At 40.1% G+C, this 72,089-nt stretch overlaps 1 protein-coding gene across 2 annotated transcripts; it reads left to right on the top strand.

The window, feature by feature from the left end:
• Nucleotides 1–16,062: 16,062 nt before the first annotated feature.
• ajap1 (adherens junctions associated protein 1) lies at nt 16,063–66,886 on the top strand. Of its 2 annotated transcripts, XM_036533792.1 has the most exons (6): nt 16,063–16,972; nt 40,656–41,407; nt 60,594–60,681; nt 60,967–61,209; nt 63,181–63,316; nt 66,457–66,886. In XM_036533792.1, exons 1-5 carry the CDS (start codon nt 16,944–16,946, stop codon nt 63,251–63,253), a joined length of 1,185 nt encoding a protein of 394 aa, XP_036389685.1. In that variant the 5' UTR covers nt 16,063–16,943; the 3' UTR covers nt 63,254–63,316; nt 66,457–66,886. The 2 variants fall into 2 exon arrangements, with proteins under 2 accessions (XP_036389685.1, XP_036389684.1); XM_036533791.1 differs by lacking the exon at nt 16,063–16,972 and having other exon boundaries at nt 40,621–41,407.
• The last annotated feature ends 5,203 nt before the right edge of the window (nt 66,887–72,089 follow it).

The raw sequence follows: 72,089 nt of genomic DNA, 5'->3' as shown, positions 1-72,089 counted from the left end.
GAGAATCTAAGCAAAAATTAAGGAGAAACAGGTTCCTCCTTAAAACTGAGCAGGTCCTTCAGCGGTGAATGGCAGTCACTGCTTTTTACCAGTAGAGGGTGAAAAGGCCAATAAAGTAGCTGCCAAATGTTCTTTTTTTTCATTTCTAGTGAGCTTTTCCCTGTAAAATATAAACAAAGTTGGTGGTATTTCACACATGCAGTCACAAACACACACACACAGACCTCTTTGCCTGTTTGAGAAAAAAAACAGAATCAAATTCACTGCTTGCCTGTCCTGTTATTGTTTGCTAAATTACTGTAATATTGCAAGTACTAATTTACCATAATTGCTCACACCACATATAATGGACAGATAAAAATGCAACTGTTAAACTGCGGTGCAGAGACACTCCATTCTCCACAGACTAGTGAAGAAGGGAAGGGCATTACAGAAGTATTAAGGCATTTAGAGACAAATCAATGCAGCATAAGTGTTGCATCTATTACCTCACTATAATTTTGTGTATGGCCACAATAAATCTAAAACCACTAAGCCATCATTTGGATGGATTTCACATTTCCCTTTTTCTACTTACTCAGTGACTTTTTTTTAAGTATTCCAATTAATTTGGTAACAATTTCAAATCCAGAGTCTCTTTTAAATGTACAAAAAAAAGCAGGAGTGACATCATGGTCATTTAACAATGACATGCCCATGTAGATGTCAATGGATGTAAAGTCTAAGCACACTGCCGATACCTCAAGATACCTCAAGAGACATTAAATTGCATTATTTGGAGTGCCTGTAAATATACATTAACAACTGTCAATTCTAACTGCTTTGAAAGCAGAGTTGTTGCAAAGCATGTGTCAGTTGCTGATATTCAATAATGGCAGTGACAGACACATCCCACTCAAAACACTAAAATAAGTCATAACAAACATGTTTACCACACAGGCTGAAGTTTACAGGAATGTTAATCGGTGTTAACTGTTGGTTTTTATTACTGCCATTATTTTCATATTTCAATTATGGTGCAGTGGTATCTGCCTGCAATATGCCCCATTTCAATTCAAACATTACACAACAATTATATTCCCCTTAACAAAACTATACTCCCCATTTTTTCATCACTCACCTGCAAATGTGTTCCCTTTAAGATGATTATGACCATTTGTCTTGTGTCTTTGTCTACTGCATGTAGAATATAATAAATAGCATTTGTAAATTAGGAGGTACCGAAATGGCTTTAAAAATGAACCTTTTTGTACACCAGTATGGGGTGAAACTACTATGCCAAAAATGGTTCCCTTGGAGCCATAGCAGTGATTGTGAACTGTTTGAACCAGCAAGGGTCCTCTGTCAACAACATGTATGATTTCAATTGTTCATAAATCTACCGATTTTTTTTTTTTCTTTTTATCTGGGATTTCCCAGTGCATATAAGTATAGTGACTTTGCAGATGCTCTCATCCAGCATGAATTATGAAAGAAAAGGTATGACGATGCGTAGGATGAGGTCACACGAGCAACAGTACCTATAGACAAGGAGAAACCACATCTGTAACACAGTGTTATTGTCACAAGCACCATATTGAACAAAGAATAAGAGCGGCAAGCGCAATAATACCCTCACAACTAATACTCACAACAGCAGGTGCCAGGATGCAGTCTGTAGAGGTAGGTCAACAGTCTGTGTTGGGGGACGGCTAGAATCTGCACTATCCTGACTGCTGTGGGAGGCTCACTCCACCACATTGCGGCCAGACCTGACGGGCCGTGACCAGGCTTACTGAAATGAAATGCGCAGCCAGGTATTGTGAGCTTGCAGAGTGGAGTGGTCTGGCTGCTATGTGAGGCCTTATAATTGCCACACATGCAGTAAAAAAAGCTATAATTTACCTATAAAGTCCAATGTAAACCGATAAAGTCCATATTAAAAGATTACTCCCAATCTTAATCTATGAGAATAGGTATTGATTACTATTAATGCTTCACATAGCTCACCTGAAAAGGTAAAAATGATGGTACTAGTAACAGGATTATTTGGATGGGTTATAGGTTTAAATCTGGCTCCAGGACCACCACACCTTGCCACAGGAGTAGGATTTAATCTTTGGCCATACATATTTAAATTCAATTAAATGCTTCACTTAGTTTAAATTTTTAGCAGAATTGAATTTCTGTTAGCAGTGTTTCAAGCAAAGACTAATTAAACATTGAGTATTTAATATACAAAAGGCTGGCTGAGTATTGATTTAGTTGGCAGCAAAACCTTTCAAAACCTAATATTGACTCAGAGAAGCTTGCCAGGGTCATGGGAAAGTTTTACATATATTGATTTAGGATTTAAGAAAGTCTCTCTTGTACTGTTCCACTTAAATCCCCTGTGGTGTCATAGCAGAATGACATGAGGGACTTTAAATAGCTGGAACTGGGTCTTGTACCTTATTTCAGTGCAAAAAAAAATTTAAAAGAAAATATCACATCATCTTTTGTGACGGTCACAAACTATTAGATTGATAAATTAATCTGGAGTGAGAAATCTCAATGTGAACGTTACTTGAAAAGAAACTTATGTCCGCTTAAGAGCTGATGGAAATTTACTGATGCTATCTCATGGCACCATCAGTTTCAGAATGGCGCGGCCTAAGGAAAGTAATTTTCTGTCCTCGTTTAGGCAACAAATTTTCACATTTTATTACAGCTAACATTGTCCCGTTGACAGCCTCATGAAGCTACTTGTAATTTGATTATCCAGTCTTCTTGTTTTTGATCTTTTACATGTTGGGGAAAGTAAAATGAGCACAAATAAAAATCTGCAAAACTTTGTTTAAATAGTGCAGGTTCAGTAGGAAACTGAATAAATTAGAACGGGAACTCCATTCATGTTGTCTTTTACAGCTGCTTGTTTAACTTACCAGAGAAAAACGTTCTACATGCTATAAAAAGTTAATATATTTAAATGGGAAACTTAATATTTTCTTTCCGCAAACATGGCAGTCCAACTACATCTGCAAACATTAATAACTCACAAGTTAAAAGTTGAGGAAAAATAAATATGAAACATAGAATACACGGAGGACCTAAACAAATGGCAAAAATATTGAAGAGGGTAGTACTTATTTTTTAAATATATTTTAAAACGTACAGCATGAAATAGTAACTAAAGCAGTTAAAGGTAGGTTATGTAAAATATAAAGAATACAACAGATAAAATATATCTGCATCCACATGATTTCGAAAATCACCACTTTCAAATTAACAGCATATTGATTTTTTTTTTTTTTTTTCCTTAAACAAGTAAAGTCCTGTCTCCCTGTGCCTTCATAAAGTTAAACATTTCGGGGGTCAAGTAACCTGACAAGAGCAGGTCCTTGCTGTGATTGGCTTCTCCACTATTTGGCTGCAGACGGAGGTCTTGTGAGAGCACTGTTAGAGTATGTGTATGGTGCACAGGAAAAGAGACACACCTACCCTAAAGGTTGTTGCATTTGATGCTGATTAGCCAGTTGGTCACCATTGGATATATTTAAATCTGGGATCATGCCTGGCCAATGAACAGCATGAACAGCGAAGGGACCAGGGCTTGGACATGCCCCACCCATCTGTCACCTTCTCTGGACCGTCCTTTCATGGCCGTGTGGTCATGAGTAGAGTCCTTACACCCTCTGTCATCACTCATTGGTACATTGTCACCGACATGTGGCACGTTGAAGTAGATTTAGCAACCTTGTGTCAACCCAGTTTTCAGTTATTATAGGCTCAGTTTTGGCAATGTGATATTGATACTCTATTTCTCCTTGCAATGAAAATATGGACACTTTTTTCCACTTTTATGCCCTGTGGTGAGTAAATAATTAATACAAAAAGAGAAATGAAGATGCTCAAGGACTGCTTCTTAGTCAGCAAAATGAATACCTCCTTGTGTTTTGCTTCTGGTGAAACAACATTTGAGTAAGTAGGTATTCAGCTTCAGTGGGAAAGGATGCCATGCATGGTCTTTAACACAATGTATCACAAAGCAAACTATGGTACTATTTTTCAAACAGAAGAGTTCCATTATTAATATTAATTAAACTTTCATATCAATACTGTGATACACCAATGAAGAAGATAAATTGATTTACATCCGCTGTGGTCTCATCACGATTTAGTTTGTCTTACCATAATTAATGTCATCTGGAACATTTCCAATCTCTGATAAAAGTTTAAGTAGGCCGGGTAAATCTTGCGGTAAGTCTCAGTGTTAATTTACTGTGCTGTTGTACATGGTTGCTTATGAATGCAAGACTAATTCTGAAGCCATGGGGCTCCATTTTTTTAATTTACATAGTTGGATTTGGAGGAGAAAAAGGAACTGAAAATATATTTATGAAAAAAAAAATCAGCATACTAGCATTTAATCAGTTTGATTAATAGTGCATCACATTTTCCTGTACTGTGTCTATTATGACTTCACAGTGGGAAATGCCACAATATGAGAACTGAAGTTACTGTGAACCTAATGAAAACAATCAGAGGACACTGTTGAAAATGACATTAAAAGTAAAAAGCATAATAATACCCTTGAATGCAGCCACAGTGAACAAACAATGTCACAGGAAAAAAGAAAACATTACTTTGGTTAATCAATAATTCCAGAGTCTGTCATTTACGATCAACAGAAGTTCTTTATTGTTCCAGTAGCATGAAATAGCCTGACCCTTTTATTACAGTAAATAAATAAAACATATCCCTTCCTTACAATGTGGCCGCATACAGGAAATGACATTAACACAAATGCATTTTTGAGCATTTTGACTGTCGTCAAATACAGCTTTTGCTGTGTATTTGCTTTTATGAAGTTCAATAAATTAGCTTCCTTGGCCTCCTCTGAGCAGCAGATTAAATATTAATGGCTAAGGCATAGGCAGCATTTGCCTGCTCAACATGCACATTTTTTTGATGACAAAGACATTAATACTGCAGTAGCATACAGCGCTGTACAGTACATTGGAGGTATAAACAAGGACTGTGAACCGGCAGTAAGACATTCCAGTGTGAAATTCAACTGAGCATTAACCATATACAGACAAGCCATCAAATAAGAGCTGATGGTGGCAACTCCCTGCAGTTTTATCCCCAGAACCTTCAGATGTGTCAAGAAGACATTGTCATTATTGGGTGGCAAATGCGATCTATGTTGAACAAATAGCATGCTTGTGGGGACTTTAAATGTAACCTCAAGTTGAAGTCCCTCACACATTTCTGTTTGTTCCTCTGACCAGCAAAATTGTGATGAAAGAAAAAAATATATATATATCTATATATGAAAGAAAAAAAATGTCATGGGTACTTGCTTACATTCAGAACTCAAAGTGCCATGGCAATTTGACGAAATGAGCCCATCACCTGACCCTCAACACGACCCCCCCCCCCCCCCCACTTGGGGTAACTTTCAATTACATATGGTGCTAGTACTTTCAATTGGAGAATGCATGACCATTCAGATTTACACAGTCAATGCCCCATCCCTGCTTCCCTGCACACCACGGTCAGTTTACCACACGCCCTTTGTAGCCTGCGTTTATTTATTTTCCCCCAAATTCGCTAATGAGATCTATTTGTATTGTGCGGGTGGGGGTGACCGCTCAAATGAATCGGGGGGGGGCCCCCTTTCCTTTTCTCCTGAGGAGAAGTCAGTTGCGGCAGTCCATGAAGTTGGCAGGCGGATCAATAGGCCGCCAATAAGTTTGCCAGAGCCTGCATCTTGATTGAGGGACAGGGATCGCTTGCTTATCCCTTCCTCATGATACATTCTGCCCATGCCATTCATTAATTCGGCAGTCCCCTCCCGGAGGTAGATCCGAGAGCTATCTCAATAAACTTATACACTTGGCTGTGAAGCAATGCCCGCTAATTGAGTTATATTTCAAATCCTCAGCAGAGGTATGATTCTGGCGGTACATGCCACCTGGACTCCGTCGCTCCCACAGCAATAGCGGATGAGGTGAAATGAGAAGCAGCTCCCTTTCTTCAAAGGATATTATCAGAGGGCCAATATTATACAGTGGGACATTTGATGGCTCTGCGAAAAATGATGTGTGGGTAAGCCACACTTAAGGTGCAGTGCAGTGCTGGAAGGAAGGGGGAAAGGGGGTGATTATGGGTTTTATAGAAACTGGGGAAAAACCATATTGCAAACAATTATTTTTCCTCCCTCAAAAAGGATCAATCACAATCAGTACCATTTGGAATTACATTTGCAGGGGTATGCAACAGCTTGTCTGGTAAAACTTTTTCCAGACATAAGTCAATTTATCATTACTCACACACACACACACACACACACACACACACACACACACACATATGCATGCATGCACATGCACAAACAGACATACATGCACACACACACACACACACACACACACACACACACACGCAAACAGACATACACGCACGCACACACACACACACACACACACACACACACACACACACACACACACACATCCAGCTTGTACAGATCACCTATGATACTGTATGTTCCCTGCCTGTTTGCGAATTTCATGCACTGCATGCAAAACAACTTTCATTTTCATGGCGTTAAAACAGACATTATAGCATTCCTGAGGATCATTTTTGTTCTCCTTTTTAAATACCCCAGGCTCCCATATCAGATCATTACTCCTCATTCAGCGCCCGTTTTAATAAGAAGCTCCCGCAACTGCCATCCATGTGCTATTGCACACCTCCTCCTATCCAGCACCTCTTTATCTGGTCTTGCAAAGCAGGTAAATTTATCTTTCTGACAACCTTTGCGGAGAAATTAGGACTCTTGCCTCCACACAGTCACACAGTGGTGTCACTATGAAATATATAAGATAAAAGCGTGTTGTTTGAATATACATTTATAGAGCTGTCATGACCCCCCGCCCCCCACCCCACACCGCACTCCTTTGATATCAATCTGGCACTGGAATGAACAATAATATGCTTAAGCACTGATTCAGAAGCTTTTATTGGCATTTGAAGGCATTCGTCTTCCAGAGTTATGAAGTGCTTAAGGACCCTTCAGTCTGTGGCCAGCGCAGACATGCAAATCGTTATATAAGCGCATCTCATTATTATTCCTTCTCAAACCGTCAATACAAAGTGCAACCTTTTTTTCTCTCTCTGAACATCCAGGGCTTGCCAGGGTATTTTATCCGTTTTGACCGGTTTGTCTGATCGCCCTCCCCTCCCGCCCACTGCAGAGCGGACTGGTGCCGCTGACAGCTTGTGCCACAACAGCCTGAGTCAGGCCCCCACGCAGAGGCTGCAACCTTCCTTATGTTTGCCAGGACGCCCCAGCGATTTCAAAGACTCCCTCTGCTCGTCTTTTGGGGTCCCCGCGAAGTGCACTTAAATAATGTAGGACTGCAGGAATTAAAGCGAAACCCCACAGATTGATGTGTGTGTGTGTGTGTGTGAGTGTGTGAAGGAAGATGTGGGTGTGCTATTCTCCTCTGTACTTTAATGTAGGAAATTGGGTCATCAAGTAAGTGAGAGCTGCCGCAGTCAGGAATGAGTCAAATAGAAGAAGCCTACTTGATGCAAATAAAACACAACTTTTCCATTATCCGGTCGACCGCAGACAAGTTGAAGAGGCATAAAAAAAAGAGGCTCATTGATCAAATAGGTTTATTTGAGGTTAAAACGACTGTCTGATTAGCCAAAAAACACTGATACAAACAACGAGTAAAAAGCTGGATTTGGTACAAACAAATGACAAAGTCAGCTGTGTACACAGGCTTAGCAAAAAGCACAGTGGAGCACAAGACCAAATGCATTTTATTTTCCTTAAATTTGGAGCTGCCCTTGTTATGTTTCGATAAAGAGATTAATGAACTGACCTTCTTGTAAATGAGGGTACCTCCACCCAGGGCAGAAATAGCTTTAACATGCAATCAGCATGATGTATGGTATGGTATGTCCTAACATCAAAGCATACACACTAAGATCATGGGTTTGCCTGCAGAGAAACCCCACAAATTTAAAACGCCAAATAGTGCTTAATAGGGATAAAAACATGCACCACCACAGCATGATTTCCTTTTTTGCTCCCAATAATAAGTAATCAAGATTGCATGACTAAAAATATGAAGACTGATAGGGTTGAATACCCCCTTACTAACCTGTTGATCTCAGAGGCCAAGCATATTCCTTCCCCCAAGAACCTAGCTCCAAATTCAGCTTGCAATGTGTAAGTGAAATGTGATTTCTCTTGAAGCAAATGAAACAATGAAGCCAGTCTTTACTGTAAGAACCTGAAAAAAAGGTCACGCTTGATTAATTTTGGTGTTCAGCTTTAAGGACAACATCCAATTCAGATATATTGAACCGTGAACCTTTGTACTTATGGTGTCTCCCTCACTCCTTAATGAGAGTTCTTCAGATTTACTGTAATGGAATGAACACATGAAACATTTTAGCCAATATGGTTATCATTATGCGCTACGGTTCTCAGTGAAGCAGTGGTTACATTTCAGCATATAAATGGTACTGAAAAGGAATTCATCCTGTAATTTAGGTAATATTTGGCCTGTGCTTTACCCTGTGCCACATGGTACAGTTAAGGTGGAACGTGGCTTTTGGGTGCTCAGCGCCAATAAATGGAGCAGCAATAGACTGCACAGAAAAGTGATATGTCATTTTCTGTGTCATTCTTATGTAAGGACCATTCATGAGAGAGAGAAAAAAAATGTGTCATTCCAATCAAAGATGCATGGGTGAGTAAAATACCAGGTCATTTATCGAATCGATACAGCTGATAAAATTCCAGGGCAGAACTACAGTAAATGGAAATGTCAAGTCATGTGTGGTGCATGCCAAGTGTCTGAGTCTCTCCCCCTGCAAAACCAAGAAAGGAGGAGAATGTGAAGACTGTCCAGTCTTGGAGCCACAGTGATGTAGCAATATATGCATTTGAAAAATTAACAGTTATTAAAGAGATCACATCTACACTGCATTTTGGAAACAGATGCTATTTATCTTGGTTAAATTAAAATGAACTACATGTGCTATGTGAGATTCTGTGTTAATTTGACTGGTTCTTGAACTACAGTGGGCCATCATCCAATGGGAACAATGTGTCTTTTCATGGAGGGTGTTTTGGCCTTTTTACAAGCAGGCTAGAAAATCAGAATATCAAAATCACATGCAAACCCGTTGCCTACCACCAATATGTCTAGATACAGTCATATATCAAAACAAGCTACTAATACAACAATTATTGTACATGCTTGGTAATTATAACTATTATGATCACTGCTGATTCTGAAAGTATGTTTTTTATTAGGTGGTGTTTCATTTCTGGGATGGAAATATATTTATGCATAAAGGGTATTGCCTACAAGTAGGGCTTCATCCATGTGGCAGTCATTACACTTACGGTTTGTGCAGTCGTAGTGGTGTTCTTGCGTGACACTGTATGGTGTATGCAGAAATCATTCTTTATGTCCCTGTGACACAATGTTTAATTTATGTCTGTTTGGCAGGTGTACCACCCATCCCAAATGGAATCTGAGATGGTGACGTTTGCTCTTCCCTATTCAGCCCATCTGTTATCATTCCCAGGGTGTTTTTCTGGCTAATACATAAAAGTCTGTTTTTCTGTTATGATTGTTTTCTGTTGTATTTTTGCTTTGTGTGAGATGCGCATACTTGTGCGTGCGCGTGTGCGTGTGTGTGTGTGTGTGTGTGTGTTTATGAGTGTGCACATAGGGAGTTTTAGCATATATTAAAAACTCCTCTCTCATCCTGTTCCTGTCCTGTAACAGCTGCAAAGTAATTGAGAATTTGAAAATTTAAAGTGCAGTCAGCACTTTTAATCTCTCCAATTCTGCTGTCTTTCAAGAATCTAATGCTTTGAAATTGAACTTTACAGGGATTTGTGGTATACAAAATGTTGTCTTGACGAGATTCCTGGCTTGTGTTTTTTTTTTTTTTAGAGAAACTCTCTGCTACAGTATATGCAAATGAAAATTTCTATTACAGCAATGAATGTGGTAACGTTTCCACATGCCGCAACACTTTTTCTATCTGCAAACTCCACATGCTGTAACTCCATTCATATCAATCCATTCTCAATTAACAAAAAAACTTTTTATCTTATTTTGAGATCATCCTGTGACATACTAAAAAGTATTATTTGAATTATGAACTTATTGCACTATTGTAAAACCAGTCCAGTCTTCACATTTTCTAATAATATTTACATGCACGCACACACACATACACACACACACACACACACACACATGCATTTCCCTACAACTCATGGTTTTATGTGCATCAGGAGGATAGAACTAGAGATGAATATCTTAACTGTGCTAAAATGTTTTTAATCGTTCAATTTGTGCAGTTTCCTCCAATGGAAAGGTTTAAAAGGACATTACATTATATGGTGTGTTCATACCTTTAATTTGTGGTTCACTGTAAACTGGCATTTAATGTATCATGACCTTTAGCCCACATAATTAAACTGAGAGAGCTTTACTGGTGGCATATTTGAAGCAAATTAACTGTGGCACAGGACTATACATCCAACATTCCAACAGACAGTAACAACTGGGAAGAACAACACTTTATCCCAAGCTATTGCATATGAGCCACCTCTTAAACAAGGAATTCTTCAGGACTTGGCCAATGATAAATTACAACGCACTTTCATACCAACATGGGCATGAAGAGAGAGTAATAAAAAATAAAACATGCCTGTATTTGTTCGTACTGAGACCTTGAAATTGGTGTGGATCATCCTGGTGCTTGTCAATTCATGCTACATACAAACTGCACATACTCACATACTGTACTGTCTGCAGTGCTGTGTAATATTGAGTATTACAACCCACTGATATGATTTTAGATTATATTCAATTGTTATATTTTTACTGTAGTGAAAATTCTATATGCTTATGCTGAAGTGGAAGCAAGTGTGGAAGCAGACGTCTTTACACAATAAATTATTTTAAGGAAAAAAATAGAACAGTTTTGATTACATATACAAGATATTCAATGCATGTTTGTCACATTCATAAGACTACCTTGATATATATTAATATTTATTCATTACATTACATTATGTTCATTTAGCAGACACTCTTATCCAGAGTGACTTCCAACATAATAGAACATAAGTGTATCCATTCAAGTTGAATGAGCAACAATATCAGACCAGGCTAACAACACTCCCAGACCAGTGACTGTCAGCATAACACTATTCATGCCCAAACCTAAGTTAACCTGTGCAACCTGACCAGAAAAGGGAAGCCAAGTATACTAACATACATCAGTCTCTAAAACACAGAATCCATAATACATCACAACATAAAATAAACAACAAGTACTACAAGTAGCAGGTGTTAGGGGGCAGGGACTGAGGTGAAACCGAGATTCAGTCTGAAGAGGTAAGTCGGAAGACGGCCAGTGATTCAGTTTTCCTGACCCCTGTGTGGAGTTCATTCCACCACTGTGGATCCAGTATAGACAGGGATTGTGTCTGAGAGGAGCGACCCCGTTGGTTCCACGATACGACTCTAAAATCTGTATTCATGAAGCACTGTGCCCAACAAGCAAAAGGGCAGTTGTATTAGTAAGTGATCGTTTCAGATTCAAAAGTTATATATTGATCATATAAAAAAGTGAAAAGGGGGGTGAAAAAAGTCATAAATACTATGTAGATATCGGGATATCTGGGGGTGAAATGCACCCCCATAGCACCAGGCCTGATAGTACCACTTTTTAACAAATAATCATATACCCTGTGCTGAAAGTACAACCAAAAATTACTTAGCCATAATGCACCTGTGTGTCTCCTGCTGGCTTCAGTACCACTATGAGCCACCACAATAACATATGCACCATAAATATTATACTGTTAAATTTAGATAAATCTGTATTTGCTCTCTAACTGGGACACCCAGCTTGTTACAGTAGCAACAATTTCAGGTTAGCTCCTGGCCTGTGTTCGGAGCGTGTAGTTAGCTGTCAACAGTATAACTATCTTGTAAATGTAATATTTTAGTTTTTTGTCTGAAATTCTATCAGAGTGATTAATAATTATATTTTAGGGGTAGACACAAACAAACATGTATGTTTCAGAAATAGCTTCCTTGGCAATCTCAATAACGTTTACGTGTAAACAAAATCTCAATACCTACAGTATGTGAATATGTTATCCATCACAGCAGCATTAAAATACACTGCCCTCAAGATTCGATAAAAAATGTCATTTTAAGGACAAGTGATTTTCAGCCAAAAGAACACAAAATTCCCTAGATTAATCTGGTGCCATGTTACAGTGGAGCAACTTACTCTCCAAGCTATTTATATGCAACTGGGAAGTAACAAGTACACAGTAATGCAATAGATAGAGTCAAGTGTTGAAGAAGAGGTCAAGCTGTGAAGAGGGAGCTGTGTGCTTGTGTAATTCACTCTCAGGCTTGGACAAGCAGAGAATCAAATTCATACTCATTCCTGTCAGTCTTAAAGAAGAATGGCTCTAAGTCGTTATCCCTCAAAGCTTTTCTTAATTCAGTTCAATTCAAATGGCTGAATTAGTTGAACTTCCCACTTTAGTAATTAGTCAATGCATTTTAGGCATTTGTATATTGTAGGGAGTATATTGTGGAGTGTATTATTGTTTGTTCCATGAGGAGTAAATCAGTTTTTAAAAGCATATTTATTTAAGCAAATATATTTGTGAGTCAAAACAAACTGCATGGCTACATCTATGTAATTGCGAATCAACAAACTACTGATCTTACATCTTGAGCACTGGTTTGTGGCACTCAAAAATGCTAATTTATCATTTTTTTAAGCTATTAAACATTTGCTTTTATTATTATTCCAAAGTTTATACTGAATTGTAAAATATTCAGTTACATCTGTTAACAGCTCTAGTTATCAGTATTCCTGCTATAAACATAAGGGGCTCTGTTCATCTGACATGCAGACACAAAGTATAGGCCTAATGACTGGCCTACTGGTTCATAAATGTTACATAGCACCCAGACTCCTTCTATTCTAATTTAATTCTTTGTTCCCTACAAAGAATTACAAAGTCTGGGGCTTTGTCCAAGTTTACTTATTTATTTATCATTATCATAATTTTTTCGACCTGGCTTTATATTGTATCTGTGATGACAAGGATAGTATTATGAATAAACTGCTTGTCTTCCCTGTTTTTGGCTTAACCACAAGAATCTGCCATGAGCACGCATAAGGAGAGACTGAAATTTCTTTGCCTGAGCTAAAGATCTCACTCTGAATGCATCTGAGTGGAACTCACAGGCGTTATGAAGAGCCTGCCGCACTACCCAAAATTGTCTGCTGTCACTCGTAAGCTCGGTCGCAAACGTCTTCCACGGCAGGTGTTTAATTACAAGCTTGCGGTTTACGATTGCTCGATGTTGAACCATGACCACAAGTTTGAGTGACACAGAGCAATCTGTGATGTTCCAACAGGAAATGTGTTTTTCTTTTTTTTTTTTTTTTACCCCATTGTCTCTGACACAGACGGCAGCCTCCATCTGCCTGAGAGCGTCTGACGGCTGCTCGCAGAGGCGTGTCGTTTCTATGCCCAACGCGCCGCGGCAACCAGCAACGCTTTAATGAGGGGGGAGGAGGGGAGTTTACTTTCTTAATTTCGCTGAAGAAACATTTTGAAAGCGGCCTCCTTCATTGTCTCACTCAGTCTGGTGTTAGGAGGGCAACACTTGATCTGCTGTCAGGCATATGCTGTATTGCTAATTAAAGACTCTGGGAAAAGGAGGCGTCATGGCTGAGGGAGACTACATGCTGACCTGTGGACCACATGTTGCACCCCGAAGGCGAGTGAAAGAGTGACCTTTTTATTTTCCTGGAGCGCTCAAAGTGGTTACCAGATTTATGTATTTCAATTGAAGACCACAGCAAACCCCTTGCCACTAATGAGAACTGGAGCAGTAACTGTTTTTCTTCCCTTGTTCAATATCTTGAAGAGATGAAGCAGCCATTACCCAAGTCTTTAGGGGGAGATTTTGCAGGCCAAAACAACCATGCGTTTGTCTTATTTTGACAAAGACAATCATCTGCAATTAGAGTATTATTCCCTCTGGCCCTCAAATCAAACCCCTTCATAAAGTATTAATTTTCTCTACATTACTTTTGACTTTGTTTATTATACTGAGCACGAGATGCACATTTTTTTTCTTCAGAAAAACAAAGCATATGGAGTTTGAATAGTGATTAAATGTTTTGACAATAATTTGACCGCTTTATCTTCCAAGACTAACTGTGGTATCATTGAGGGGCTTTGACCCTTGCATGAGCACCATGTCACTTCATTGGTCAGAGGTTGATGGGAGCTGGTGATGAGGACATTCTACCCGTTGAATGTAAAACCTTGTGAAAATCAAGAAAGATACATACAGTACATACAACTAATATACTTTGCTTATCAAAATAACATTTTTGTGACACAGGTGTCCTGGAAGTTAGACTAGGACAGCAAGGATTAACCCTATAGTTGATACATGCAGAAAAAATTAAATGTAGTTATGTAATATCCATTAGAAATAGCACTGTGAATGCTACAAAAGGTGAGTTGCAGTTTTCCTGACAGTACCTGTATGAATCTTTTGTAGGTATATGTGTAACTGAATGTGAATAGCCAGAACGGTGAACAGCTGAGACGGTGAACAACAGTTTGCTAATTTAGTCCTCCTCTATGATACCAATGACAAAAAAAGTTATCTTGTTATCTTGACACCTGTGACATATTGGTTCCTAAGTGGTTCGGCCCTTTTCTTTCTTTCACTGCCAACAATTTAAATCACCTGATAACCTCTGCCCAATCATCTCTCAGACTAATGAAGCAATATAACACTTAAGCAACAGTGTGGCTAAACCATACTCCAGCCAGTCACGCATGACCAATTAATTCACTAAATCACTATTCACTCTATTAATTAACAATAAACAAAAGTCATTTACTTTTTAAATTACATGCATGTATAAAAGGACTGTAATTTTCTTTCTATGACAAGCATTCAGTGAGCTGAATACAAGACCAATAGTCTTCACTAAATGTTAGAGGTTTGGACCCATTTTCATGCTGCGTACAGTATACCCTGTTCTGATTAAATCTGTATTATTGATACGGAAACATAACTGAAACTATTTGAGATTTCCATTCTGTTAGGAAGTCAGACCCCTATCGAACCTGTAGGCATCAATAAGCCCCTCATTTTGCATCTGCTTTCAGGTAAGATTGGAGTACAAAAGGGACCTCTGCATCGCCTCTCCGTGGCCACTCACAATGAAGGATCCGTCTTTCGCGGTGAACCCCCAGGATGCTGGGAAGGCCATATATACACAGCAGGTTTGCCGTTATAGTCTGTTTCACTCACGAAATGAACGCTTCATCTGATTCGTATATTTAAAGCCAATGCTCTCCATTCCGTGGCTACGTTTTCGACGTCAGATCCTTCATCATATCCAAAGGAATCTATGTAATCAGACATGTCTGTGCGATATTGAGGAGCATGTGCAATTATGGAGCATTATTCATTTTTTTTCTATTAGATTTCTAAAAATGACATTAATGTAACTTTAAAAAATACAAGCGTACTCAGGATGTTAAGATGCTGGTGAGGTCAACAGAAATTGGGAAAACATGTTTGCGTGATGATCCGATAAATAACAAACAGGAATTCTTAGTCGACGAAGCAGCTCTTGCACGGCGCTAGGAACCTTGAGATGTAATAGAACTTGCTATGCTTCCTTTGCGCGAAGCACGCTTTGAGGTTTCTGTGAGCAATTTCCAACTTGTCGGGTGGCTCCTACTTTATTAATAAGCTCGGCTCGTGTCACGGTTGCGTGAGTTTTGAAAGTGTTGAGGGAATATGCGTTTTTGGGTCTGTGCATAACTGTGTGTCGACGGGGTTGGGAAGGTGGTGGTTTCAGCGTGGGGGATCTAGCAATATTACATATTTTACTTTAAAATGACGTCACAAGAGTGTCAGCCGAAACTGGACTGGCAGGTTGTTAGTGAAACGGAGAGAGGCAGAGAGAGGCAGCAAGATGCAGCGCGGGGTGATAACATTGCACTGTCTCTACAAATGATAACTGCATGATTTTTTCCCTCTTTCTCTCACCGCGTTAGGCATCTCGCCTCCACGAACCACACTCTGCAAAAACGTACTGAGCTGAACGCTGTCTCGCTTCTTTTTTTGTTTGTCATTGTTTAGAAACCTGTTTTGTGTAATACAAGAACATGCGAACTGTCGAATTTGGGTCTGCGTTAAAACATACACTGAAGTGAAATGTACGCGCACTTTTTTTCTTTTTAACTTTTTAATTTTACTTCTATCAATCATTTCTCTCAGTATGCCATTATTCTGCATTTGAGAAATTATCCAGAGAAGTGCGTGGTCATTTCCTAACTGAAGCCACAAGGGATGGCGACGATTCACCTTCCCGCTTTGCTGTCATTTTTCATGGCTTTTTTGGACTTGGCAGAGGAGTACGTCCTTTAATTTTGAATTAATCTAAAGTTTGATCGACACAAGCCAGTGGACAGAAGACACCTTGCATTGAATAACTTACAGAAGAGCACCTGGCGGGGAACACCTCGGATGCCTTCATACACTCCGCTCAGTTGAAATATAAAACAAACCTGGCCAGTGAGAGAAAACACCAGAAGTCCATATGATCCAGATATTTTGTCTCGTCTCTTCTCGGCATTTGTGTATTGTGGGAGGATCGGCAGCATTTTCGGAGTAATTTCCATGTCCGATATTCTGAGGGGCAGAAGCTGAGAATGCTGGCTTCGTTGGTGCCTGGAATAAGGTCTTTAACTTGACTGTTTTATTTACGACTATCGACATTTGTGGGAACGTACATAAATGGGCGGATACCTAAAGGACTGATTCGGAATTATTGTCGAGAAAATGTGGATAAAACGGATTGTTGCACGCAGGTAAGATTCCGACTTTTGTAATTTGTTTCTCGAATGATATAAATAATGCTTCGTCAAATAGGGTAGTATAATACGCCAATACCAAATTCATACGCTAGACGGATGCATCATGATTAAATAGTTACAGCTGTACCTTTACATGAGATTAACTAGAACGCTAAGCGCTTTTTTTCTATTTTTGTTGCTACGCCACGAAATTAGTTGTGTTGTACGCTATCCATATTCGTGGCAGTTGCAATAAAGTATCATCAGTGTGTTGCAGGATTGATAGCACAGAAAATATGTAGTTGTATTTCGTGGTAAGAATTGCACAATGCATACTTCCTATTATTAATTATCCCAAGTCTAAGCAATGTAGTGACAAATTTCTCAGGTTGAAGTGGATACAGTGCAAAAATTTTCAATTGTTGTACACTGGAGGTCGCCAAATGCACGCGGTAAAATATTAGAGGAGCGGCAAACATGATTGCACATCAGTCTCGGCAAATAGCTCCACTGTCAGCTGTAGCAAAAAGTGAACACACACACAACTCGCGAACGCACACACGCGCGCGCTGAAGCAATATATGAATAGAATTTTTAATCCCAAAGGGGAATTTTTCTTGGGGCAGTCACATTAATGTAGGACAATGATGATAAATATAGTAACGTTCGAACAACATACACACCTTTGCTAATACTTTGCTGTTAGAGTACTGTATAAGGCAGAGAAAGGAAAAAAAAACAGGCAGGCAGTTACTCTGATGGAAATCTCGTTTAATTCATTCAATTCTCCATCATTTAATGTCAGTCCTCTTTAGCTAAAGGTATAATAGATTGTTACTTTGGCAGTGGATCGTGTTTGCTATTGAATTTCTGTAGCAATACGCTGTTTCTTTACTGAAAGGCAAATGTATGTGCATATATAACATATGCCATTGAAGCAACTGTCAGAAAGTAGTTTAGTTGCATAATTTTCAGTTGGATTATCCACATTGTGTTTCTTTTTTTTTCAGAATGATGATAAACATCGCGAATAGGTTTGATTGAATTCTGTAGCCATCAGTATTCTGACATTTCGCCCTGGAAACATTCAGATCTAAATGTTGCTATTTTCACAATATCAAACCACTTATTTGAAATAAATATTTCTATAGATTTAATTCATGGAAAAAGAAACAGTCATTGCTTAAGATTTATATAACATATAGACTACATATTTTGTCAGATTTATGATAGAAGTACATGTATGTATGTATGTTTCTCAGATTTATAGTAGAAGTATGTATGTGTATGTGTGTATATATGTATGTATAAATTCAAACTTCTTATCTCAATTTGGTATCAGTATTCATAATTATAAAATATCTATATGTCACAAATGTCAATGATACCGCCTCTGCATTTCATGTATCAGGTTGTTGAATTGTACCACGGCTAGGGTTAACGGATCAAGGGGAAACCACTGCAATCAGAATGCAAATGCCAAATATGGTAAACTTTCAAAGCAACTGCCTGTTCCTTTGGAGAGGAGGACGGAAAATCGAAAGCTAAATTCGAGTCACGTAGGCTGCACGCCCCACCTCGTTCGGCGGCAGGTACAGCTGGTTGAGTGACCTACTCGTCTTTCTAAGATCCATCATAATACCGGGGCACAGACAGTGACACAGTTTGACTAACGCACTTGCCCTCCGCGAAATTCCGCGGTGCGTCTAAGTGTTGTTGTGGCTCCTGACTTGTTTAACACCACGGGGATATGCCTAGATATGTGAAGTAAAAAGGTCACGTCATCAAGCATAATCCTGATTTTATATTTCAGTTGCCTTTAAAATAGGCGGTACAGTGTGTGCTATTCCATGTCTCCAACCCACTGTAACACCCTAGATTAAATGTAAGGAGTGAAAAGAATCATGCCACTCAGAGATCAGCTCTCTGTCTAAAGAAAATGGGAGCTTTGGCATCTTCTAATGGTATGAGAATGGGAGTTGTTTACGGGCAATTTGATAAGGCACATATAAGCAATGTCACTTGCTCATCAAGTTGAGGCGATCCATTGACACCATCTTTCTGTCGGGTTTTGTCATGTGACAAAAGAAGGCATGAAGACTAATTGAAGTTTCTACTGTGAATCCATTTGGCTCCCAATGGTGTCCTTCAAAAGCTGTTGCTCTACAGTATGTATTTGCATCTGACAGTACCATCACTCCCAATGGGACTAGATGCACTCATGTTGGGATTTTTTAATCCATAAATGCCAACACAGGTCATGTAACCTTTTTTTTCCCTTGTCTCATTATTGTGTTTGAATAATAAAAAGCCATGGGACCACATCAAGAATGGGGAAAAAAAAATATTTGAATTGACTGACATGCATTGAGAAATGAAGAGTGCGGGAGAGGAGGATAAGCAATATTGATTCCCTGTCTGTTTGCCCCTGAAATAGAATCTTATGATTTTTTTTTCTCTTTTTTTGGGTGGTTTTAATTCCTGGTCCGAATAAAAATGATACAGCAGTCAAATAAGTGTGGTAAATTAGACTCTGACACTTGTAAGTACTTTTTAGATGTAGTAAGAATAATTATTAGATGTACTTTGTTCTATTTTATGTGTAAGTGACTCTGGATAAGACCATCTGCTGAATGACAAAATATAAATGTAGAAAAATATAATTTGAAATTACATGAGACAGGTCTATCGGGATTTTTAAAGTTAATGCATATCTATTGGTTACCTAAAAAATGGAATTTGAAATATTCTTATTATACACACTTAGGCTGTTTTTTTTCTACACAGAAACATAGAAGAGTGTGGTAATGGGTTCTCTGGGTCACATGTATAATTTATTGCAGTTTGTTTCAAAATGCACATACCTGTATGTGGGGCTGTGAGAAGCATAACCCCTGCTTGCTTTCAACAACTACATTAGTGCATTTACTTACACTGTGTTCTCACACTGTGACTGCGATGGAATATCAATGGGTTGTAAGAATGTGATATAGCACAGTGTGACACTGGCCACACTGTGAAATCAGAAGGGGGGGTGGGGGGTGGGGTGAAGAAAATGGTGGCGAAGGCCTTCACCAATACATATGATCCGTAGGACCCACAGTTCATTGGTCACTGAAAACAGCCTATTTAAATACCAGCACACACAACCCAACCCAAACAGTGGGAGCAGTTTTGAAGTTTTTTGATGTTCCAAAAAGTGACACAGAGGGATATTTCATACTTGGTGTGGAGTTGGTCTAGGCTTGGACAGTGATCCAGATGGTCCTCCACAGTCGGATGACTACTCCCAATGCACTAAAGATAATGTAATAGAAAACAGGAAATTATGAGAAGAAAGAGGATGTGAAGACAGTGAAATCCCAGAGGTATGCTTTTATATACTACTTTCTTGGAAAAATAGGATGTCACTTGTTATCTGATTATTGTGACTTTCGGTTGTCAGTTATTCCGACATTTAATTCTTTAAGCACTCTTTAAAGGAAACCAATAGTTAATGTCTCAGTAGTATTTATATGTGTAACTCATGCTGACCTTTGATGAGCAGATTATTTCAGCAGTATGATGGTTTGTATCAGTGTAACTACTCTGAATATCTTGACATCTAAATTCAGTGCCTAATAAAATGTGATTGATGCCCCTGTCAAGTCCAAATATTGTAAAAGAAGACAACTTTTTGCAGTGGTAGCCATCTAATGTGATACCTTGCCATTGGTTTTAAATTCATGTTATCAGGTTAGCGTAACATTTCAGTTTGCCTTGCTATGGCTATAGTGTTTTTTCTTTGCTAGGTAAGGCTACTTACAGGAGTTTTGGACTTTTCAGAAGTTGAATTCTAAGTTTATGGTATTCAGTATCTTCTACAATTACGTATTTTTGGTGTGTATTTATAATATCAGGGTACTTGAGTAATATAGGTCAGGATTGCAGAAGGGATTAGGGCATATATAATTTCAAGACTCCAGTGTCACAGCCAAAACTCAAAAGAAGTGATGAAAACAACTGCTACTTAGTTATGCTTGCAGTTTCATCATAATTATTTTTCAAGCAATTATGAGGGTGATTCACTGTGGTTCTCCTGAGCATCATTAACCTAATTTGTAGCGAAATAAGGGCGTGTTGTGTCTCCGAGCTCCAGCTCTCTGGAGGCCTCTGCAACGTAAATCATTCAGCTTGCTCTCCACAGGAGTAACATTGAGAATTCTTTCAAACCAGGGAGGAGTAGGAAGCGGGCTCTGAGTCATACAGACTGGGCCTTTGGAAGTCTGTTTGCTGGCCATGCTATCACGACAACAAAAAACAAGGGTCTTTATTGAGAGAGAGAAAGAGGAAACAGAGCAAGATAGAGGACTAGGCTGTGCGATGCAGGAACATGAAGCTTCCCCCCACCTCAAACATGCGCACACACACACACACACACACACACACACTCACTTCCTCACTCACACACACACGCACGCACGCACGCACACACGCGCACACTCACACACACTCACTCACTCACACACACACACACACACACACACACACACACACTCCCACACACACACACACACACACACTCACTCCCACACACACACACACACACACACTCACTCCCACAAACACACACACACACACACACACACACACACACTTTCACTCTCAACCTGTTAAAGTATTAGAAGTTCTCATATTTCACTACCGAAACTCCCATCATGTTGTAAAATGCTGAACACATGCAGTATCACTTAGAGGACATTTACCAAACTGAATTTAGGATGGCCATGCCTGACATTAGTGGATTTTAACTTTAATGTCATTTAGGAAAAAAAAAAAATTCTGCAGAAGAAAGCTGAGCTTTTAGGTCTTTAGTTTCGTTGTTGGAGAAATGCGCTATCGATTCGGCTGTCTTATTTAGACTAGAGTGAAAAATAAGATGCCACTTAATTCATTTGCAGCTATGAAATGTGTATTTCTTGTGAATCGATAACCCCCTGCATGAAATATTAATGAGCTAGCTTTGTTAGAAGCAAGCACGGGTAACGAGACGAGAAAAAGCCTGGCCCTGGAAAGAAGAGACGTGGTGTTCTCTGAGGCTCGCGTTTCCCCGCTGCAGAGACCGTCCAGGTGGGGGGAGAGAGAGAGAGAGAGGGGAAAGCAATGCCCGTCCTATTCATGCAGCTCACTTTTCTCCGATCGATACCGTCGCCGCGAAGCATCGAATCGCTCAATCTCCCAGGCTCTCGCTAACCGGGGCTGCTCCACGCCGGCAGGAAGGCAGCCTCCGTTCCTTGAAGCCCCAGCTCCTTGCACCCCTTTTGGGCTTAAATGAACAGCTGGGGAGGACCCGTGTCTAAATAGCGGAGAGCGTTTTCCACCTCATACATCATATCCAGCTAGTCAATAATTAAGGTGATGTGATGTCTAGAAAACCTTTATCGGTTTTAAAGACCGGGGGTTGTCTACCAGTACTCACGGTGGTCGATCCGGAGGGAGAGATAATCTTCTATTTGCATTCAGTGGGTGGTTGGGGCCCGATTCTCTGTTGTGCATTTGGGCCCGGCACGCCGTGGTGGAAGATATTGTGCAGAGGGATTAATTAATAGGTCGTTTAACTGCCTTTGGCTGCTACATCTTGGCTCCTCTCAACTTTTGTATGTCGGGAAAAGGGTTCATACAGATTCGATGCAATATTGCTCCATTCATCCGTGAGAGCAGCTGCTGCTAGTCTTCTTCCCTCTGATTTGTCCTTTCAGGCGGTATTCATGCCCGTTCAGTTACCGTGCTTCTTTTATACTAAGCTCTGAAACGCAGACACAGTGCTGTCAACATGCCCCATGAGTGCCTGCCAAGAAAACGTACTGTTTCCTAGGGGGGGGGATAATTTGCTTGAAGTATCATTTCAAAGACAGCGCTTGAGTGAAAGTAAAAGTAGCTCAACCAAAAAATAGTAGTATTTAGAAGGGCTGTTGATTGTAATATGTAATATTTCTCATAGATTGTATTTTATGTGTTTATGATGTACATACCTAATGTGCCATGTCTGTGGAATAATGGTTATATAGATTATACATGCCAGTCACACTGCATTTTTTACAAGGGAAAAGAGTCTGTCATACAGTCTACAGAGCTGATTAACTTAATCCAGTTATAAAATAGAAGACTACACACATTGATCAAGAGACAGTGTTACAACTGGGGTGACAGTGGCTCAAGAGGTAGAGCAGTCAACTGGGGATTGAAAGGTCCCTGGTTTGAATCTGGCTCTCCCTGGCAGAATGTCAAAGTGTCTTTGAGCAAGACACTGAACCCCAAACTGCTCCCACTTTGTGGCCAGTTGGTACCTTGTATGGCAGCCTCTGTCACTGGTAGGTAGATGTGAGGCATATAACTGTAAAGTGCTTTGAGTACTCAAATGGGTAGAAAAGCACTATATAAATGCAGTCCATTTACCATTTACAAACCCTCTGGCAATATAGAGTCTAAATTTAAACCAAGGCCTACCAAAACAATCCTAGGCACAGGGCCACAGGCTCTCTATATCCCAACAACAGCTAGGCATTGTCACTTGACTATTACATGGAACTTGTCTCAGGAAATGCTGTCTTGCGCATAAAAATGGATTTATTTCCTCTTATGAGATGTCAGCACGTTGCTCCTAAAACTAAGTATCTATGCTAAACAAAGATGGTTCTTCATGTGTTAGATGTAAAAGGCTTTGAGAAGTAGGCTTGAAACTTGGAAATGGACTCAGGAGGGCTATTGCTGCAGTGATATTTTGCAATATGACTGATGGCTGTCACTTTCTGAACTAAATGGTTGTTTTATTCGATGCTGCCTGTAGGCTTACACCATAGGCACTAAGGACATGGTGCAAATACTACACTGATCTTGCTGGAACCCTCATAGGAGAAGCTGTCAGGTACTGATTGCTAACTGTCTGTGTGAACTCAGTCATGTGTACCTATCATTTACATTGCTAGTTTACCATTAAACATGACCATTGTTTCAGAAATTACTTATGTTGTATAGCATAATACATCCCGTGATGCAGAACCTAGACTTCAGTTATTCATTGAATGTAGATTTTGAAGCTCATTTGGTGACAGAACCTAAGCCGAAATGAGCCAGTCTTTGGATGGTTCAGTGCATTTGAATATCATGTGGGAGGGCATGGGAAAGCTCGTGTAAGGTATGGTGGTATGCAAACTGTTAACTCACTCAGTCTGTAAATGAAAAGAGGCTATTTCAGTGCTTAAATAAAGCCAGCCTGTCTTATTTTGGGCAATGGAAATCACAACAAAGCCATTTATGACCACTCGCTGGGCTCCAAATGCAGTGTCAGTTGCTCTAAGAGCCTGAGCTCACAATCTTTTATAATTCCAATAAAAGCCTGGATTGTAAATTCAACAAAAAGCAAAATGGCAAATCAGTGGATCTGTGCCATTTCAATTATGGTAGTTTTGGCTCTGACAGACTGATGATGACACAGTTTAGACATTTTAGACAAACAAAACACAAAAACATGCACATGCAGCCACATCACACAGACACGCACACAGATGCACACACACACACACACACAGGGTAGGACTATAATTTTCAATCCCAATTTATCTTGAGGCCATTCATAATAATATAGGGCAATGAAGACAAATATAGTAACACTATAGCCACACTCACATGCATGCTCATTCTGTTCATAAAGAACAATGCATTGAAGGTGAGAAAAAAAATCTATTCAACACAATTTAATGCAAACATGATCTTGTAGTTGGTTGCGATGACCCACTTGATCATGGTGCCAAGCAGCGAGAGTTCCTCAAAGGGAATTTTGTAAAATAAGAACTGCAGTGATGTCACTGATTAAGGTGCAGAGATAGAGTGCTGTGGAAGTGCTGACCAATGATATCCCAGATCGTTTTCTTCAGTGCCCATGGAGACACTTGCTGTTGTGCAGGTGAGGAAATTTGCTTAGGTTATACATTTCCGCGTTCACAAACCCATAGATATCTAAAGAAAGCAGTGCCATGCTTCCTGCATCCTTATTTCTGTGTTTATGGTGGGTGATAATGAGAATCCTGAGATGATGAATAATTTACTGTGCTTCTTTTAGTTACAGTGATCAAAACGCGGCATTTGAGTGAAGTGCGCAACTTTATTGTACGAAACTTTAGTTGTTGCCACGATCGGACAGATGTCAGGGAAAAGAGCCCATTCAAAGGCACAAAAAGAGATCTTTGCATTTTGAAACGGTCTCTTCAACTGAAAAAGTGGAGACAGACAAGCTGGTGAATGTTAAATGCAATAGTATCTGCCTGCATTCCCATCAAAAGAACATTTTTCAGCTTTATTCATGCAAACCCACAAAGCTACAGCATTCAGTCAGACATCTCAGATGTTCTATTAGCATTCAGGATGCATTCTGACGGTGGCATTTACTTTGTTACTTATTCCTTGAATTGATTGGCCTGCAAATAAGTTTTACCATATCTTAAGCTTACCCTTTTCATCCATACTTTGAGGAAATACACAATTATCTTTAACATTTTTTCAGCTATTTTTCTGTCGATGTTGACATTTAGCCAACGATTTTATTTCTAACAAATGGAACAGAAGGAACAACTGCATTTTGCTTGTATACAATGTACCATGCTTAATTAATTTAAGCAATTTATTTAACCTTAACAAATCAACCTGCACTGTACGTACAAAGCTGTATTTATGATTGAACACTTTATCTGAAGATTGAAATATAGTTGCTCTGAAGTAATGTTTCCTTATTTTGCTGTCATTTCCTTATCTCTCGTTATCAGTCTGTTTTCACTCGGATGTAATTTTATCTTTAGCTTTATCGTCGTCGTCTAGTCCTTGCGTTAAGCTTCAGACATTTGTCTTTGATGCCACCTGAATAGAATATGGGGAAATTTCCTGGCAAAAGATGCAACAGAAATAAAGCAGTTTGAATTTGAGTGGCAGGTCCCAGGCCTCTTTTTTTGTAAGATTTGAGGCCCAATCTGTCATTTGTTTCATGTCATTACGTGATTTTCTAAGCAGACTACCACATCCAGAGAGACTGTGTGCCTATCTGCGCATTTGTACATATTATTGCTAAATATTCAAAGTGGTTTTAAATATCTTTAAACACCTTAATATACAGTAGCAAAGTTTAGTTCCTGGCACAACAACCATGTTGCAATGAGGATTTAAACTTGCAACCTACAGTTTGGCACTGCCCAGCTTGTGTACACGTATTAGATATGTGAAATCCACTGCTGAGAGTTTACCGATGCACTGTTAACACCAGGACCTGAGTCTCATTGTAAAAGTCCTGTACCTTGTGATGAGTACAGGTGGTCTTCATTCTGCTTTCAGAGTCAACCAGCACAGCGTACAGGTGGGAAGTACTGTTGCCTTTCAGATAAACAATTGCTCTGAAGGATTGCTCTGAATGATAGCACATACTGTATGCCCCTCTTTGAATGAGTATAGTGCTGGTGATCCACAGGACAAACAGTCCAGCTAAAAGGCGCTCCAAACTGTACAACAAGCCTGAAGATTAGGGATGTGCACTCTGAAGCAGCTTACATCATTATTATGGTTCTGGTGCTTGCTTTTGTATCAGAACTGCCCAATGGATTTAGGCATGTGACACAGTAAATACCTCCCAAAATTACGGACTTGGATCTGAGTTCTACTTTAAAGCATATTTGCATATGTTTCATCAACTTGTTGGAGCAAACAACAATTTTGTCCCATATTGTTGGCTTATGAAAACCTAGTCACATAAACAGTCTATTAAAATGCACCTGTAAGCTGCCCTTTAGTAAGCATTTTATATGTAAATTAAAAGAATACCAATTCATGCTTCAGCTCCGACACTTTTCAAACCAGCCTGCCCTTGCACCCATTCTACATTATTCTGATGATGTCTGATTCCATCCAGCTACAGGAAATGGATAATATTATGTGCTTATTCCACAAAACCTTTTGTGTGTCATGGAAAAAAATGGCTGGGCCAACATTAGCCATGCAGAAATACTGCGGAAATGAGTTTCAGGCTGATATATCTCTGTTTGACTAATCTCTAATTTGCTCTGGATCTATAGAGTTAATAGGATTAGACCGTTGCATACGTTGCAGTGTGGGTCCAGACTGCGTCAGTTTCAGTTGTTGGCCAATGTGTTTGATCTCAATCTCATAGCTAAACATTGGAAGCTATTTGGAATCCTTTTTTTTATTATTTCCCACCCTCTTGATGATGAAAGGAGTTTGAGCACATTCATTGTTTTCCTTCAGAAGGATACAAGGCATTGTCAGTCCACTTTGAATATCTTTATAAAGGAGAGAAATCAGAGGTGGATTGTCCTCTGTTTTGATGTGGAGGGAGCGGAAGGAGCGTTATATTAGGCGCATTTAATGTTCCCCTTTCGGTTGATGTGTTTAATGTGCAAAAAACGAGGGGACAAAGGTTGCGCTTTTGAAATCTTACATCATCATCCCCCCCGCCCCCCCCCGACCCATTGCCCCCCCCCTTGACACCCCCTTTCCCTCTTCTGTGGCACAGGCGTTTGGTTGAGACATTTGGAGCTGGGCTGCTTCAGGCTATCCCAGCTTTAAAGTGCATCCTAGCTGACCTCATCTTCAAAACACTGATTATTCTGGGTCAGCCGTCCTTAAAGGGGCATGGACTCATTAATAGAACCGAGAAGGGCGAAGTGACACTGTTCACATGCTCTGTATTCCCATACCCAGCAACAAGGAAAGGAGGAGTCTCTTCAAACCTATACGCTTTTATTAACTCTTCCTGCCCCCCTGTAACGTATAAAAAAAGATCGCCTGGAACTGGCCTGCCCTCTGGACAAAGAAGGCCTGCTGTAGGACACTGTGAACGCACAGTTATGCAAGGTTAGCAGTGCTGTCGGATTGCCCTGGAACAGAGCAGAAATGAAACTGCTGAGGTTTACCACAGTGCCACCAAAGACCAAGTTAAATTAGAGGAATAGAGGCCAAAGCAGCATTTCATTTGCCACCTTGACAAGTTCAACGATTTGACTCCTCTCACAGATTTGACTCTGAACTCAAATTGGGGTGAAAAACTTGCACATAACCAAAGCCGGGCTTCAAAGGCCTGGCTCGGTTTGTCATCAAACCTATGCTAATTGGCTGGGGGGGGGGGTGCTGTTTTGGACGGCGCAGCCATCGGTGTCTGGCTTGGCTGCCCCCAAGCGTATCACCATAGTGATACCTGTGCCGTTGCACAGATGAAAGGGATCAGGCTCTCACGCCTCACCCCAGGGCCACCCATTTGATCAGAGCCTTCCTGGAGGTGACAGGAGTGCCACAGCGCCTCGTCAAAAGCCACCTAGGGACGCTGTACCTCCCCCCCCATCCATAACCCCGCGCATCTTCGCCGCTCCGTGGACGGTCGCTTAGGGCGGTGTAGAGTCCTGAGAGAGGGGGGGATGAATGGAGACGCATTGTAAGAGCTCCCACATTTCCTTTACACCGGGTTTCTTTCTTTCCTCTTCACCGCTATTCAGCGCGGGGCTTCCGTGTGTTTTGATGTGCTGTGACTCATGTGATTCGAGTACACGCGGCCCCCACGGGTATGCAGGAGCCATGAAAATCGTCCTGAAATTCCACGGGTCTCTCTTAGGCCTAATTCACCTGACGCAAGCTTTTGTTCGGAGTGAACTGCATCTCCTGTGTCATCCGGTTTTTCTTTGTTTTTGTTAATCACGTGGTGAGAGGACAAATAACAATAGTGAAACTTCCCGCCCTAACTCCGATGGGAATGTTGATGCAAGAAATGAACACTATTGCTTTCAGTGTTCATTCTTTGCATTAACTTTCCCATCTGAGTTAGAGCAAAATGTTTGATTGTTATTATGTTTTTTTGAGGCATTTCAACACGTTTCCACTCACTTTGTGATCAAAAATGTGGATTCCTTCAATGCAAAGATAACCCTCTCCTCCAACTTACTGTTGCCCTGCCATCACAGTGATAAGCAGAGAAAATATCAGCACAGCTTTGGTCAGATTTTATCCCATCCCTCTAATGTTGGGCAAGCATAGGTGTAGGAGTTTTACTCAGTTCCATACTGCCAGCCTGAAGGAGACCTACACATTACACAGTGTTGATAATAAGAATTTTATGAAGCTGCTCAGCATCAGTGAAATAAAGTGACAAGAGGATTGGTTTTGCACAGTGTATCTCTCTAAACTATATTCATTGCAACAGAGCAGAGAGTGCTGTGGGTACAAAAGGACTACAGTGGGACTTTCTGTGAAAGTCTCTTAAATTTTATTTTAACATCTCTACAGCCAAGTAGACTCAGTGCAGTTAGATTAGATTTGAGACTCCTACCTGTCTGTGCATGTACTGGAGTTGTGTTTTACAAAAGATATCCAGAGGCTTTGGAGTGTTTTATAATGCTTGAACATCGGTTTGCTGGATCTGATGCAGTGGTCTGCCCTGCCCCTTGGCTGTTCCACACACTATACACGGTTAAGTTGCTGGTGTCTTTTCAGTAGGCTGGTTAGAAATGGGAGAGCATCAGTATGTCTGTGTCACCTGCCTTTTGGTAGGAGGGGAGGTTCTTGATGAAGGCAACCATTCAAACGCTGAAGAACGTGGGGGTCTTTTTTCTGTACCATGGGCAGTCTCATGAATGCCTGAGTGTAATGTCCACTAATTACCCTCTAAACCCCCGACGTTTGACAATGGGATATCTGCAAAGCTTTTGATGAGAAGGCCAAGTGTAGGGCCGACAGAGAACAATGCCGTTCATCGAGGACATTACAAGGCTCATCCCCCATTGAGGCATCTGAGGAGAAACGAGCAGAAGCTTTCAACAAAAGGGATTGTGGGGGGAAAGAAAAAAAAAAACAGTCCCCGGTGACTAAGTGACAAGAAAGGCCCCGGAAATATGAGAAAATGTCCGCGGTTTGATAACAGCTGCCAACATGTTCCTACCTTCAGAGGGAGCTGAATCACCTTCAGCTAAGCCCCATGAAATAGCTGGGAGGGAATGGAAATGATGAGCGTTAAAGGAAGGGTTATTAGGGGCCATGCTGATAAAATTCCTATTGATGGAAGGGACAGGGAGGTGAGAGCAGCAGGGAGGCTGATTAGATGAAGGAGATGATGGCGGGCGAAGGGGGGCTGGCGATCAGAGACTCCCACTGCGGACGGTCCCCCCCCATCTGCCAAAGCCTTGTTTTGGCGAACTTTCAGCGCTGCGAGTCACAGTGGAAAACGATGTATAATTAAGGGCCCACGTTAAGCAGACCGTTGCGAGAGCGCTGCGCCGGGACGCCGGACCTGCCCGGTGCCGGATTCGCTAAAAATAGGGCCTCTCGGAAAAAATCACGAAGGCTTCTCGTGGGCCTGACAGCGTGAGGGGGGACGGGCGGATCGTTGACGACGATGTAATGACGTTAAACGCTAAGCCGTGAAAGCTCCGTGCCACGTGGCAGCTGAGCGCAGCGCCACATATCTTTAATGAGCTGTTAAAGAGCGGTCCTGCACAGACGGCTTATCGTACTGCTGTAGCCTGTTTACGGCACATACAGTGAATTTGTAGCATCCCGCTCCACAAAAAAAACTTTTCTCAATGAGACATGTAAAATGACATTCAGTTACGGGAAAATGTCACGTACTGTGCTACCATAGATGAGCCATAATTCTGCCTTTATGATGCTGATGGTAGGGAATCAGGCTGCTGAATAGACAGATAGCCAACCTGCTTTGGTACTCCATTATGTAAATTTAGTCAGTGCCCTGATTATACATTTGCCATTCTGCTTAGCAGATAAAATGGATAAGCAGAATGCATGTTACGTCATTGTAATTGATAGCATACTTTGTTGTAAAATTCACCATCCTAAAGCAATGTTGCCTTTTCTGCGTGTTCACTGTCGTTCTTAAATGAGTGTTTTATTTGGATGCTTACATTTCCTCATCATAGCAAGGGTTTGGGAAAAAAAAAATCTTTTTTTAAAGAAACGATGATGCCGGTGAGGGGCGGTCATCGTTTCCTGCAGCTGTGTACGACCTGCAGGCGTGGGAGTACGGAGAGTTTGCAGCAGTGACCTTGTACCTGCTTTGATGCCACGGGCCAGGGGACAGCTGCCAATTACAGAGTAATGTCTCAAAAATGTGGTTCAACAGGGCAGTGAAGTCACTGCCTGTGGGTGTGTGTGTGTGTGTGTGTGCGCGCGCGCATGTTTGTGTGCAGTTGGGGGGGGTGCAGTGCTTTGATGGCAGTATTTTTTAAGATTTTAAGTCAGAGACTGAGGAGGTGTCAAAACTGCTCTGCAATCCACTTTTACAGATACAGCTCATACAAGATGATGTAAAATTGCCTTCACTGGTCAATCGCAGGGAACCTTTGGCCTCCAAGTTCAAAGCATAGATCAAAAGGCTGTCATCGCAACTGCTACACTCAGATTATACATTCTCTGTATTTATCATTATGCAAGTTGGAGCACAGTCATGAGAGAGACGCAATTGTGTCATATCGGCGGAAGATGGGACTAAACTTTTCAGCCCCTGGCATTCTGCAGCTCCCCAAGCATTTAGCACAGCAGAAAGACATTATAGCTGCTGTTTTGAGCTGGAGGCCTGCTGGGTACCAGATGGGGCCAATTTTCAGGCAGCACAAGTTGCTCATAATAATGATACTGTGGATCTTCATTTTGGCCCACACCCCTTGATCTGTCCCTTCCTTTCTGGGGCCATTTTGCATGGTCCACTTTAAGCCAGGCATGCTGAAGCACTCCCACAAAATGAACCACTGTAGTGTGGAGTGTTTTAATTTCACAAACATTTTCTTCCACAGTGTACACAAACATCTCCTGGATTGATTTTGCTTGCTGGTCCAGACAGCAGGATTTGTTTAAGAGGCATAACAGGCACAGTACCAGTTCGGGTCTTTTCACAGGCTATTTTAACCTTGGTATACTCCTTCACGCCCTGTTTGTTGGCCCTGCCCTCCTTTGCCGCATTTTAAGTATTTGTAAATGCAGGAGAGGGGGATGTGCTGTACTGGGGGTAGGTCAGCAGCAGGATCTCACAGTACAGTCTCACAGGATCATAGCAGTTGACCCATTTGTTGTTCCAGGTTAGAACTTGCAATGCAATAATATGGATCTCCCAGTTAAACTAAGAGAAATCTGAAGGTAGCACTGATGCCACATACAACACGTGATAGGTCCAGCCTAAGAAATGCAAAAGCATGAAATCTCACATGGAGTCATCAGTGCAAATATCAGAAGAGGAGGAATCCGCTGCGGTGGACTGTGGACGCATCCTGTGTCTATATCATGGCAATGTGTCATGGTGTTTTCTTGGGTAAGAAAGGGCTCTGGGTAATGCACTGATGTGACACAACAAGGGGACCTTTGATTCTGAACTTCAGCTGTTCTCCATCAGAGAAACTGAGGTGAATAGGTCCCTTTTAACTGCCTGTGTCACCCGCGAGGGCTGCAGTGCAAGTTTAGTTTTAGAGTACTTCTGTCCCTGAATGAGTTGATATTTCAAAAATCAATTAATATTGATTTCACTCCAAGATGCACTTTATGTTACAAGCTTCACTATAGTAAGGAGCGTTTCTGCACTTCAAATGCAATTTGCCTGGTACTGTATCGGAGTTGTAATCAATGAGACCCACTGATTCTCAGCCAAATATCAGAGAACTGTTTGGAATTGACTACTGCTGGCTCCTTTCAGGAGAATATGACAATAATTATTTGATTTTGATCTTTGTTGGAAACCAAGGCAATTTTAAGTGCTCCATTCTGTGAAAAAGGTCCCCTGCTATTCCCAGGTTTCTCTTTGTGCATACAATACTGTATTTATTACAGTTTGTTCATGCATCTGTTACAGCAAAGTAGTGAACATTAATGGTCACATTTTTTACTAAATTTCCTGTGTGTAAAAAAGGGATGCATTAAAATAAAAGAACAGTTGGGATAGTCTGAGTAAACCGGGCAGGTGTTATAGAGGAAATCAGTAAAGCACTCACCATTAAGGGCTAGATATCTTACTCCTATGTATTGTTATTCAGCTCTTGTGTTCTTCTCATCCACCATCTAGCAAGTTCAGCTGGTCAAAGGAGGTTCCTGCTCTGTAACAGATAAGGTCCCATCAAGAATGTTCATGCCATTGGTATATATTGCAGTGTGGATTAAAACTCCATGTCATATTTGTGGTAGATCTTAATACATTGCTTTAAGCTCTTGCACCCTTTGTCGTTCAATGGCAGTAATTACAAATGCCAGAAAAGTTGATCAGTTCTTGATAAGATTTTCTGTAGGAACACAAAGCTTTGATTTTAAAATCCACACCAGCCTGCCCCAACCTAGAAAACAGGGAGTAAGTCAAACTGTATGTAAGGAATTTCAACAAGAAACACTGTTTCATCTATCCTAACCTTGCGGCTGAAATTGAAGTGTTCACTCTAATTGTTTTGGCGGCCTTGAGTGTATAGGAAGAGGTTGAAATGTTTATTTATTTATTGTATTTCATATTCATGGAAGAGGTTAGAAATACATGCATGCCTCCCGAGGACGGGGGAAAACTGATGAATGGTTAAATTGCTTTGGATATACGGCATCTCTTACAGCCTTTTCATTACGGTGCCGTAGCACTGCATATTTACCCCGGCTCCTTGTCTCCTCTTTGAAGATGCATGCACTGAAAATGTGCTTTTGATATGCCTCTGCAGCTGGAAATGTTTGAATAAATATTCCAGATTATTTTCTTGGAGACGAGAAAAGCTGCATGGTTGGCGCCATGAGATTACCCCATCAAAGCGCTGCCCCTCGCTGGTATATCTGAGGGCTCCCAGTGTAACGCAGTGCCGACCGTCCGAGTGGGTAGAAGGCACATGGCTTCAAAGCGGGACCCAGTGCGCGGGTTCACTGACTTTTGCCTCTGTTTAAAAGGTTGTGCCATTGTGACAGGCCTCATTATACGCAAATGGGATCTATGGCATTTGCATGCCGCCTTGCCAGCCCGCCCCATTCCAGCAGGTCATTACACCTGTCATCCGGAATAACCTGGCTGACAGCCACTAACCAGAGCGTTCTTGCAAGTCTGCATGATGACGATGTTTAACTCTATTTAAACCATTTGCCATCAGTTAACAAGAAATTCCTCAGGTGAAATTCTTCAGTTATACAGTATTTTTTTTTCATCTGCAGATGTGCTGTTTTTTCTGAAAGCCATACTTCTAGAGACCAGAAAATCCCTGTGCTGTCACAGATGCAGCGGGATAAATTAAATGTCACTGGTTTTTGTCGCAAGTGTCTTAGTCATCCTGTCAGATAACATGACCAGCGTTGAACTCTCCCGCGGTGTGATGCAGGGGATACCGTGTTATAGATCACTGCACACAAAACATCCGTTTATATTGCACTGATTCAATATGAAGTTCGTTTCTTTCCTTCTTTCCTAAAGCGCAAGCCTCCATTTAGAAATGAACGTTTAACGACCTGTCTCACGCATTGTTAGTTATGGTTATCTGAGGGTTTTTCTTATATAAGGAAAGAGAATCGGGGCAACGGAATGGTTTGGAAATCAAACAGAACTATTTTAAACCCAGGAACTGACTCAAGCCTCTCTTCAGGCTTATCATAAGAATTTTTGCTCAGTCTGCAAATAGATCCTTTTTATGGCATAGGGATTAACTGCACAATGTGAGCACTGGATTTTTGCAATGTATTTTATCTATTCTATATTTTCCCTTTTATCACGGTTGCCCTTCTTTCATATACAGGAAGTGGTGAAACGCTTACACAAACTGACTAACCATCAGGTTTTTTTCATTGACACTAAGTTTTACCATATTACTTCTAAAAGCTAGTTTGAGATCATGACTGACTTTTCTAATTAAGATTAATTCAATGGAATATTTTCCAGTATATGTGAAATGTGATTCCAATACTTTGTTCAGTATTAATACTATGACCACACAAACATGTCAAAGATAAACCGTAATTACCGCTTATTTCACATGTTCAAAGTAATTTAGCATTTGTAGAAATTGTAGATATTTTGGAAAAGTGATTCAGGAGATTGTACATATTTTATTGGTCAATGTTAGCAATGAATTTACTTAGTATGCACCGTCAAATAGTTTGAAGGACCTACTCAGGCTACATATGAATGTTGCTTAGTCCATCTGATAAATAAAATGAAAATGCAGTTCATTTTCTAGTATGATGTGCAGTTCATATAGAAATTTCTTCCAGGGAATAGTATGTATTTAGTAAGCAGTGACCCCATTCTCAAGGGAGAGTAAAGGAATGAGGTATAATGGAGCATTTATGAATAACATTGACCCCAAGATTTCATCCTTTCCTAGCTGGAGTCACCCATGCAAGAAGGACTATTGAGTAAAAAAACTGAAAGAGAAATGGAAAAAAAGGTCAGGTCCCCACTTGGCTTTGTGCAGCTTAAGGATTTTTCCCTCTTTCTACCATGCAGTCTTAACATTGCAGTCCTGTTTTAAACAGAGGTTTCAGTGTTTGGAAAACCAAGATGAACGTGAAATGTTTCTTCGCATGAAGTTCACAGAACTGCGAATATTAACACTGAGCTGTGTGATGTTCCCTGTCACCGTTATTATTATTTTCTACACGCTCCAGTGTGTTTCAGTGTGCCATACCTCACCTCAGTGAAAGATATTTATATATATATATATATATATATATATATATATATATATATATATATATATATATATACATGTATATATACATAAACATACATATATATATATACATATATATAAATATATATAATGTGTGTGTAATTGTTTCAATAGGGTAATGTATCTCTCTAGTAGATGCATGACCGTTGAATGTAGAACTTATCTGGTGCTGAGCGTTAAAGTGAGCTACGGAGGAAGACAAAGAAAAAGCCAGTAGAAGTCAAACAGCAGTGTTGCTGCCAGTGCGTATCTGATTCATAACTCTGACCGCCAAACTTAAAGGCACTACCTGTCCTGTAGGCAGCACATCCAAAATAAACATGATCTCTAACTGCACCCTATGCATTGTATATCACTACTCTTGGCAGACATTGCTACTGTGATCAATAGGTACATGACATCTGGAAGGAGACCACAGAACACGGTGTGCACTGCCCCCACTCACAACAGAGACAGTGCATGGAAATTATATAAAAAGGAGAGTGAGGATTGGAAAATAAAAGTAATTTTTATTTGCAGTTAATCACAGCTCCCTGTTTTTTCCCCCTCCTAAACCTACTTTAGTTCATTTCTGCTGGCACAGTTTGATTTCATAAGTGTGAGTGAGATGGGGTGAAAAATTCAGCACGCAGTGATAAGCCCTTGAAAGTTTAGCGCTTCCAAGCTTGTTTCCAAAGAATGACATATTTGGTACAAGAGGTCCTGAAAACTTCTCTTCCCCTTGCCTGCTGACTTAAAAAACTAAAGACTGAGAGAAGTAAAGGTCGACATTACTCTTTGAAAACATGAGCTCACCTGTTGGTCTTAACATTTGGACCGAATTTGAAAGGTCATATCTCAAAATATGGGCTGTCAAATTGTCTCACACTCAGGGATGGATCCAGAACTCTTCACATACGGTGGCCAGGATGGGGTGACCAACTATAATTAACAAAACTATTGTTGACATGCACATATTTTGGAGCTAACTAGCTAATTCAGGTCTGGCTCATAAAAGGTATACAATTACAATTACAATGTAATAACATAACAGCTCCAATAACCAACTATCTTAATCATGTCTTTCTACTATGTAAGTTATAATCACAGAAGAATAGAATTGAAACAATTAAGTTGGAAAAACTTTATTTTGACACATAGAGGGACATTGAGGGTCACACATGATGTGATAAAGGGGAAAAATAATTGCCAATGAGGTCGCTACACATCTTCACTGGGCACGGCCTTCATAGATTCACCCCAGATCACACTTTAGTATGGTAATCCCAAGAGCCCAAGCAAAGTACAAGGCTGTGTTGGTTTAAAAATGTACATTTTATGAAATTATTTCTTTAAAAATTAAATGTAAGACACAAGATTGACACAGGGTTGCTCAAGAGGGGCTTTGCACCTCAGACTGTTGAATCCACTCCAAGAGAACTTTGATTTCACACTAAAGAATATTTTGATATTTCCTCAAACCTTGATGATATCTAATTTTTTCAGCCAGGATTTCTATCTTTAAAACAGCTTTTCCCAAATGATGCATCTATGTTTGATTTTTACAGTAGGGCTCAATAACAAAATCTTTGAGTGCACTTCATAATAATGATTTAGAGGCAATGGCTGAACTTACCTGTTATGAAAAGTATGAGCCTTGATTACATTTTGTGTGGAAATACTGCACCAGAGGAGGAGAAAAACTTCCAAAATTTGGTTTAGCCATTTCAGAACTGGCATTAGAGCAATTAGATAATATCTTTTATTAAAGATATTTAGATGCTTCATTTGCATCATTATTGTAAATGTAGGGTTAATTTCAGATACCCTGTTAGTGAAGTGCTATGTAAAAATATGTCTACATTTTTCATTAATTGGAATCATTTCTTTAAATTACAAGACCATATCATGATCACATTTTAAGTCGCCTAACAGCATTGGTTGATTTGCACCCCACCCCCCCCATTTCGGTACGCTCATCGCTGAAATCGCCAAATCCGAGGAAGTCTTCTCTTGACCTTCAGACTGATTTCCTCCAACGAGCAGGCATGTTAATTAATGGGTCGCTACGTAGTTTGGAAAAGTAATTTCATTCCCTGTGAGAGTTCAGCTGGAAAATGGAGCTGCAATGAGATCGAGGCCCAGATTGTCCCCGGGATGTCTGAGGAGCTGCTGAATAATGCATGTTGTGTACAATCAACTTATCCTCTGTCATTCCTTGGAACAATGCACATATAAATGTGGGGTCTCTTCCTGAGTAATTGTGTTTCTCTCCATGCTTTATCCTATTATGTTTTATCAAGGGAAGCGATTTGTGGCCTGACAATCTGCGTTTCCAGCTTTTTTTTCCAAGTGGGAATGTGGGGATCTCTTCTTAAGATGCCCTCTTTGTGAAAATGCAGGAAGATTCTCATGACCAAGCTAAGCACTCTGTGCCTGTGGGTGATGGTTATTATTATTCATTGAATCAGATAACAGGCGGACTAATAACATGTGAACTTCATAAATATTATACAGGGTCATTGAAAGGTCAATTGCATTGTGACCTTCGACCCATACTTTTTGTTATATATCGTCATGTTGGATCTGTTTTTACTAAAATTAACGTCTTTGAGACAGTCAAGGAAAAGAAAATGAGATTATCAAGGCAGCTTGTGACAGCTGAAGAAAATTAAAGGGTGTTGGCTCGAAAATTCACTTTAGAAGCAGTGTGTGTGGTTCGCAAAAGAAAAAAAAAGTGACTGAAGAAAGAATTCCTTTTTTATTATAAGTGTGATAAAGTAATGTTAAGCCTGTTAAGGCCATGCCACCGTGCCAACTATCAGTACTGTTCTAAAATTTCCTCACGAGGAAAAAATAAAACAAAACACTACAAAAGGCTACACAGTATAGACAAGTGTTGTTGATCGCTTTGGATCTGGATAGCACTGTTACAGCAAATTCATGTGGGAAAATTGCAAATATTTTAACCAATCAAAAGGATAACAATCACACACTGGACTCAGTCAGCCCAGCATGTGACAATTTTGATGTTGAATAACATGCGTGTTGCTGCTGAAGAGATGTGTGATGATCAGATCATTGCATCAATCGAAGTTTAGAACTGCGATAACTGAAAGGCATGACTTTGGCAGAAATAAAGGAACAAGACCTTGTTAAAATTCATAATATTATTCCACCATGCTTCTTTGCTGCCTACAAATTCGACATTACCCACTACATGGCATTTCTGTCAAACCGGCTAACCTTGCAAGAATTCCGAAGGATCGGAATAAAAATACAAGTACATAACAAACAATACCTTCTAGAAGGACCTTGGAAGAGATAGGAACTCAGACTATGCAATTCAATTTGCAGGACGGCAAGAGAGTAAATGACCCCTTGCATTCCCACAGCAATGGTTGGAGGCGTACACTTTACAGAAAAATTTGAGCTGGATTGGAGGGTAGCCGCAAATCTGATTATCAAGAAACATTTGGAATTTATGGCTTAGAGAAACGAGTCACACAGCAGCAGCTCCGGAGATATCAGAATTCATAATTCTTTTTCTATTTTTTTTTTTTTTTTTGGAGGATTCCTTGGAGTGTATTCTTCGGCGGCTCATCCATTAGGAGCCTTTCCCCTGAAGTAATTTACCGTGAACGGTTAACATTGTGCAACTTAATGTTGCCTTTGGGAGAAACCGAGATCAGATACGTTTTTGTTCCGTAAGTGGAGCAATCAGGTGGCAGTTGGAGAGAGCTGCAGTTATTATGGGATTGCAAATCAGTTCTCATCGGCTACCTGTAGCCCATGCATGCCACGATAGACCGCCCAAAGAGTCTGATCTTTGTCTGCGGATACATTGTGCATCATTTGCCTCACAGCCATGAGGCTATAAACCCTGATGTTTGCATTGTTCTGTAATGCCCCTAAATTAGCCCTTGGGTTGAGCTTGAATTGTCCTAGGACAATAGAGATTACAGATACCCCTTGATGAAGTTGTTCCCTGAAGCATAATCCCGAGGCCAATCGATGGTCTTGTTCAGTGGAGGGTCACACTTTGCGAATCAATTTCCCTATTTTCTTTGTTCAATACTTGATAGCGAATAGAGGTTTGAGGTTGAGTACCCTATTAGATTCACTGATCCCTGGTAACAAATAGCTTCTTTGAGAGGACGTAATCAAAGTAATTTTCTAAAACAGCAATATTCTGACATAACTTGATGTTTACTTGATACAACCAAACCAGGTCTGTGTTCTTAAACCTCTCTCCCCTTTGTTATGTGAGTACAGTGCAAAATGGAAGCCATTAACACAGTGCAGCTTTAATATTGCCACATCTTTTCTACACAAATATGCACTTATGCCCTTCGGAAGGAAAGATATCCGAGTCTCTTTAGACTGTGGGGATGTTGTGCCCTACATTATTGCAAGCTTATATAGGCTTTCACCTTGGCCTCTTGGGTTTAAATAAAGCTCGGGGGAAATAAACCAGCATAATCAGGGACACAGCCTTGATGTTCTTGACATGGGAAAGCAGAAGAATCAAAAGCAATAATCTGTAATAATGCAGGGCATTCCCTATGCGGAGGTCTCTGACCTTCGTATCTTGAAATGTGCAGTGGAACATTTTTCTTTTCTACTGGGGTTTAATTTACCTCATTTCGGACCCATAGGCAGTAACACTGAGGAGTACAAAAGGTTTTGAGAAAATCAGTCTGGTGTTGTGGATGGAAATCGGAATTTTAGACACAAATCAAAGGCCTGATTTTTCTAATGCACGGGCAAAAGCCATTGCTTTACATGGCTTGTGACTGCTGTAATATTGACCCCAATATTTATCTCTGAATATAATGCAGGCCCAGCCACTGAACTCATTAAAACTCCATTCCAGTGGTTCACTTGTTGTAATATACAGTACAAGAGTCAACAGTTGTCAGTTTGTTCTGATTTTAATTAGACATGATGGCAGTTGTGACCCTGAACGTGCAAATGCTAATGACTGAAAAGAAACATGTTTCTTCTTCTTGCAGTTCGATGTCTGCTTTAAGATCCGGGAGCTTGCCGGGACGCCACGCGTGGATTCTTCTAGCCATGATACACCTCACCATGGATTTCTCCTTCTGTAGCCCCCTGACTCAAGGCCCAGTGCTCAAGCTCCTCTCCAAACCCGTGCCTCGACATAGGGCCGGCCCCGCGCCCCTGTGGGACCCTTCCAGCAGACCCCACTGGCGGGCCCTGGGCCCCTGGTGGCAGAGGGCCCTACGCCCTGCGTTGCAGCCGGGCGACAAAGGGGGGAAGGCACCCACGTTGGCAAGTCAAAAGCACATTACACAGAGGCCCACACACAGAGGCTCTCCTTGTAAGGAATGCCAGTCGAAACACTCTTCCAGCGAGGTGCTGGACTCTCTGGCGTCTCCGGGAGGAGGAGGAAACTCAGACACAGTGACCTTTTTGATAAGGCCAAGGAGGCAGCTGAAGTGGGACAGCTACGAGAGGTCCCAGGACAGCAGGACAACGACGGTGCCTGGATTTATAGACTGGGGGCCGACGGGGGGAGAGGACGGGGGTGAGGACGATGGCAAGGTAGTGCCCAACTCCACTGTGTCCACCAAAGCCCTGACCACCACCGTCACCACCACCATCGCCACCACAACAAAGAGGTACCCCCAGACGAACTATGCGGTGGTGACCACCATGTACCCCAGGAGACAGAGCACAACACAGTCCGGCATCATCACTGGGGAGACTGCCAAACCACCAAAGCCATTCGGAGACACAGCAGGTAAAACGCTCTTTTTCACTCTTCTTGTGTGACATTGCTCCGCTTCTTACCTCTTTTGTCCACCATTTGCGAAATTGGGTATTTTAGATGTGGAGTTTTAAAGCCGCTTAGGTATTGCAATAACAATGGGATTCAATTTGGGTTTATGGCTATGATCTTGTGATTAAAGTAATTCTGTAGTTTGCCTAGTAGACTGCTGATGCATTCCTGAATAAAGGAGCTTTACCTGGGCTCTTACTTTGTAAACCTATTGTATCTGTAATAACGGTTCTGGAATTCATAATTACCTTTGTGTAATTCCTGTCAGATATCAGTAAGGAATTTTAAAAGCTAGATGTGCTGTATGATTACTGCGGTAAAAGCACTTTAAGCTCTTTCTGTATTCACCACTTTGCCTCAGTAGCCATTGTCTACAGAGTTACACCTGATTTTCAACAGGTTCAGCTGTGAAACAGCAAATGCGTTGTATTAGATGGTGTAAAGAATGTCAAGGATGTGTATTCATGAACTTGGTATGCATCATTGCATTACCTGAAATATGTTTGTAATACTGCTTATTGTTTAGGTGTTTTCTGATGTTTACAGGAAGAATCATAGTACATAGTAACTGGACACAATGGATTGAGTTAATCAATGCTTTATGTATTGATTGAATTTTTGTTTTTCTTTACTTTGACAGAAGATCCCATAAACTATATTAAATACGTCATATAATATTTTCTGTGAATGTAGTGCATAGAGGTTAATGTTTTATGCCAAGTCACTTACTCTGTTAATTAATACTGACACTGAATTCTGAGTTTCCTCTTTTTGGGACTACTTAGAACAAGTTCATGCATATGGTAATCCCTCTGAAATTGATTCATGAATATGCTAATATTTGCATAAATGCTTTATTGATTAGTAATCACTGCAACCCCAATGTGGGATGGCATTCTTGAAAATTATACTAGAGAGTTATGCATATTTATCTGCAAATGTCATTAACGAGGGCACTTGCCACATCTGTGTGGCGTTAGGAAAAGCAGGCAAGAAAATCAAACATGAAGTTGTTTGCTATGGTGGTATTTTGGCACTGTTGTTTCTTCATCAATTTTAGAGGTGTTGCACAGTAGTATAACCCTTTCGTAAAGCAAACTGTAGAAGGTGCCAAAAAGCTTACATCAATTGTGTAGGTGATCATAAACATGTACTCACATTTAGGGCTACATGAGGTAGCCTAATCCCAGGATGTAGGTGCGTTCACTAAATATCAAGCAATTTCATAAATAAACCACATGTCTAGATGAACATTTGGTGCAACATATTGTATGACTGTACAACATGCCTTTGCATTGTAGGGATATTTTCACAATATGCCTGTTTCTTGTCCAATATATGAGCAAAACTATAATTACTTCACAAAACTCCTTTCAGCATGTGAAAGCGTATGCATATGTCCTCAGTATTTACTGTCTATGAGTCAGTTCTAACACTTGAAAAAAAGACCTACCATAAATGCTAAAATGAAGCCAGGTTACACAAAATATTATATGTGAGCCTACATCACACAAACTGGACAAGAACAATTCCAAAGCAAACTTGTTCATTGTTTCCACATGGTCCTGTATTGTTTTTATCTTACTATCTTTATGTTTAGAATGTATTTAGATTGGACTGTCTCTGTTGTTGATTATGCGTATGAAGTAGTTCTGTGATATGTGCTCAAGAGAAAAATAACATTGTCTGTTAAGCCAACAGGAAGTCATCTTACTGAATTGCAATTTCAGTTAAGACTGAAATCACTGAACCCCTTAAAGAGACAGCAGGGTAAATTACAGCTTATCTCCGTGCATCTAGCAAACAGTTAAATGATGATATAGCTAGCTAACTAACTGAGGATGAACTAAAATATAGATGCTTTTAAGCAAGCAAGAGTAATCTGCTTCAAACAGTATTTGGTAGCCAGCTGGTTAGTAAACTCAGTCAGTTTTGAGGCTTGTTAGCTAGGCCGCAAACTCAAGTTGCTGTCACCACATTCAGATTTGGAGAACTGGCTCTGGTGTTGAATAGATGAATAAAGCCATGTAGCCATGTTACGTTTATTCATGAGAACAGTAACATCCTGTTAAAAGGATATGACTGATGACACAACACAAACTCCTCTCACAGTTGGAGACTGATCTTATCCACGTCAGACCTCATCTTTGTAGTTTTCTTCAGTGAGTACTGGGCTTACATTAAGGCAGAATTCTTTCCATTGTAAAATGGGAGAAAGATGCTGCTTAGAATGTGTTCCAGCCATCAGAATTTCCATCAGAGGGCATGAGCTTGAAATAAAAGAACAGTATGTGTTAAAACCCCTGTTTCCAAATGAGCTAAGTACTAAGTACTTCTGTACTAGGTAGTACTTGGTAGTTCTTAGTTCTTAGTCCTGGTGTGGGACGACAATTTCATTAATTTTTCAAAACAAACAGAAACCAAACTATGTACCTGCCTACCTAGTCTCATTAAGGTTGTATTGCTGTAGTAGCAGTATCATTAATATTTTGGTTCAGAGCTTAGTTACTGATAAATCTAGCTACCTGGATTTCATTACACCGACAAGATTGTCATATCTTCCTCTGCCAGGGCCAGAAAGTGACTTCAGTTGGCTACAATGAGCAAATATGGCTATTTACTGAACATGGGCAGAAAAAGGTCATGAGGAGTGTAAATTGGGGCACCGAATCATTAGAAATAATCACGCAGGAGAAAAAATAGCTAGAGAAGAATAAAAAGGAGGAATTGAAGTTTGGTCATAAAGTTTGGTCTTCTGTTACAAAGCCACATAAGGTTGTATAAGGTTGTATGTAAATTCTTTAGTTTTAAATGAGCTTTTGGCAAAGAAATAAATAAAAGACCTTGGATCATTGTCGTTGTTTCTGGGGCATGCCCCACTAACCTCATAACATCTTGGATGGCACAGTTGTTTCCCCCCAGTATTTAAGTATTATGAGACTATGTATGTGTAACTACACTGTTCATTTTCCATCTTATATTAATGTGTAACAAAGTGTTCTAACCTGACAGAAAGTACTGTCTACTAAGCTACCTGTCAATTCCAGAATGTACTATAAATGACAATGAAATGATTCCATGAAATGAACACAGTGAAAAGACTATTAATGGTTTTATTATACATTTACCTTTTACATTTACATTTATTCATATGGCAGATGAATTTTTTCCAAAGCGACTTAAAAGCAAGGTAGATCATGACACAAGCAAAGAACCATAAGATGTCAACAATGTTAGAAGTGCTGCATGACCAGGTTTCAGTGGTTAGCCAGACAAGGTACAAGCTAGCTGGCAGAGATAACGAGTGTGTTAAACCATTAGATTACCTTTTTCCATAGTTTAGTAGAAAACAGTTATACACAGCCACAAATGGGAAAGAGTGGGGCATGCTGAAGTGGGGGCAGTCATACCGGGAAGACAAAGTTGAAAGAAAAAGTATTAGCAGTGAAACTGTCACTATTAGAGTGGCCAACTAATCGGATGGGGGAGCGAGGCTGATTCCAACCTATCCATATATGTGTGGAACATATGTGTTTATGTTTTAACTTCTGCTAGTTTAACGGTAATATGTAAGGTTATTGCTACCTAGCTAAGGCCACCTTACCATGTGTTTGTGTGTTTGTGTCTCTTCCATGATTCCAAGAGCAACAAACAATACCCTGTTAATGTGTATTTCTACTGCCATGGAACTGCTATTTTTTGCTGTATAATTAGTGAATATGAAGAGTGGGAAGGTCTGTCTTTATTTTTAATTGTGCTTACAAAAGGTAGGAGGTTTGTTGTAAGAGAAAATGAAATACTAATGGACTGTATTTCGTTTGAAATGGTAAAATTAGTTTTCACGTTGGTAAAATGAAGTCAGTCATGGGTGGTTTCTCCCAGGCAGCCACCAGGTATAAAACCAGGCATTTACTGTCATTTGGTGGTTGGTTGGACGGGAGAGCAGAAGGGTTTGAGTCTAGTTGCACGCAGCACTAATTAGCAGTAACCGAGTCCTTATGTACATTTGTTCATTGTTTCCTTTTCTGTCTTTGTCTTTGTTTTGTTTGTGTCTTCATCCTGAACTGTAAAAAAGTCCTCACCTGCACCTGCACCTGCACCTGTTTGTGGGTGCAATTAAAATCACTATTTTTTGGCATTGTGCATCTTCATCTGACTGTTTTGGAAATCGCCACATGGCCACTACAGGCATCCCATCACACTTACACAGTGTTAAAAAATACAAATATTAGTACACTTAAAAATGAAGTTGGAAGTTGGACTTAGAAGTCTAAAATTTTAAATGTGTGCATTCTGAGGGTCAAATATCTGCAAGGCCGTATTGTCTCCTTCAGAAGAAATTGTTTGTTTTCTGAAGTCTTGCCAAGGCAGCAACCACAGTTGTTTCTGATGGGAGCGACTGTCCCTGTTAAGGCTCTATTCCTGAAAACCATGAAAAGATAGGCTGTCATTTTAGTCGTCTGTCTTCTCCCCGCTTCACCAGGTAAAACACCTGTTCTTATCGCATTTGATTTCCTTCCCCTGCAATTTCTGCTAATCTGTGTCTAACATAGGCATCATCAAGCTTGTTTTTCCCACCCACTGAAGTGTTAACAAAGGACAATTTGTGTCTCTTGAGGAACTTGTGTGTGAGAATGACTATCGATCTATTGAATAACCAGGAGCTGTGGGCTCAATTTCATTTTCTTGAAGGATAAGTTGGATGTCTGCTGCATGAATACGTGAACCAGTGGCCTTTAATTGTTAACTTAATATATTACCTTATATATTTATCTTACACTTATTTACCCATCTTTCTCTGTCTATATATATATATATATATATATATATATATATATATAATAAAAAAATAAAAATACATATGTATATATATATATATATATAAAAAACACACAGGAAGTAGACAAAATGATGGTAATGGAAACACCAAAGGAATAATGTATTTTGAAGTAGCTGTATCACAGTTAAAAAGGAGTCTACACATGTGTTTCATGTTAATGGCAATACTAATATGCTTCTTCTGTAAAAGATTTAAAATCAACACTTTAAGGGACAGGGATAGACAGACGCTTAACAGGATAGTTAAAAACCACAAAACACCGGCCCCAAAAATTACCACAGAATTGAATATACACTTCTGTGGTAAAGTCTAAACAAAAACTCGACACCATGAGCCTCAGCTGAGATTTATAGCATGGTTGCCATTTGTAAACTGCTTATAACCAAGGTCAATGCATAACCAGTTGTAATAAGTATAAAACCTGGACTTCTGAGCAGTGGAAGTGCCTGTTCCAACTGTTAAACATGGTGATAGATCTGTTATGGTATGGGCAGCCATCTCATGGGAATCATTGGGTCTGATTATTAGTCTGAGAGGTAGAATTACAGCCAAGCCAATACAAAGCCATTTTAGGTGACCAGGTGCACTGTATGGTACAAACATCATTTCCTCAAGGTGCTCCCAGATTCCCAGACAGTAAAGCCACTACACACACTGCTAAACAGAACAGAACAACAGTTTCATGAGCACCAGGATGAAGTCGATCACCTTCCATGGCCTCCCGAATAATCCAGTATAGTAATCAGAAATCAGATTTCAGCAATCAGAAAACTGATTCTAGATTGTATAGATTAATATAGATATATATAGGTTAATATAGATATAGATTAATATAGATTGTAGAGAAGATTTCCACCTTTCATCTCTCAAAGAAAACATACCATATATACATATATATACACACATATAGTCAATTAAGGCTGTTTAAGAACAGCCTTAACTGGGTGTCTGCGTGTCTGGGTTCTTTGACCCAGGCCAGCACACATGCGTGCTGTCATGCAGATGTGGGGGGAGAGAGTTATAACGCACAACGGAGAGTGACGTGTCAGCGGGAGTCAGAGCCAGTCTGTCGGCGGTATCCAGCGGGGCTGTACGTTTGTGCGATGTACAAACCCCTGCCTCGCGCAGTCGCCCGAGGGCACGGTATAATTACTAAACACAGACTGCGGAGACTGCCTGATGAAACTACAGCACTTTCAAGGTGAATTTTCCTCTGCCGCCTCCTGCCTACAGGCATCTCAGGTGAATCAGCGGTTTTTTCTTTTTTTTTTTTTCTTTGTGGGAGCTAAAATAGAAACATATTGCACCTTGATGGCATCAGGTTCCAAGCACAAGATTAATTTGTCCTCCAAACAATGTTCTTTTCATACAGAAAAAAAGAAGCGACCGTCCTTACAGACACCTTGCGTTTGAAAAACCGAAATCAGGCCGAGGAGTTTGACTTGGGCACCGTTTGACTGGTCCTATCAACAGGAATCAGCATCATGGAGGTTTTCCTCCTTTCCCCATCTGGTGAAATGTCCGCAGTGTACCCGAAGCATTCTTACCTTGTTCCCAGCGGCCGGGAGCCCGCTGACCCACCACACAGCGTGGTATGGGCACAACCAGAGAGACTGCAGCATGTACATCTGGAGTCCGGCTCAGTCATCTTCTATTTATATTGCTGCAGCTTTGGCTCATTTTCGGAAATGATTAATGAGAATATCAGAGACAGCGGGACACTCACTCTGGAAAACGAGTACCTTATTAAACTAAAAAACATGACGTCTCGGCCTACATCGGATTAACACAGAATAGCAGAATTAAGAACACTGTAAGTCAGGTGGCCCCCTGTTAAAGCACACTATGGGTCATGGCCAGGTAAACCACTGTGAGAAGTGAATGGTGGCGGTGGGTATGAAAATGCTCTGGCTTATGTATGCATTGAATGAGCAGTAAAAACAATACAGATTCATGGAACAGGAATTGCTCTTACATTACACTGAAACATCGAAGATGACATGAATGTAAGTGTTCCCGTAGAATATCCTTTGACTACATTACATTGCATTACATTACGTAATTTATGAGACACTGTTACCCAGAGCGACTTCCAAATAAGTGCAATGACTTATGACTCTGCCTTACCCACTCTTTCCCAGAAGCATGTGACTGACACTAACCAATCATACAACTCATAAAATAGCACAGAATAGAAAATGGATATATAAAATATTAAAAAGCATGAAGTGTGGTGGACAGTCAGATATGACTAGCATGACACAGACAGAGAAGTCATTACACATGATATCAGTGGGACAGGCTACCCCCTCAAAAGTCTTTTGAGGGCTGCGGAGATGCAGCCTTCCCGGTAGACATTTATTCCTTCCTGTTTTCACCTGTGGATGTGTAGGAATGTGTTGTGTTAGGGCCCCGTTTTTCAATAACAAACCCTGCAACAGGAAACATTTTCTCATCAAGTTTGCCACCAAATGACAGAAGCATGAGAATGTGCATGTGTTACTGGTAGGCCATTGGAAAATTGGGTAATTGTTAAATTGTGAAGCCACACCCACCACGTGTTAAAAGCAAGTTGGGTTGTGCAATGATGAAAAGGGAAGGGAAGGTTTGGGATTTATTAATAGTGGTGGGTTTTTCGTTCTTTTTTTTTATCATTTAATATATACTTTAGTGCTTGTTTTTATAAATTTTAACCCTTTTAAGTGTGCCAATCTTACTAGTTTTATCCTGTCTTTGATTTTTTTATTTTAAAGTCTTTTTATGAGAAGTTTCAGGCACAGCTTCTTCACAAGATCAAACCTGCTTTTGTACGAAAATAAAAGGATTTTAGGCAGCTTTTTTAAATGCTGCCTCCATAGTACATAATGTATCAATTCAGCATTCTACCACCAAATGTTAACCCGCACAGAAAGATAGGCGTCTACCACTTGTACACTGTGCTGGAACCTTTTTTTTTTATTATTTTTATTAAGATAGGCAATTTAGTTTCCTTTTATAATTTGTTGGGGGATATAAAGCGCAATGTAGATGTAAACGTAAATCTGGTTAGACTTTACTCCATAAAAGCTTATTTCAGCTGTCATTCATTCCACCGTTCTGCTGCGCTTGTGCAATTCGGCGGTTAGTTGATACGGTGTGTACCCCACTGGAGGGAGAGGGAGGTGTGGCGTGAGAGGAGTGGGGGGGGGGGGCATTGTTGATCATTACACTTTAACAATGTTGTGGCCGGCTATGCAGAAAGGAGATTTATTGCTGAGGAGACTCCAGCTGCTCCCTGATTGTTCCTGGCGAACGTGTTGCCGTTTCAAAGCGACGCAGATGGAGCTGTCGGCCCCGCTATGAATACGAGATGATTAAAACCGCAGTAGAACTCACTCCTAATAATTCAGGGCTTGTTATCATATTTCGAGGTTGAAAGGTTAATTAAGCGCTTAAGTAAATAAGGTAACAAGAAATTCCCACCCAGGCAGATTCAACACCCTTGCACAATTTTGCATGGCTCTGTCGTCTATTCTTTAGAGAATTAAAAAGTGGGTAAAAGAGTAACCCTTTTAGATTAGTGACAAACTGCTTATGGCCTGTAGTATGAGTGGCATATGAACAAAGCTTTTTTTGGAATTATGTAAATGCAGCCAGGTTCACCATGATCATAATCATTCATTATGTGACAGCCAGTGATCACCAATAAATAGGCTGTATGGAAATAGAAGCATATATGATGTGGCAGGCTTGCGTATCAAACAATCTGTGCTGTTTCCTGGTACTGTTTTACACCATGTTTTGACATTCTTCATGGCTCCTCAGAAGAGAGAACCCTGCCATCCCTACTGTGGAGCTAGTTACCATGGCAATGGAGAAAATCGCAATATTGTCCTTTATTATACATTAATAAACTCGATCTTCGAAGATTTTTTTTTTCCCCCCCAAAATGATTAATTTTGGCTTGAAACTGTTGACAGAAATATGCTGTCAAGCCTGGTCTGATTAAAGTAATCCTACCAAGAAGAAAGGAGGAAGGAAAATATGAGCAGATGCTATTTCAGCTTAGTTATAAGATGCTTAGCTTTCTCAGTGCTGAGAACACATCTGCACCATCTTTACCACACATTTGTTGTGCATGTTTGTTGTCTGCATTCATAGCAGAAGTGTAGCTCCATAAAGGCCTTTTTAAGGGCCCAATTCAGAGACTCAGCTTTCGTAGCTTTTGTTGTCACCTGTACTCAGGTGCAGATGATGTGCCGCCAGCTAGTTATCCCTTAAGTGTGTAACATTATGTACCGGCACGCAGGGACAACTTCATTTTCTGCTAAGTAATGCAATAAGGGTGACTGGAGCAAGAGTCTGGCCACCTCTCACTGCCTTCGCGAAAGTGTGCCATGCAGATTGATTGAATTAGGCAAGGCTGTGCATGACATTGGGTGAAAGCATTTGAAATAACTGGATCTGATCTCCGCTCCCCGCAGCAACGTTGTCTCGCCCCCCCCCCCCCCCCCCAAACTTCAATAAATGTTTTGGATGGCCACGGCCCAGTGGAAATCAGCGGAGATTGACACCCTGACACCGGTGTTAATTGGCAATCGCAGACCATCAGCGGGCCTTAATGGAAGGTCTCCGTCTGCACGGGGATGGCCTGTTGAAGGAAGGACAGAGAAGAGGCAGGGAAAGGGGTAGAGGGTTAAGGCTCACTGCAAGCCAGGCGTCACACCCCCCCCAGACCTTTAATGCATTATAAATGAGGAACATGTGCAGTTTCCGAGAGTCAGTAGGTTTGATTTTCATCATGGCAGGGGTGCAGAAACAGAGGGGGCGAAAGGGCTTTCAACCAATCAAAATGAGGCCTAATGCATACATAAAAAATGCCTTTAATGCTGACTGCAGTTTTTTTTTTTTGTGCAAGAACATTTTGATTTGTGCGAGGACAGCGCCGTGTGAGGTAGACTAACTTCCATTAGTTGTTTCGCTAAAATTGTCCGAACGCAGTATTTTCAGCTCTGAGTGGTTGTCCCTTCTGTGCTGGGAAGGATGCCAGCCGAAGGCAGTTTCACTTGCAGAAAAAATGGGCATAACAAGTTATAGGGGACATTTCATTTGACATTTTGGAAACTACTTTTTCGAGTAACTCATCATACTGTCAGTTTCCAGTGATAAATTCCCCATAACATACTCGGAAATTGTTTATAAAACACAGTGTGAAATTAATACAAAAATTAAAAAAAAAAAACTTTCTCAGTTGTGCCTACCATGCTAGAGTTCATGGAACCAAAAACAAATACTAAGAAAATTCTTTGGTTTAACTATCTGTAGCTTGTTTATTGAATTAATGACTTGGACCATATCAGCCTTGGGCAACATGAATGCTGATTTCTAATAAGTTGAAGGGGTTAGGGGATGCCCAAATGGTCTGCTTTGTGGAAGCTGGCTGAGTAACAAAAATGTTTTTTGAATTTGGCCTTCCACTGGAGTGGGACAGAATTTTGGAGAAATCAGCAGACAGTGAAATGACAGTTTGATTTACACCTTTCGGCTGCAGGGACCGAGGGCTCTCTGTCTCTCTTTGTAATCAGAATTGATCTGTCCAAACAAAGCCAGACCCTGCACCTCCCCAGCAAGGTGACTGCAAAGGGTCATTTTTCAAAAGCCAAGCCAGACTGGAATGAGTTTGGAGTTGCTGGATGGGGCATCTCTTTTTGTGACAGGCCTGGCTACAATTTGGTTGGAAAATCACTTAAGAGGTGACACCCCGATAACCCAAAATATGACCTCTTCAGGAAATATGCCATCACTGCTCTGTTAGGATCATACAATGTGTGTTTATCATTTCAAAAGAAGGCAAAGATTACTCAACTGTAGGGGATTTTTAGTTTTGATTGTTATCTAAATTGTTCCCTGAAATATTCTTGGTATGCTAAACTGAAGGTACTCTGTCAATAACTTCCCTTTTTAATCACTGCTCCTGACGTCAGACCTGGTCTACACCCACACATCAGGAGAGCAGTGGTATTGATCGAGGTCAAGGGCGAGATTTGTTCTCACTGAAATTATACAGATCTTAATCTCTTACAGTACATCACACTCCCAGTCTTCGGCCTTGATGTCTGAGATTCAGAGCGAGGAAAACCGAATCGCTGTCTGATAAGCTAATGTGTCTCTGGCCACAGAGGGACCCTAATTGCCAGGGCGAGGGCTTCTCAGAATTAGGCGACACTGTCATTAATTCGAGGGATGACAGTGTGTGCCTTCTCTTGTCCTGCCACATTAGTAATGCATCCAAGTGCAAAAGCACAGCTAGACACAGAAGTGTTGGGCGGCAATTAAAGACACTGGGCATGTCAATTACTTTTAATTGTTTGACAGCTCTGTTTGGTTTTGAGGCAGCAAATTGGCTCAGCTCTTTAGCACAGGGAGCAGCGACAGCACCCTTATCCCCCCAAAGTTGATGCATATTGCATTACAGGACTGTTTGATGTACGTCAAGTGAGTCAGCAGACGGCTTATAAGGAAGGTGGCCGATGGGCATTCAGTCTGCTTTCTCCTAGGAGGCCATTTTAATCACAGGCACGGAACCGTTGCCGAGTGCCACTCAGAGACGTCATATTAACTTGTGCTGTCCTCCGCCCGTGTAACAGCGGAGTAATCCTTGCCCTCGACATGCACTTCATTGGGGTTGTGCAGATTACTACGCTTTGCCAGTACAGAGAGTTCAGCACCCAGGAGAGCTGCAGGGTTAAATAAAACAGTATGGGCATTTTACAGGTCTGTCTGTGGGAATGTTTTAGCCCTGCAAAACAATCTGCGGGCATTTTGTTCTCCTATATGTTGTACCTGTTGCTGAGTGTTAAGGCACTCTCAGGGCAGTCATCAAATTGGCCAAAGGATTCCACTACAGCCTTGAAGACACAGACAGAAAATTACAGGGAATCGTGCCATGAGGCTAAATTAAAAAAGCACTCTTACTCCTGGAACAACTCCCACAATCTTTTCTGAATGCAGTGCAGAAGTGGCTGTTTTTCTCTCTGTTTCCACTGTTACACCTTTTTATTGATCTGTCTATTTTCAATTTGTTTACACAACTGCACTGTCGTTTTTAATGATTATTTTCTTGTCTTTGCCTTGCAGTCTAATACGCTGTCACGCAAATGTCTTGATATTGTGATAACAATGCTTTTTTTTTCTTCTTTTTTCAAAAATTATCAAAAATTTTTCTCCATTTTAATGTAAGAGTCATTTTCTGGAAGTTTTTATCAGTTCATTTTAAGCACTGACTATAAACTGAAATGATCATTGACTACTAGGTCAATGCACCTTATACTGTTTCAATAAATGGCTTTTCAACTATCATTGAGGTAAATTAACAAAGCTGATCTACCTAACGAGAATCCAAACAACTTCTGATTTACCCTGCTGTTTGTGAACAATCCAAATGCTGAAAATATCCATTGAGGTAGCTGACTGACATTGACTTATAGGCAACATATTGATTGTAACCAAGTGAGGACCGAGACAATGATGATATCAGCTATCTGTCAATACGGTGTTCATAGAAATTTGCTGTTTGGTTTCAACAACAGGGCAAATGATCTGTATTTGTTAAATTGCTTCATTAATGAATTAATTGGTCAATGCTACACTGTGCTTTTATGAGGAAGCATGGACCTACTGTGTTACACTTATCAACTATACTTCAAAACTGATGTATTTGGAGTTATGGGCATCGTTCATGTAGACAAATCTTTGCAGAACAAATACATCAATACACAGTACTGATGTCAAACAGTGGGTATATACTACTGTGGATAGAACTTTTTTATTAATCATATGCTTTTATTATGTGCCTACCCTGTTCCATTTAGGCCAAATTTAGATGATGACTAATAACTAACATATTGAGTTTTACTGTTAAATGTTAATGCAATGCTCAGATCACTAAAGATCAAAGCATCCCACTGGAGCTTCAGACCCTGTACATGCTGTTCATGTGGTAGAATTATTAGTCACTGCAGTGTGGACCATCCATGGTGTGTCACAATTTAAATGCGCAGAACAAAATCAGGAGAAAACATTTAAAACTGAACATCACCGCATAGCACACAGTATTCTTTATATGCAGCTCGGATATGTCTGACATCTGCACTTGCCCTCTGGGCATCTCTGAAGTGATTCACGTGTGGTTCAGCACTTCAGTGAAACTTGACACGGGTGAATCATACACTGAGGAGTTAAGGTAGCTACACTGATATCATTCAAAACAAACTCAGCAATCATTCACTGAGATGGAAATGTCAGATGTGACTAGTGCACTCCACCTCTTCTTAATTTGATTTGGACATGTTGTGACCCCCCCCACGTACACCCACACAGTACTACAATGCTAACACCCCCCTTTTCTTCATGCTAGGAATTCATAATTGAAAACAATATTTGTTCAAAATGAAGAAGATTCAGAAATAGATCACACTATTAATAGCCTTGTGTAAATTAATAAACAGGAGCCACAGGACTATCAAGGCAAGTGATACAGGCAAGTGTGCTTCCTCTATAATGGTGTCTTTGTATGCAAAGAAATTACCTTGTTAAGTACCTGTTAAATGGCAGGGAAAGTTGATAATGGAGGACGACTGTTAGCTGTTGAGCTGAGCTCCTAGATATTTTTTTTATTCGAAAATAATCTTTAGCAAAATATGTTTTGTTACATATTGTCCAAGACAGCAAGCGTCAGCACTATGGTTTTCGTGTTAATAAATATAAAACAAAGCAGAGCCTGCCAGTTATTTTAATGCTTTGGTTTATTTGCTTCAAGCCACCTCTGGGGGAAAAGCAAAGTGATGGCTTTTTCTAGCCAAGAATACAAAAAAAAAAAAACTACAAATAATAGAAGCCAGGGAGCTCAGTTGGGAATGTAAAGAAAATGAAATATAGAAGTGAATCATTCAGAGCTTTTGCTGTGATGTGAATCGGGCGCTGACTGTGCTCTCTGATAACAAAGTGCAGGTATCTGTGCTCCCTCACAGCTTGGAACGTGTGATCATCCGCCACTTTCTCCACGAGCTGACATGATGCTAAAATAGACCTGTTACAGGCGGCTCGTAGGCGGGCATGGAACCTGTCCTTGCCCGCCGCGGAGATGTTTGATCGGAAGATGGCACTTTGGGTGGCTGGAGATCACTTGGCATCAGGGATTCTATTGACGGCAGCAAGCAGGAAGCTGCAAATTTGCCAATTTTATGTGAATTGATCAATGCAAACGTGAATTTTTATGATTTGACGCCCCATATGTTCTTTTGCTTGAGAGAAGTGAATATACTCGGCTTTAATTTTATTCAGTGTTGCATTAGTCTTTTTTTATAGTCTGCATGATTTAAAAAGTGGCAAGAGACTGCTGTCTCAGCTGGTGTGAGTTCAGCTAGGGTTATACAAAATGGCCTGGAATCCAAGTGTTATCTTTACTGAAAGAGAGAATGAATTAAAATTTGCACGCGTCTGATGTTGTGAATACTCATTTTGAACATGATCACCTTTATTTAATTCAGTCTTTTGTATCCTGGTGGTTCCCACTGATATAAAAAATTTAGAGAGTACAATGCATGATGACAAACCACCAACACAATTTAAACAATAGGTGATGCAGCTTCTGCTTTGCACTGAATTTAAGATTTTTATATTAACTAATAATGCTCCCTGACATTGGACCGAATCAATATATAATAACATTAAGAGTGCTACAAAGGATCCATTCCATACCATATGTGAAGTTGGTACTTGCTAACACACAAAGGTGCTCATAATTTGTCATTTACCTGATATTATGCCAAATATGCAACTGCAGGTAGATGCCTATATATAAATGGTGTTGCCATATTTAAGAGGCATAAATGGGATAAATAAGAGGCATGTTTCTGTGAAGCCATACTAGGTTTCTAGGTCTTAAAACAAACGAATGAATAGTCAGGCCATCCAAAGTTACATCTGTACATCATTTATGATTAGAGATTTTTAGACCATCAGGAGTAATAGACCACATTCTGCTGATCTGATCATTTTGGAAATAGCCAGCTGTCTTTTTCTGTGGTCCAGAAAGTGGAGCCGTACATTAAATTAACCATGTCCTGGCTAGACCTCTGCATCCTCAGGGGCCTGGACATCCCTCTACTACGGTGCCAAATATCTCGGTCAAAACTAATGTCTGTTAAGGCCCCCTGGTGGAGGGTCATATTGGACATTAGGAGTGAGGAGTGATGGGATGAGATTCCCATAGTAGTGGGGGCAGCAGAGTCTCCAGCCATACTCTTCAGACTGCATTATAGCTTCTCTGGTGCAAAATCTCAATTTAAAACTTTCCCTTTCTTGTGTATTACTCTGTGGTGCTTTTGCACTGCATTGTACTGCTTCATATTCACGTCAGAACTAATTTTTTTGAGGAATTGCCTGATGGGTTGGCACGTGTTGTGATGTGATGTGATGTGATATGATGTTTTATGCTGTCTGTGTAACTTAAGTTCACTTTTGTACCCACGCTTTGTAGGTCCTTCTGGATAAGGCTGCCAAGTGAGTAAAATTTAATGTAGGTATAGTCAATTACAATTGACTATATTCACAAATCAAATGAGGGAAGGGCAGAGCTGTCTGCTCTCTATTGAATTGCTATTACTGACTATTGTCATAGCTGCTGTAACGGTGCTATTATGAACCTAAAATGAGCCTTGCCTTAATATTAATGTCACCAAGAAACCTGTTTTAGTTGTAAATTGACCAAGGACACCAGAATTACAACTGAAACATACATTTTGGAGATTAATAGCTAATTATTTCGATTAGCAGTGTCACCAGCTTTTAGTAGACAGGCCATATAATTTGTTTCCAATATCTTCGTAATTGTATTCATCTGCAGTGCCAAATTAAATGTGTGAGTCAATTGGACTGCAAGGAAGTCAGATTTTTTATTTTTTTTGGAAAGATGTGAATGTACTGTAAATTATCTTGGTCAGGAGATTCATTCTTTCATTTTTTTGTGTCTCATATCATAGGGAGCATTAGGAAAACCCGCATAAGGAATGGCCTTAAATCACACAGGCAATGATTACCCTCATTCTGGTGTACGGTCTAGGATGCTATACATCTGGGGACACATTCATTTCATATCCCCCTGGAAGATGTGCTTGCATTCAGTGACATTTTTTGTTCAAGGTTTTTGCAGAAATAAGCCATTATTTTATCATATCAGAAGTAAGAAAAGGCATATTTCAGTTTTGCATTTGAAAAAAAAATTGTTCTGGTAATTGGAGTGCAAGGAATGAGGGTTATTTTCTCCTCAGTGAACAGTATAGTTGAGCTTTTAGTCTTTCCTTGTCATTTAGGTAGGACATGGTATAATTATCACTGAAATATTTAGCCAAGATGCCTGTAGCTGTGCAGTTATGAGGGGTGTTGTTAAAAATCAAATGGACACTTTATTATTGAATTGATCCGCTTTAAAACTGCGATCAGCCGTAATTCAGTAGGGAAGCAAATGGATGCCAGATTTCAGAGAAACTCTGAGTTTTACTCAGCATTTACCTCACAGCTTTCCCAACAAGCTACAATAGTCAAGTTGAATCAAACAGTCAAATGCAACTCTGTGACAGTGATTAAGTATGGACTGCTCAACATCTTTGCGTTTGTATCTGAACAGAAATAATTTTTAATGTAAACAATGATGCCTTCTGTATTGTAAGCATAATCTGAGATCTTGCACAAGTTTGTGTGCTGTGATCTGAGCGAGAGTCATGTTATCTGTAATCGGCCATCTTTCAGAGATGACAGTTGGTGTCAGCTGGTTTGTCCACTGACCAGCCCGCTTGCAACGTCCACAAAAAGGGTTATTTCTTAACCATCTACAAGGTGGGAAGTACATACAGTAAGTATAGCAACAGTATGGGGACAGGATGTGTAGGGTGTCTGTCACTTATTCCCTTTTATAAAGCTTTGGCAGTGTTCACTGAAGCGGTATAGGTCACGCACCTTGCCTGAGGGGTTTTGCAGAAGTACCCCACCTGGGAGTCAAGCCTGAAACCTCCAGGGTACAAGCTCAGCTCCTCAATCACTCTCCCACACTGCCGCCCTAAAGTGCTTGAGAAGAATAGTGGGGTGCCTTTGCTGTGGGGCCTCGGATTAAGAGGGACAGATTGACAGCCAGTGGTAGAGTAGTGTAACAGGGAAGAACTAATGTGATTTTGAACAGTGGTCTTCTCTGCGCGCACAGCATGAGAACAAGGGTTGAGTCTAGCTCGCTGAGCGAAAGACCAAGGCTCACACCTGAGAGGAAAAACCTTACACTTATTTTACATTCTGTAGTGGATGTTTACATGCTCACACATGCTAAACACCGCTACAGCTGTGCAGGGCAAGGGCAGGGTTATTTTGATGCATTTTGTTCTCTTTGTAAATCAGTCTAAATAAGAGTCTGCTGAATGACAAGAATCACTGTAACCCAAAGGATGCTGTTTTACCATTGAACAAAGTACTTAACCCAAATTGCACTGGCAAATGTCTAAGATGTATAAATTAATAATATTTAAGAGCTTTGGATAAGAGCATTTGCTAAGCAAATAAAGTAATGGATGTGGGCCGCCACCAGTGGCTAGTGCTGGTGGTGTGGTCTGTCATACTGTTTTGCTTTGCTTGACTTATGTTGGCATTGTTAAAAGTTTGAAAGGCAGTGTACACACTGCACGGTCACAATATTACTCCACACAGTCCCATCGCATAATTCCATATTCATTGCTAGATGGAATATTTAAGCAGCAGAAAATAAATATTCCACATACGTTAGAAGCCGCAGCACTCGAGACCGTTCATGAGTGCAGGAGGTGCATTAAGGCAGTGATTATAACCATGGGTCATAAGCCGTTCTGCTAAATCTTCAGCGACTCCTCTTCTCACGAGATCTGTAATGGGACCCTTTCAGCAAGCAACAGAAAGTCAGAGCCGTGTGATGTGAGGCAGATGATGTGACAACCCATTTATAAACTTGCTTCATTGGCCTGGGTTCAACAGTTCTCTGAAGATTTAAGATCTAAAGATGCTGCTCAATGGTGGACTTTAACACGAGGCCAAAACGGCTTTTTGCAGGTGTGTGTCTTGTGCTAAAAAAGGTTTTGAGTCAGTCTGGACTCATGAACAATGAGAAGAATGTATGCCGCGCAGTCAGCGGGGGTTTAGGATGGAGGGTCTGGAAAATGGGGAAAACCCATGGTAAGGAGTTCACATGAGAAATCTGTAAAATTCATCGCTTGTGGGGAAAAAATTATCCAAATCATACAGTGCAGTTGACAGGCCCAGAAACAGAGGTCTGAGGTCAAACCTTAACATGTGACATAAGTACAGAGCTTTATAAGTAGAGGAATGCAAGTGTTGTTGGAAATTAGTACATTTGTTTTTTGTAGGGCAAAGAACAGAGTTGAAATATATTAAGAAAAAATAGAGTTCTTGTGGCATCTTAACGGATTTCGCCTCCTCCTACCACGGCACTTGGTTGAGAATGCTGCCTCCTCGCCTCCTCAGCAATGGAGCTGAACATGTGTTCAGGTGGCTCTTCATTTTCACTGACTATATCAAGGGCAGATACCTATCTCCACCAATGTCTCTGTCTCTCTTCCTGACTCATTCTCTCTCTCTCTCTCTCTCACTCACACTCACACACACACTCACACACACACACACACACACACACACATATACACATACACATACACATACACAAGCACACGGCTTACTAATGAATTCACTAGGGAAATTCTATTTATATTGAACATTTCTTACTCTCCTATATTGTGATATTAACCCTGTGTGGTTTGATATGGTTTCTTTAGTGTAAATTGCTAATTCTTTAGTAATTTGTTCAAAAGATAATGAACCTCAATATGCTTCAGTCTTTTGGTGCGGTGTACTTTCAAGTAATGCAGGATACAATGCAAGAAAAGAAATATCATTGTATTCTGTTTTCGTCAAATGTAAAAATATGAAAAATATAAAAATGAGAATGAAATGTAATTACGCATCAGTTCAAAATAGGCTTTGCATGTGCCATTCTGTGTGAATATGTCAAGTGCTCTGATCGGCTGCTGTCTAGATCTAAATCACACCTTTGGATAAGGTAACTGATGAAATATATCATTTAGTTCTTGCTCAGGGCTAATTGAGGTCAATGAAATTCCCCCCATGTGCTTTTTTCCTGATGAAACACATTCATGGCACTGTTCAGATTTCTGCACAAACATGTTATTTTTTTCATTATCTGACTGTTGTACACCTTGATTTTCTTTCTATTTTCAGGTCTGGCCGTTCACCAGATTATTACAATCACTGTGTCTCTAATCATGGTAATCGCGGCCTTGATAACAACACTCGTCCTTAAAAACTGGTAGGAAAGATTCCTTTCATCCATTCTGATGTTGGATTTTGATAAAAATATTGGTATTCAATAACTTCTAGATGTTTTTTACTATTAGTTTTGAATAAAACAGAAGAATGGTTATCAATTCCCTATCTATCATCCTCGGTCTTTCATTGGTAGGTGAGCAAAGAGTATATAGTGTGTTTAATTTCCTACAAGAGCATTTGAATTTCATCTCGTGGGAATTCCGATGCGCTCAGTATGGGGTACGATTTTATTTTTGCTTTTTGTTTTTGGTACGTGTTTTTGTAGCTGTGCGCAGAGTGGGAATGGTCGCCACAATAGCCATCAACGGAAGATCAACCAACAGGAAGAGAGCTGTCAGAACCTGACGGATTTCACTCCCGCCCGGGTGCCAAGCAACGTGGATATCTTCACGGCCTACAACGACAGTTTACAGTGCTCACATGAGTGCGTACGGACAGCGGTGCCTGTGTACACGGACGAGATGATCCAGCAGGCCCCTGTGTACAAGACATCATACAACGGAAATAGGTAAGACCACCCCGAACTGACGCCACCCTAAGGCTTCTGGGAGGCCAGGAAAACTGGGAAACTGAGCTTTGCACTTCGAGGAGCTGTCAAACACCGCAGATGCTGAGTGTAAATACCAAGTAGCATGAACATAATATGCATTTACAGTACCAGTCAAACGTTTGGACACAACTTTTATTCTTTATTTTTTACCATTTTCCACATTTTGGAATAATGGTAAAGACATCAAAACTACAAAATAACACAAATGGAAGCATGTAATGACCAACAAGGTGTTAAGATTAATTAAGTTTTGATTTATCTTATTTTAGATGTACAAAAAATTTTTAAAATTTTTTGGAAAGAAATTCATACATTAGGCATCAACCTCACCATTTATGTTTGTCTAAGAAACAAATTTCAAGCATTTAAGCAGGTTGAATGCATGTTTCCCATTATCATAATCAAGTGTGTCCAAACTTTTTACTGGTGCTGTAAATATACAAATTACAAACCTCTGGAATTCATCTCCAATATTTGCAATAACGGCAAGGTCCAAGTTTTTTCGGGTTAGAGATGGTAGAAAGTTACGGCCTCTGCCGAAAGTCCCTATCACACTTTTGCGCGCATTATTGGAGCAGAGATTTGGAGGATAATCCGCTAACAGATTTAATAGAGGGGCTGTCTGTCAACCCAGGGAAACATCCTCTTTACCCCCCAAGGCCCAAAAGGAATTAAGAGATATTGTACTCGGTTTAATGATGTGATAGGAGTCTGCACAAAGCCCAAGTCAATCAATCTTGTAGTTACGGAATTGAGTCTATCACGGATTCAGAGCGCACAACTTTTCGTCTCTCACTTCAACTCCTGTGGATATTGCAGCAGATGATGAAATGGAATACTGCCACATTTGGAAAATAATTACCCAGGCTTCTCCAGCCCATTGTTCATGACCTGCATGGCTGTGTTATTTGCTGCTTTGTCTCATTGATTTTGTTTGCTGTGTTTTCTCTCATCGGGCTCTTACTAAACACCAGAGTCCTGGGAAAGGGGAAGGTCTGATTCACTGTGCTGTTGTGTCATATTTTTCTCCATTATTACATCAGTTATTATATTCCTTTCTCATTGCTCCCACGTGCAAACACATCAGCTGCCGTTGGTATGCAGAGAATTTACATCTGGTAACTAAAGTTCATTCCATTTCTCGCTGGTAAAATACATCGCTTTGTTAACATTTCCAAACAAATGTAGACCTGGAAGTGTTCTGACAGCCGTATTCCTAGAATGCCATTAGTAGGCTGTGTTTCGGGTGCATCATTACGTATATGTGTTTGTGTTTCCCCATGATTGAATGCAAACAAGAATGCCAACTTACTGCTGCCACATTCCTGGTCACAGTGTGTTTAAAAAAATGTGTTTTCATTTTAGTAAGTAATGCAGTGTCCAGAAAACTGTGGTCATTTTTCATCTTAATGGGACACCCTAAACAAGAATAAAATGCCTGTGCTTTGTCAAAAACGGTGAAAACTGACACTAACATTACCTCTTTTTGTTGCATCCTGTCTATTTTACCATATATTCACAGGTGTTTATGAAAAGAAAATGTACGTACATGTGATGCAGTTTCAGCAGCCAGTATGTTTTGTATCTGTGAATTTAAAATGGTTTTCTCTGTAATGCAAGATACATTGTAATGGTATATTCCTATTCCAGGCATTAATGAAGATATAATTAGCAGTTGAATCTGTTAATTAAATGGGTCAAAGGCCAAAATTTAAAAGGAATATCCGTGTTATAATATTACAAATGCATTTTAACCCTGATATTTTAAATGGTATGTAGCATACTGGTGTGTTGTACTTTGTATATAATACAGTATATACTGTCAGGCTTGGGGATGTTGGGTTTTGCTGGCAGGCCCGTGTAATCTAACCATTGTGTTATAAATGCTACCGGCATGAACAAGCTTTTTTTTTTTTCTGTTTGCTGCAGACCTTCGCCCACTGAACGGCAGCTAATTCCCGTGGCCTTTGTGTCTGAAAAATGGTTCGAAATCTCCTGCTGACTGGCTGACTGGCTCCCTTTACTTCCTGTGGGTGGGACAGACTTCCTGATATTTTGTTTTCTGGTATGTATATTATTTTGCTTTTGTCAAGGTAATGGGACATAAACTTTCCATGTTGGCAATAACTTTAATGGGTCCTGCCAATACGGAGGAGTCTGTCTTTATGACAGCATTTTTAAAATTAATGTCTGGTTTTGCATGCAGTAAAATATATTATTCATGTTTGGCTGCTCTGCTGAGAATCTTAAGGAGTTTGAAAAGCAACTGGAAATGACAAACTCTATGTACTTCCAGATTTTGAACCAAACTAAGAATTTTCTTACTTGAATTCAGAAGGAAATTCTCTCTCATGATGATGTGTATGAAATCTATGAAACTACTGACTCTAACTACATTTTTCTTTGTTCATTTGTTAGCTACATACTAATATTTATAATGTCCTTTGAATATTGGTGTCAGTACTCATATCGGTTATGAAAGTAGGATGAACTTATATGATATCTACTAGTAAAATAAACAACTGTCATGTTTGGGATTTGGTGTTGTATTTCGGCTGTATGTGTAACAAGCTATTCAGATCATTATTCAGCCTGTAATGTATTGGTATTTATAATATAATGTACGTCTAGGCTGGCATAAAATAATGTTTACACTAAACAGAAAAAGTAATATTGTGATCTAATACAATAACCCTTACCCTAACCCACCTGGATTTAATAGCCCAGTTGAATTCAGAGGGATAGTTGAGAAGGATTCTCTCTCTCTCTCTCGCTCTCTCGATCTCTCTGTCTCTCTCTCTCTCTCTGTTTTGCCTCATGTCCTTGCTTTGCTGGACACGGTACCACTCTGAAGGAACATGTTGTCCTAGCTGCAAGTCACTGTGATTCTGTGCACATGCTCTAGACTCAAGTTAAACAAAATGGGGCTCTTGATCTGGCATCTCAGGTTACGTAAAGATGCCCAGTGAGCATGAATAGTATTCACAATAAGACACCAAAGTACACAGATGTATTCCCCTTTAAAATGCTCAGTACATCATTTATTTCCTTCATGAGAAGGTTGAGACCTCTTCCCAGCAACATTGCTAAACTTGTGGTCCACACTGTATATAAAAAGTGATTTAAGGTTTTTTTTTTTTTTTTTTCCATCAGCCCTTTGCATAGACAGTAAGAGTACATAAATAATCAGAATGTGAAACTGGAAGGGAATGTGTGGAGTAAATTAATCTCTGACCTATTGTTCAAAAGAGAAAAAATGAACTCTTTATGTTGAGTTAGTTGTTCATGTTTCTTATTTCTTGACTGGTCCATGCATTCTTTTTAAAGACTTCAGTGACATCGTGACATCAGCATGGCACATTTAAATGTTCTGTAGATATGGTGCTGATTGTCATGCCGTGATTTTATCTTTCAGCTGGGAGTTGGTTGTTTAAAAGGTGTACATCTTACAGTCTTTTTATGCTGTCACACCTTTAGGTAGATGTTTACTGTATCTGTTTTACAGCCTGTGTGTTAAGTCTATGGTGGCCATACTTTCTTTGTGAAATGGCAGCGATCCATCTGTTGGCATGTTATTTTCTGTTTGAACGGCGCTGCTACAATGTAGAACCTTAGGTGAACAGCTAAGTGACACTTTACACAGAATACCAATGAGATCCCTGTTTTTTTTCTCCACCAGAACTGTAAACTGCATTCATTTAAAATTCTAAATATAAAAGGTGAAGGAAAAAAAAAAATCACATACAGAGTTGGTATAAACCCTGTGGGGGCAGGGGAAACAGGTCTTTGTTATTGACCCACTTTTGAAAGGGAAGAGAATGCCTGAAGGTAAGGAGTTGTGTGACTGAGGGAAGTCTAGCTGTACAGGCCGCATACTGATACCGATCAGCTGTTGGCAAAAAAAAAAAAGAAATGAAAGGAAGGAAGGAAGTAAAGTACAACCTCAAATTCCGGGTTGATATTCTTTTGTATTCCACGGGGGCAACAGTGGCTCAGGAGGTAGAGCAGTCGACAGGGGATTGGAAGGTCCCTGGTTCGAATCTGGCTCATCCTGGCAAAGTGTCGAAGTGCCCTTGAGCAAGACACTGAACCCCCAACAGCTCCCAGTGGCCAGTTGGTAAGCCTGTATAGCAGCCTCTGCCACTGGTAGGTAGATGTGAGGCATATAACTGTAAAGTGCTTTGAGTACTCAAATGAGTAAAAAACGCTATATAAATGCAGTCCATTTACCACTCCCAATGTTTTGGAAGTCGTTCTTAAAATGTAAAAATTGTGAAAAATCGACTTTGATTTTAAAATGAAGTTGTTCTGTAAATGGGGTTGAACTTTTTAAATATGTGGGGTTGTTGACAAAAGTATGGATTCTGCCAGAGGCAGAAACTTCCAGCTTTTAATAAAGAGTGGAATTGCTCACATGAGATCATGGCTTCTTGCGATTTCCTGCGTTCTACATTTCACGTTCTACTGTTCACGTAAGAAGCGTCAGAGACAAAGACGCCGCCAGCAGTCATAAATTAGAAACAATGCCGAGCATCAACTCATTTTAATTTAATTTGAAGGCAACCTCATTTCAGTTTAATGAACTTTTTCTTTCCGGCAGCTTCTTTTTTCATGGTGAAACACAAAACGCCCGTCAATGCAGTATGTACTGATATGTGCTGGTTGCCCTCAGAGTACGGCTGAATATACAGTAGAAACATCTGAAAATGAAAACTAGTTTATTATCTGCATCAGTGGGTCCTTTATGCTACATTGTGCATTCCAATGATATAGTAAATATTTAGGTCATGGTTAAAAAAAAATTCAGCTACATCTATAGAAAGCACATATCCAGCTACAGTGACTTGTTTTCTGCCATTGAAAATGCTGTAATGACAGTTTAAATCAGCCCTGTTCAAATCTTCATCGGTCGTTTCTGGGGAAAGACCTAAACTAAACAATTCCCAAAAGCTGATGCTGCACAAGGTATCGATTCATGAACAATTGAATCCACCTAAAAGTTCATTTGTCCCATTTGTGCCACATCCTTTCTTGGGGACTTCTTGTTTTGAGAAGAAGGCAAGGTGTGAGTTCTCATAAACTCTGAACTAATCTAAGCAAGTTTTACATTTTTGTTGCTTCTGTAACATTGATTTTTTTACTTTGATTTGACATAGAAATGTTTAAATGTTACATTAATGATGACTTATTTATTTCTCTTCACAGGATTCCAATGGTAAACCTCTAAATCAACTGAAACAAGCAATTACACAAACAGAAATAACAGCCAATTTTGTACAATAGAGGGACCTCTCTGGACACGAGCGAAGAAGTTTATTTTTCTAAAATGAATGCAGCTGAGACAGTGCAACGGATGCCTCTCCAAATTATTTTCCAGAGACCGATGGTGATGAAAATATATATTTAGAGGAAATATATATTATGTGTGTGTGCTGAAAAGTAAGTCAAAAAAGTTGCAGACATCATAAAGGGAAGAGAGATTATACTAGCGGCTGCCGTCAGTGAGAGCTGAACTGTGTTACTGAACAATGTGCCAATTAAGCCACAATGTGCCACATTCTGTACAGAGGGAACTCATCCAGGACAACATGGATTAATAAAGACATTATGGGCAAGTCATTCCCCATACCGTATCCCCACATCAATCCAATACCCTTTTTAAAGAAAAGAGAAAAAAAATCTATAAAAAAAATGTTTTTGAATACGTTTTAACATAGTTTAAAAGCGTTGTTTCGCAAATAAAAAAAAAAAAAATGTATAAAACGCTATACGGCGATAACAGAAGATGAAATTGTATTGCTTTCTATGGTAAATGCTATGTTCAACAATTTCCTTCAAGGCATTGTTAGCAGATCCCCTTTTAAGGAAAGGTCATCTCAACTGTCTATTTTTATACAGCAACAAATGATAGCTTCCCAACAAGACATGCAGGTCCAGTGCGGCTCAACCTTTGGACTGTTAATCATGTTTTGCTGCCCAATGAGACTTCTGTCAAGAAATAGACTAGACTCCTTGAGGGAAAAAGTTGCTGTCAGAGGGTTACTCCCAAATTGAGTCCCACTTTTTGATAACCTCTTCATCACATAGAAATGGATTCGTAATACCTGGTCATTAAAACTTGTAATTTGGGATTTTTTTTATTTATTCAAGCCATGATTTATCATTTTCTTTGTAATACAAGAGGAGTGGCACTATCTTTTATGGGAGGTCTTTGATCCTCCTTGTTCAAAAGTGTAGTATTCAGGTTTCAGTTCATGAGGAAAGACAGTTTTATGTCTTCTTCGCTGAGTCACTTTATAGCTGGAGTTGATTGTTGAAGCGAAGTGTTTCTGCTAGCTCCAGAGAGTCTTCTGATGTATTCCACGGTGAGTCACTCGTCATTATCAGGGTTTCAGTAAAGCGCTCATCTCGAAATTTAGACACTAATCAAGCTAAACGCTAGCGTCAGCCTAGTGTGAGCGAACGTGTGAACATCAGCTTCCGCAGCTGACGTCACCCTGTAGGAGTCAGAGCGCGAGTGCGGTTAGCTACTCAGGCTGGGAACTTTGGTCTTTACCTCAGTGAGCCGGTAGTGGTGTACCATGTGAATGTGGAGAGGCCTGCAGCAGAGTTTACCAACCATTACATCAGCATCCTTACTCAAAACAAAAACAATATCAAAAATAACAACTTTGTGCTTATTAAAGCACCAGATGAATTTCAGAATTAAATGAGCATGGGATCAAATAATGGGGGGGGGGGGGGGGGGGGATTAAAAACAACCTCACTGAGTTGGACTGTGGTGTGCATCAAGAATAGCTAGGAAGACCTTGGTGGTCAGTCATACTGTGTGTTTGAAATGAAGTTATGGCCTGTTCTTTAACTGTTCATCCATTTTTGGAGATTGAATTGGCATATCTGACAATATCCGTTAAGCACCCATTAGGTGAATGAGGGCAGCTCCCTGTCCTGGACATCAGCAGTCCTGCAAGAAAAATCCTGCCCCATTAAGAACACTAATTAAGTTATCATGACCTGGGGTGACGTCAAAGCCAGAGGCACATGGACCTCCAGTGCAAAACACAGTGCCAAAACATTCAGTTCTTTTCATTTTGAATAGCTTATAGGCTTTGCAGCCTTCAGCCATATGATCTGTGTACTACCAAAGCATGTTCCACATACAAAGAAATATAGAAACATGGAAGAAAATAGATGACAGGGAGATATATAAGATATATAGAAATTAGAGGACAGATTATTGTAAAGAAAAAGGTGCATACATAAATTGAACAAAGAAAGTTTAATGATGATGTGATAAAAGTAACCACAATATAACAGCTCAGGTTCACTGGGCTGGTTTGCAATTTCAGTAACGTGCAAAACCCCAAACATTGGAACAGAGTACTGATTCTGTTCTCATTAAAACCACTTTGCTCGTCCCTTGGACCTCACTGACGCGAGGATGCTGTGGGTTGCCTCCTCCAGCCAACTCATCCCATAGTCTTGAGCTGTGGCCTCTCTGCCTGCCATCTGGCAATACGTGTATGTTTTTGGGTTATGACCCCATGAAGAGGTTGCACTTGTGGGTCTGTTGTGGAAATTGGAAATAGGCTGTGCCACTATGTGCTGCCTGTACTTGAGCATGGTTTTCCAGTAACTTCTCCATTGCCTACATGTCCCACCGGTCAGACTTCCTATAAGAGATAATGCCTCTTCAAACAGAGACGCGAGTAAGCCGAACTAGTTTTGCTGCTGCCTGATTTCATATTTTTATTGAGAGAGTGAACACTTCAAAGTCTGAAGGCTATTAAATTGCTGTAATATACATGTGTAAATGTATTTTCTATATATACTTCTATTTGTGTACAGGTGTTCTATTTTTAAAAACCTGTCCTTTTTGGGGGTGTTTGGGCTGGGCTAGGACAATTGTGTCTCTGTTTACATCTGTGACTACAATGATACTACAATGATATTTCTTTCATAACTTGGACTAACCTTGTGCCAAGCTTCCAACCTGCACATTCAAAGCAGTATCTATAATATCTTCAGCTAACAAATATGATACATAGTGCTTACATCAAAGCTGCTGTATTTTCACACACCAACACATTATCAAGGTCAAGAGGGGACCATTTTTAATCGAGAGGAAAAAAAAAAACATGATAGGAGAGGGTCTGAGAGCAGGTTTTTATGTGGTGTACCATGTAAATGTGTCCCTTAGCTGGAAACGGCAAAGTGCGAATAATAATAATCAAAGTCAAGCTAGAAACGCCATTGTCCACATATTCAAACATGTTTGTGCAGTGAAGTCAAACTTACTAATTCATATCCTCACAACTCATTTACTTTTATTTTACTGTTTCTCCTAGGTGGCCCAACATCTGTCTTTGCCACATGTTGTGTTGCCTACTGTTCAGGTTCAAGCGTTTTCTGTTTTCTGGGTAATTTCTTATAGCGGTGCACTGAAGCACATCTGTTAAGTACAAAACTGTTTACACTCATCCATCTCCTACCCTGTACCTCAGTTTTTCATTCCAGAAATATGGTGTGTGATTGTGTTGAAGGAAGATTACATCTTTTTTCATTTTTGACGTTATCTGTCGTTGTAATGACAGTTAAGGATTTTGACTCTGGCAAACATTGTCTTTCAAGTGTGCTAAAGGAGAAACAAGAAAGCAATAGCTTCAGATGATTGTAAAATGGTGCACTTGCTACTGGACAAATGTTTAAGGCTACTCCCAGATCCAGCTGATGTACATTTGGGTTATGCATTGTAAAATGATGGAAACAGATGTGTAACCATATGATTTTATATTTTCCTTTTTTGTTGTACATGTGTTTCTCATGTCTCTCTGAAACAAAGTCCTTTGAACCAAGTAATTGCTCCCAGAACAATGTAAGATGATACGGGAGTGCACTTTGGGTACATTATAGCCTCAATTTTATTAAACCCTTGCATAGTACATTCACTGCATGGGGATGAGACCTTTTTTTTGAGGATGTAATGCTAGGTAGGATGTAATTTTGGGTGTCTGATTTTATGTTGGGAACTTATCCCTGAATATTTTGTGGTGGGGCGTTAGCACCTGTTGATGGCTCGATATTGTTTCATCCTGGATACGGAGATGGCACAATATCCAATGATGCGATTCATTACCCGCGCTCAGTATCCACTCAATGCTCCATTTCACAGCCTGAAATAAGGCAGGAAATTGCTACCCTTCATAGGCCTCTGTACATTCATTTACTCCACAACGCCAATTTCAAATTGTTTTACACAATTGGCTGCTCTTTTGAAGACAGTAAAACATTTGTTAATGCTCCAGCGCTGTATTATCTGGCATACCTACTCCGCCTTTAGCATTTTTTTTCCATAACTTTTTTGTAATCTGGGGCATAACGAGGTAAGATGAGGACAAAAACGGGCCAAGTGCGTAATCTTTTAAATATTCCCTTAGTACGCAACCCCTGTGATGTAGCTGTCATTTTGGAGAGTGCAGACACAGGTTAAGAGGCTTGCCCCGCGCTTGTCCTTTTATCCTCAGACTGTGCAGCAGTGAGTGGTTCTCTAGCCCTCTGTATCTCTGCAAGAGTCTTTATAAGTGGCGTATTTATAAGTGGCTTTGGCATGGGCTGGAAGAAAAGGGTAAGTACAAAGAGAACATTATGAGGCAGACGCTAAAAAAAAAAAACAATAAAATCTCAAGTGGATGAATCCTGATGACTGACACACTCTTTCTACAGTGATCCTTGAGAATTTTGACCTAAATATTGTAGATCTCTTGACAGCTGAATAAACAAACTGTCAATTAAAAATAAATAAATAGATAGAGGGGAAGACAAATGGTTCTCAAGCTTCCCTTTGCCTACGGTTGATATTTTGGATGCATTGTCATTTTTCTCTGAATACACTTGACCTTTTGATTGAGTATGTAAATCAGATATTCTCAGTGGCTCTATGATAAAAAGGTCGAATTATGGAATGAAATTAAATATTGTAATTGCACAGGACTCGCAACAGCTGCCAGAGTGGAGACATCCCCCTCTTCCGTGAAGTTCAAAAGAAAAACGTAAAGAGGAAACGTTGATATCTGACAGATTCTTTGTAGCGTAGTTTACCGCTATAGTGTAGCTTAAAAACGTGAAGAAGCTTTTCATCCGAATGTATTTATGGTCTACACTTGTGTTCGCAGGGGACCAAAAAAAAAAAAAAAAATCAACAGAAGCCACATTGTGATAATACCCACTAGAGTGATTGCCATCTACCAATTTGTCACCAGGGGGTTCTTTTTCAGCACATAAAGCAAAGGCAGCCTTGTAAAATTACCCCTTGATTAGATGAGACACTTTCTGCCTTCAACAAGGGAACAAAAGCCCCTCTATTGCAGACAACATGAAGATGATCAATAATTTTGAAGCTTAGCTAAAATGAATATCCTTCCAGTTCCTTCTTGTGCATGGTTTTTTGTGTGTGTTTTTTGTTTTGCTCTTATTGTGATAAGAATTAAACACACAGGTGTATGTCAGTTTTAAAGAGACAGTTCTAAGTACTTCTAAATGGAGCAATCTCAATAAATAAGAGCGGGAATTACTGGTAGAGAGCCATTAAACAATAACAATGCCATTACACATGTATATCCCAAGTGCAAGTGAAATATGGGCTCAGCATGTCAATATTGTCTATTGTTTATTATTTTCTTAAATTCTTGAATTCCTAATTTTTTTGTATTCTTTTATTTGTACTATTTATTTATTTTATATTTTTTACATTTTGAATAATTGTTGAATCATTAATTTTCTTTTGAAAATGTAATAGAAACAAAATGCACTTTATAAATGTAGTTCTTTTTCCTTTAAGT

This window comes from Megalops cyprinoides, chromosome 7 (assembly GCF_013368585.1).
Source record: "Megalops cyprinoides isolate fMegCyp1 chromosome 7, fMegCyp1.pri, whole genome shotgun sequence".
NCBI lineage: Eukaryota > Metazoa > Chordata > Actinopteri > Elopiformes > Megalopidae > Megalops > Megalops cyprinoides.
Note: the sequence above shows the minus strand (reverse complement) of the source record. Positions and strands in the feature narration are given on the sequence as shown.

Coding starts and splice junctions, on each gene's coding strand:
- ajap1 (XM_036533791.1), top strand. CDS start 40,621: ATGACTGAAAAGAAACATGTTTCTTCTTCTTGCAGTTCGATGTCTGCT. Junction 41,408..60,593: donor GCCATTCGGAGACACAGCAG/GTAAAACGCTCT, acceptor TTCTATTTTCAG/GTCTGGCCGTTCACCAGATT. Junction 61,210..63,180: donor ACATCATACAACGGAAATAG/GTAAGACCACCC, acceptor TGTTTGCTGCAG/ACCTTCGCCCACTGAACGGC.